This window comes from Nelumbo nucifera, chromosome 1 (genome assembly GCF_055504915.1).
Source record: "Nelumbo nucifera cultivar China Antique chromosome 1, China Antique-T2T, whole genome shotgun sequence".
NCBI lineage: Eukaryota > Viridiplantae > Streptophyta > Magnoliopsida > Proteales > Nelumbonaceae > Nelumbo > Nelumbo nucifera.
Window position 1 is genome coordinate 86,100,370 of NC_142649.1, and position 72,089 is coordinate 86,172,458.

General features: G+C 40.5%; 1 protein-coding gene and 1 long non-coding RNA gene across 2 annotated transcripts in view; both read right to left on the bottom strand.

The window, feature by feature from the left end:
* Positions 1–19,511: 19,511 nt before the first annotated feature.
* LOC104599530 (uncharacterized) lies at positions 19,512–21,069 on the bottom strand. The gene is made up of 2 exons (XR_735532.3): positions 20,420–21,069; positions 19,512–20,290 (listed from the first exon to the last, which is right to left on the bottom strand). It is a non-coding gene; the product is annotated as an uncharacterized LOC104599530 (long non-coding RNA).
* Positions 21,070–63,096: 42,027 nt separating this feature from the next.
* The window catches only part of LOC104599531 (UPF0481 protein At3g47200-like), an 11,687-nt gene continuing 2,694 nt past the window's right edge, over positions 63,097–72,089 (bottom strand). Inside the window, exons 3-4 of the mRNA XM_088887362.1 lie at positions 71,261–71,331; positions 63,097–64,982 (exon numbers count right to left, since the gene is read on the bottom strand). Coding sequence (XP_088743488.1) covers positions 63,329–64,399 — 1,071 coding nt within the window. The 5' untranslated portion in view covers positions 64,400–64,982; positions 71,261–71,331 and the 3' untranslated portion in view covers positions 63,097–63,328. The remainder of the gene's footprint in view (positions 64,983–71,260; positions 71,332–72,089) is intronic.

Consider the following 72,089-nt stretch of genomic DNA (forward strand, 5'->3'; position numbering starts at 1 on the left):
CTCTGACTTCTCCTTTCTTGATCACAGGTCTTGAAGCGCGACCTCATCCTTGTAGCTCGGCCTTGCCCTGCCAGCAATGACTATTTGGTTGCTCTCCTCAGTTCATGCACCACATCGAATTGAGCAGCATTAGATTGGCGCCGTCTGTGGGAAACACACAAAAAGTCTTTCCCAAAAATCCTTTCTTCCTCACCGCGCAATCAAAAAAGCGATCAAGATGCCTAAGAACCATCCCGAACGGTCAACAGGCCGATCCCCATCTTGGGAGTCTTGGCATCGCAGCCCTCTACATCAAGAAATTCCACAGTCTCCAGCTGTAGTTGATCTTGTGCAGTTTCGAGCAATGCAAGAGAATTTCGACAAGATCTTTGAAATGATGCAGAACATAGGATCTGCGGCACCGCCCAACAAGGGTGTAGTGCGGTCCAACCAAGAAAAGCAAGATACAACAAGAAGGTCGGCCCCCTCCGTCCGCTCTCACAGTAGGACGAACCAAACCACACAGATCCCCGCCAAAGAAAGGCTCAGTAGACGAACGCCGCCTCATGTGGTCTCCGTTTCCGAGTCTAGCTCCATGAAGGACCGCACCGTGTGCCCTAAGAAGGAAAGAGCAACGCACACCACGGCCCCGGACCATAGGGATAACAAGATTTAGGGACTCCGACAGCGCTTGGAAGAGCTAGAGCGCAACCAAGGCCAAAGAAGCACGATGCTGGTTGTAGATCAGCCCACACAACCAATTGCACCAACTGCCAAGGAACCACCTTTCACGTAGGAGATTGTGGATGAGGTACCTCCCACAAGATGGCGTGCACCTTAGCTTGCAAGTACGACAGAAACAACGATCTCGCCGACCACCTCGAGGCACTGAAGGCTTAGTTAATGTTGCACAGATCTTCCGAGGGCCTGATGTGCAAAGCCCTAGTGGCCACCCTCACAGGTCCAGCCCTAACCTAGTATTCCTCTCTACCTCCACGCTCAATAGTGTCATAGGAGCAGCTGGAAACTCAGCTCCATGCACAGTTCACAACAAGTCAAAAGCATTGGAAAACCTCGGCCAGCCTCATGCAGGTACGATAGAGGAAAATCGAATCTCTCAGGGACTACCTGGCGAGATTCAACAAAGAGGCACTATAGGTTAGAAACCTGAACCAATTCGTGATTGTCACCGCTATTCAACACGGCCTCCGCCTGTTGCCATTCAATTCCTCATCTCCAAGAACCTTCTGTAAACACAGTTGCAGGACGAGGAAGAGAGGCTCGACAAGAAGAGGAGAGATACAGAGGAGCGAAAGTCAGAAAGATTAGACTGGGACCATAAGAGGCAAGACCGCCAACCCGATCATAGACCACAGACACCCCCACCAACCTATCAGAACTTCACGCTGCTCAAGATGCTGCGGTCTGAAGTCCTAATGCAAATCTGTAACCGCAATTACGTTCGTTGGCCTGATGCAAATCCGACCTAAAGATCGATCATTGGACCACCGCCGTACATCAACCCTAGAGCAATGGGCAGAACGAGGTAACCAACCAAACCTTATTTCACGGCCTAAAGACTCAGTTAGACCAGGCCAAGGGGAGGTGGGTCGAGGAATTGCCGAGAATACTCTGGGCATACAGGACTACTCCACGGACAACCACTGGGGAGACACCCTTCAACCTAACCTATGGAGCTAATGCTATGATACCTGTAGAGATTAGCTTTCCTACCCTCCGGACTGAGCTCTTCGATGAGGACCAGAACAACGAGGACCTACGCGTAGAGTTAGACCTGATCGAGGAAGCCTAGGACAGAGCACATGTCAAGATGGTAGCATAGCAGCAGAAGATGGCAAAATACTACGACACCAAAGTCAGAAGATGCATGTTCAAGACAGGTGACCTTGTCCTCCACAAAGTCATTGTGCCCACGCTCGAGGAAGGCAAGCTAGGACCAAACTAGGAAGGGCCCTATAGAGTCACCAAGGTTCTTGGTTCGGGCACCTACAGGCTCAAAGACTTTGATGGCCGACCAATATTGAGGAGTTGGAACACAAAACCTTCGAATGTACTATCAATGATTCAATGATAATGAAGAGCACCTTGTTCAAGCAAAGTGTTGATTTCCCGACACATCACATGCACGCACACCACACATAGCACACACACACACCACTGCACGGGTATCGTGCTACATGACCAAGCTACATAGCTGAGCTACATGACCGAGCTACACGACCGCGCTACATGATTGCGCTACACAACTGAGTTACATGACTGCGCTACAAAACCGAGCTACACGAGGGGACCAAGGTTTGAACTTTGAACATTTAGAAAACTTTAAACTGTCAATTGAAAATCTTTTCGGAAATTAATGGAGGGGGTATTTGTCTAATGGCCAAAGTTTAGGGGAGTCTTTATCGCAAAAACAAAAAATAGTGCAAGGGGTCTTTATCATTGACCCCATAGTACGAGAGGGATCGTGTAATTTATTGGGTTTCTAGTGGATAAGGGCAACTTTTTGCCCTGAATATTAATAAAAGATAATAATTTTATAAAATAACAAAAATGAGGTAATTTTTTTTGAAAATATCAAGGAAGGGCAATGATACTATTCATCTTCCTCTTCCTCTGTATTCGGATGTGAAACCTTGGTGAAGGATGCATTAACGGTGGTTCTCGTGTGAAATGGTGTCGTCCCACTTCTAGTATACCTATTGGAGAACGGCGGTTCTCGCGGGAAAAAGGACGCACTAACGACTCTTTATTCGTTGTGTTCGGTCGATAGATTACCGTCGCTGAGAGAGTGACGCCTCTTTATTCGTTGTACATCATCTCTTACCGTTGTACAGAGGAAGAGCAGCTCTCATAGTTCTTACCACCTCTTTATTCTCTATATGCCATTTCCCGATATTGTACATCGTCTTTCAATCGCTGAGAGCGAGACTGAGAGAGTGACGCCTCTTTATCGCTACAATGGCATCGACACTGTACATCATCTCTAAGAAAGCGAGACAGAAAGAAATGGCGCCATCACTGTGTTTCGTTCTCTTCTTTGTTTGGGTTTTTGAGTGCGAGAGACTGAGAGAGAAAAGAACAAAGGGTAGAGAAAGACAATGAAGAGAGGAAGAGGAAGGCGATGAACAGTGTCATTGCCATTTTTTGATATTTTCAAAAAAACGTTACCTCATTGATGAACAGTGCCACTACCCTTTTTTGATATTTTAAAAAAAACGTTACCTCATTTTTGTTATTTTATAAAACTATTATCTTTTATTGATATTCAAGCCAAAAAGTTGTTCTGTTAGAAGCCCTACTTTATTTATCCCTTTTATTTTGGTGTTTAATTATGTCAAAGGAATCTATCTCGCTTTTGACTTGTTTTGATAAATGACACTTACCACTGGGGTTGATGAGTAACTACTAACTCGTCATAATATCCATAACGCTTAAATATTATAAAAATTAAAGGATGGGGCTCAAAAGTAACTATATAATATAATAATATGACGTGGATAATAGTACTTAGAAAATATGACGCTGGCATGTTGCCGAAATACAAAATACACAGACATGTTGCCTATAGTTAAATGAGACCGTTACCCCCTCAGGTTCATGAGAAAATGGTCACAATATGGACTCAAATGTAATTTCAAGGATGAGCAAAGGTGTAATTTAAAAAAGATCGACCACCAAAAGCGTCTTTCGCTGGTGTTTTTATCGTCACTGATCTCTTCCCTCTCCTCCATTCCTTGGGTTTAAGCATGAAGACGGCAGAGGCTAAAGGATTTGGACCGGGAATGAGCAGCAATGGACGCATGGTTTCTCTTCCTCCTGTGAGAGAAGTTGTTAAGAACCTCTTCTCATTGCCAGGGAGAGAGCTTCGAATTTCCCCGAGCTTTGGTGAGAATCACGACTGGAAGGGGATGGTTAGCCTATAGGCTCCCCGATCGAGAGTTTCAGCCATGACATGTGAACCACCGGGTGTATCCGACTTTTTGTGGGAAGGGCCAGCCTATAGGCTACCATCCCGATACGCTTAGTGATGGTGTAAGGGCCGTAATGTTTGGCCGATAGCTTTTGCGAGCGGTGGGCAGCGATGGAAGCCTGTTGATACGGCTGTAGCCTCAAGAAGACTTCATCTCCTACTTCGAACTCTCGCTCAGTCCTCCGTCAATCTGCCTGCTTCTTCATCCTTTCCTGTGCCTGAGCTAAGTTTTCTTTTAACTTCAACAACGTCGTCTCCCGATCCTTCAACTCTTCTTCTACTGCTTGAACCTTGGTGTTACCGGGAATGTAGGTGAGAAGGTTGGGAGGAGGGCATCCGTAGACTGCCTGAAATGGGGTGATGCGGATGGAGTGGTAAGAGGTGTTATACCACCACTCTGCTAAGGCTAGCCATTTGGTCCAAGTTTGCGGGGGCTCTATCCTGCAAAGCAGCATAGATATGCCTCCAAGGTCCGGTTTACCACCTCAGTTTGCCCGTTAGACTAGGGATGATAGGCCAAACTCATCTTTAGTTGTGTACCTTGGAGATGGAACGGTTCCTTCCAGAAGTTTCCGGTGAAGACTGGATCCCAATCACTCAAGATACTGCTAGGCATCCCATGAAGCTTGAAGATGTGCTTCATGAACGCATGAGCGACCACCTGAGTCGTGTAGGGGTGTGATAGGGCCACAAAATGGCTATACTTGGTCAATCGGTCGACCATCACCATGATAGTTGACTTCTTATTAGAAGGCGGCAGTCCGTCAATGAAATCCATTGATAGGTCTCTCCAAACGCACTCCGGTATTGGCAGGGGCTGCAATAGTCCTGGAGTGGGAATTTTTTCGTTCTTGTTCCGCTGGCAAGTGTCACACTCACGGATCCACTGACACACCTGCCTTCTGTACCCTTTCTAGAAGCAGATCCTTCCCAGTTGCTGCCTTGTCTTGTGGTAACCAGCATGCCCTCCCAAGGGACTGGAGTGAGCATTGGTAAACAGCTTCCGATAGTAGGCAGAGGTCGGCACAAGAACCACACGTCCCCTTCGCCATACTAATATGTTCTTTCAAATGTACTTTATGTTGGGGGCCTGTCCCTGTTTAATCTTCTCTATCAACCCTTTCACCCATTCATCCCGCTCTTATTCCTGGCGTAGCTCTTCTACCCACTGTGGCGACGGGCTCGAGATGGCCTGCACCTTCCCTTCAACGCAGCGGGATAGCGCATCCGTTGCGGCATTCTCCCGACCCTTCTTATATTTCAATGTGAAGTCATACCCCATGATCTTGCTGAGAAGTCGTTGCTGGTAAGGAGTGGTGATCCTCTGCTTGAGCAGGTATCCCAAGCTCTAATGGTCGCTCCTAACTACAAAATACTGCCCCAAGAGATACTGCCGCCACCATTGGATAGCTATTACAACTGCTAAGAGTTCCTTGTCATATGTAAATTTGGCTGCGTTGGCGGGGTTTAGTGCCTGGCTGAAAAAGGCTATCGGTCTCCCTTGTTGTGATAGAATGGCACCAATGTCAACACCTAACGCATCACACTCCAACTCGAAGGGAGAATTGAAATCTGGTAATGCCAGTACTAGAGTGGATGTCAAGGCCTTTTTCAACCTTTGGAAAGCATCCTCGGCTTCCGGGTTCCAGCCCCAAGCACCCTTCTTGAGCAGTCCAGTCAATGGTCGAGCCAGTTTTCCATAATCCTGGACGAACTTCCGGTAGTACCATGTGAGTCCCAGGAATCCTTTACCTCGTGAATGAGTGCTTGGAAGGTGGCCAGTGCATTGGACAACCCAAAGGGCATCACAAAAAATTCATAATGACTGTCATGCGTTCAAAATGCTATCTTAGGAACATCTGAGGCCTGTACTCGGATCTGATAATAACCGGCTCGAAGTTCCAATTTGGAGAAAATCTGGGATCCATGCAGCTCGTCCTAAAGTTCGTCGATGTTAGGCATTGGATATCTGTCCTTTGACTATTACTGCATTCAGTTGCCTGTAGTCTACGTAGAATCTCCAGCCTCCATCTTTCTTCTTCACTAGTAGCACCAGTGAGGAGAACGGGCTTACATTGGGCCGGATGATCCCATGGTTGAGCATCTCCTGGACCAATTTCTCTATCTCCCCTTTGTGATAATGGGGATACCAATAAGGACTCACACAAATTGGTGCCACCCCCTGATGCAGCGGATTGGCATGGTCCAAGGCCCGTGGAGGAGGTAGACCCACCAGCTCTTCAAAGATCTCCTTGAATTCTTTTAGTATCGATTGGACCCCGGGATCAACGGTGGGCTCCGTCATGCTATGGTTGTCTAATATCTGTAACAGGAAACAACTCCCAGAATTTAGGGGGTCGGTAGCCATGCAGAAGGTGAATGCTGGCTTGGTCTTGGTATTCTAGGGAGAGGCTATTGAAGTCCCATGTGACTCGGCCTAAGGTCCGAAGCCATTGGACTCCGAGAATGGCATCCAATCCAGGCAACGATAACAAGAAGAAATCTATAGTGATCTCGGCCCCTTGTGTTCGGATGTAGACTCCATTGCAGCGGCCCTGTCTGGATACCTGATCCCCGTTTGCTACCGTCACTCGAAACCTGACATCGGAAGTCATCTTCACCCTTGCCTTCATCGCCACCCTCGGGTCCATGAAGTTGTGTGAAGATCCTGAGTCCACCAGAATGGTCACCGGAAGTGCCCCTACCATCCCATTTAAGCGCATAGTTTGTGTGGTTTCAGCCCTGGAGATGGCATGTAGGGAGATGGTCAGTGTAGGCTCTAGTCCTTCTTCCTCCAAGGTCGGACTAGGGTTGTCACCTTCCTCCTCCTCCGCTTCCCAGTTGATCCACAACAACTTCTGTACCTTGCACCAGTGGCCAGGGACATAGCGTTCCTCGCAACTATAGCATAATCCTTTCTCCCGCCTCTCTTTCATTTCCGTTGGCGTGAGCTGGCGAATTTCTGGAAACCTCCCTGGAGACAACCTGCTTGCCTGAGGGTCGCTTGCCGCTGCAGGACATGGTCGCAAGTGCTCCAGTTTAACGGTCCGTCTTCGAGTTGTCCACTCTTCTTCCTCCAACAGCGCTAGGTGGAAGGCTCTAGCTAAAGTCATTGGTTAGAACTTTTCCACCCCTGCTCATACCTCTATTTTAAGACCTGCAATGAAACACCCGACTAGAGATTCTTTGTTCAGCCCTTTCACTCGACTAGAAATCCTCTGGAACTCCTCCATATACTCATGGATGGTGGAGGTTTGAGAGAGTTTCGCTAGCCGCCCCACATGGTTGCTTCCCAGGGGCTCGTTGAATCGAGCATCCAAGGCAACTATAAATTGACGTCAAGTGGGCTCAGCTTGATGATCCTTGTACCAGCTATACCACTCCATTGCCCGTCCTTCAAACCCAAGGCTTGCCACTGCAACCCAGCTTTCCTTAGGTACCTCCTGTAGGCGGAAGTACTGTTGGATGAGGAGAAGCCACCCATCCAGCCCAGTGCCTCCGAACTTCGGTAGTTCCACCTTCCAGAACTTCTGCGGGGAGAAGAAGCCACTCCCTATTGCCCCCAAGCTCTCCGTCCCCTTCCCAAAGCCACCACCAGCGGATGATCGGTGTTGGAACTCCTCCTATTGGTCCATTCGTGAAGCGATGTAGTTTAGACGCTCCAGCATTTCAGCGAACTTCATATTCATTTCTTCACAAGATTTTTCCAGGCTTCCTACGGGATCCTCCATTACCAGTATTTGAGCTGCCCAGGGATTCGCTTGCTCTGATACCACGATGTTAAGAACTTCTTCCCGTTGCCGAGGAGAGAGCTTCGAGTTTCCCCGAGCTATGGTGAGAATCACCGCTCGAAGGGGATGGCCAAAAGCAAGACACAAGAGAATACTAATGATAAAGGCAAGTTCAATCATCCGCTTCCATTATTCAATCATTTATAATCATGGGCGGTTGGAGACTGTTACATTAATGATGAAACACTCGGCGCAATACTAACAACGTGTACGGAGAATCGGGAGCGAAATATTCGGAGTGGCTGACGTGGCTATGGTGAGGCGGTAACGCCCCGTATCAATCTTTGCTGGTCTCTTCCACAAGCTGGAGAATATGGTTCGGAACGCCGTTAATTTTCTTCTCTTTAGCTCTCTACTACGTACGCTGTTTCTTGTATGTTTTATAATCCGTTATTCTGCTTAACCTCATGTTTGTGATGTTATTAATCCGGTAAACTCCTATGTAGTGATATGTTTTATATGCGGTGATACGCTTGATATTAATCTATATATTAGATTCTTCATGAAATGAGAAGTTAATTTAAAGTATCGTTTATGGATCATTAACACCTGAACTCCTTTATTTTCATTTTCTCGTTTCTTTTCGTTATCTTGCTTTTTTTTTTCTGTTTTCCTCTCCATGCTCGGTGAACGTTCTCTCCTGGCCAAATCCCCTGCATCAGAGAGAGAGAGGGAGAGAGAGAGAGGTTTGCAAAGGACCGTAGCTATTGTTTTAGGTTGTCGACGTAGTGGTGCTTGCTGCCAATTGCCAAACTTAGTTTCAGAGTGGTTGACGGTGAAGGGGTTTTCTTCGTTTCTTTGAGACAACGCGGCATAGAGAAGGAACGAGTTCCAAGAATCGGTGAGAAGGAACGAGTTTGCAGAAATAATTTAAGACTACGAGAAGAGTTCGGGGTGGACCTTGGACGGAATGGGTCGGGATTAAGGATAAACCATGCCCAAGCCCAACTCTGAAAACCTAGATCCAAGGGACCTGGTCCAATCTCTGGTCAAAGACTCAAAGCCCAAATTATCAGTCGAAGCCAGAAGGCTCAGAACCTTACTAAACCCAAAACAACTCGGGTAGGGCTGAGGCAGGGTTGGCCGGGCTTCAAGATATTGGTTGGGTTTGGAAAGGTTACAACTCATGTTTACAGGCCCAGCTCCAGACCGGAGCCCAAGAAGCCCAACCCTGGCAGATGGCTTCAGTGAATGGGAACTACAAGTCTACATCCCTTTACCAACTGAGGAAGCGAAAAACTTCAAGTGGGAGAAGGTTGTGTTATGTAAATGATGAGACAAAGGGAATAGGTTTCTTAATTGCCACCTATCCTAATCTTGCCACGTGGACGTATGAGATTTTGTTACATATTTACTTCCCTAATCCATGTCAGCCGTTACCCACGATGCATTGGAGTTCTCAGATTGTTTAGTTTCGAGTTTCGAGTTTCGACTCTGTACTTTCGACCTCAATGGGCCCAAATCAGGCCCTTAGCCCACTCCCCTTTGATCCTTTTGGAGTAGTCTCTGAAACTAGGTGTCGGCTGAGCTGTCTAGCGTTTGTCAACTGAGATTTCAGCCCATTACTTTGCTATGCCACACATCACCGAATTTAAGTCTATGAAAAAAGGATGGAGAAAGGGAAGGTTAAAGACTCGTGAATTTCAAGTTTCACTCTGGCTACCTCGACGGGGCAGCCTATGCTGCATCAATCAACCAAAATCAGCCACAATTCACAGTTTTCTCCGTTGGTAAACACCCACATCGGTGGGAAGAGAGATGGCTGTGCATGGATCACACCCTTAGGCTGTTAAAAGGGCCACGTCAGTTCACACATACTTCTTGAAACAGTATCAAATGCATTGGAGGAATGGAGGGTGAATTAACGTTACTTCATACAGACTTCTTGAATTTGTCATTTTTTCTTTCACTTTTTCATTACTTCTTTGTAATTTTTTGACTGCCCAGTCCGACCCAAGGCCTGCGGATACGAGCTTAGGCTTGTACTGGGCCCACCCCCAATCTGCATGGGCTGTACCGGCACGACTCCAATACAGTAGTCATTCCGGAATGGCACGACCCGGTACAGTATGGGCGGCACAAAAATGTGGGCCGTGAGGGCCCAAATTACACTTCTAATCATTTTGCCTTCCTGTACCCTGCATTTTCTTCTCAACGGAGTCACAGACAACAACTCCCTTCCCGCCAAGCTCTTCAAGGTTTCCACTTTCCACAGTTATTTAAGGACAAAGTGTTTAAATGCCAGAATTTGCATGAAATTCTAGGGATCTCTGCAAGACTGCAATAGAGTAGAATGAAATTCCAGATGAAAAAAGGAGTAGAATTTGCATATGTAATTGTCTTCTGCGGATCTCTGCAAGACTGAAATGGCAGATCCATTATTTTCTCCTTGCAATGCTGTCATAGTTCAACACCGAGAGAGAAGCAGAGGGTTTATGATGGGCAGTAGATCTTGTCTAGGTTGTTGACGGTAGATGGGAACAGACCGAGTTAGAGAAAGAATCGGAGGGCTTTGACAAGAGTTTCGGACTGCATCTTGGCCGGGTTGGGTCGGGGCCGTCAGGCCTAAGGAAAAACAGTGACCAACCCAGAAACATAGACGTCGTCAGGGGCCAGGCCGAATCTCAGGTGAAAGCCCAAATTTATCAATCGAAGCAGAAACCTTGCTAGTTGCTACGCCCAAGACAACTCGGGCTGGGCTGAGGCATCGCTTGCTTGGGTTTATTGGGTATTATTCTACCCTTCTTAATAGGGGCCATAGAACTGGCTGAAACTATCAACTCCACCTGGCAACTTCTGCGTCCACGAAAACCCTACTCCTGTCATCCTATCAAGCTGCTTGGGTTTTGAATAAACCTAAGATGGGTGATATACTGATATTATGTGAACAAACGTGAGAACGTGCAAAACCTGTTGGCCCTATGGGCTCCCCAAACCCATCCTTGGGTCCCTTAGCCCATAACAAAGATCCTCCTTCAAATTAGTCGTGGCAATTTCAGCCATGGTTTTCAAAACCGGACCGGACCGGATGGTCGGACAGGAAAAACCGGGAATCAATTAGGTGACCGGTTTTATTTTTCCCAAAACTGGATTTTTGTCAAAAAATGTTGATTTGATCAGTAAACCGTTGACCCAGGATTGAACCGTTCAAACTGTTCAACGATTTTGACTATTTTTTATTTTTTTTTTGTCAAAACAGACTAAATGGTTGGATCATTCAACTTGAGAACCGGACCCTGACCAATTCGTTGTCGAGATCGAACCCTGACCCTGACCAAATCATGCAACATCTTTTTTAGCAAAAAAGAAGAGGAAGCAGCTTCATTGATAATCGAAGTTTAAACTGTACATGATCGTTACTAGCCCTATTATAGGTTATAGATAGCTTGTCTATTTAGATAAACAAAGTAAAACTAAATTTCTGTAGTAATTTAGTAATCTGGGTGTTCATAGGATCGTTTTACCCATTCCATGGGTCTTCTTCTAGTCAAAAAGTCCACCAACTTGGAGGGCGAAATATGAGAAGCACCTTCGAGACCTGCCATGAGTAAGGGTGTCAATGGATCAGTTTCGGGTTGGATCTCATCCAATTCGAAGGTATTATGGACGCATCAGACAGTCTAAATAATTGTATGGACTTGGACCAGTCCAAATTTAAGTGGTTCATATATAATGCGGATCGAATTCGGATAAAGTCGCTGCATCAAAAGGTCCATTCATTCGTTTGAAGTTTTCTCCAAAATTTTCTTCGAAGACCTAGCTAACGCTCTACGCCTCCATCATTCCTTCCAGCAATTGAACTAAGAAGAAGGTTTCTCTCTGGCGGTGGTATTTCTCAAACTCCGACAGTACTTCCGGCGGTAGTATCTCTCCAGTTGTTTTCTCTCGACTCTCTCTCTAGCCAATAGCGATGGTGACTAATTGACTATCATTCCATCATTCTAGTGTTATCCGATGACCGACGGCACTCCCCAGTCTCTAGTATAATCTATCTCGTCTCTCTCTCTCTCTATATCCAACGGTAGATCCTTCGCTCGTTCAGGTATTTCCTCTCTCCTCTGTCATTCCAAACAATTTAATTTTGTATTGTTTTTGGTTTTGGGTTCAGGAACTTCAAGAGTAACTTCAAGAACTCGCCACTTGAGTCCCCCCAAATCTCCCTTTTTTGAACTGTGATATTTTCTGATGGACCGCTCTGGACTTGGTTACTAGCTTTGTTCAATTTTTTCTTTTTCATTTGTTAAAATTAGACTGCATTTTCTTCATCTTTGCTACCTGAAAACTAATTCCAGGTCTGTTATATGTACTATATTGTCTGGAATCAGATTATGTTTTGTCTTATGGTTTTTCAGGTTCTGCCATTATTTCTAATCAATTTGTTCTGATTTAAATCCTTGCTTCTGAACTCATCTTCTTAGTCATATTTATTTTCCTTGTACTCAGACTTTGTGCTATCCAATAAAACCCATCAGAATAGATCCTTGATCAATATTTACTTAGGACTTAGTACCTCTTGGAGAACTATTGATGGTTTGATTTGTTTTGAAGTTCTCCTTTTCCTCCACCAAATTCTTTGTTGAGTAGATTGTTTGCTGAAATCCAATCATGTCTTTGCTTGCTCTAGAGTCTGATTTAATTTGATCTATTTTTGGGTTGTATGAGAAGAAACACAGTTATTTAGAGTAACTTCATGTTAAAGTTATTAAAAGTTGATTTTGTCTTTTCGGATTTTCACCAAAACTAACTTACTGATTTTCCATGGGAGCCCACCTAGGAATGCCAGAAACCTTTGTGCCTGGGCTGACCTAAAAATGATCACCCCTAGGCACAACCTATGGCCACCAATTTGAATAACTCATTCAACTGGGTACCTAGGTGTACCAATGAATTAGCAAACTCACTTGCAGGGCAGAGGTGGGAAGAAATCAATTAGAATGGGGTTTGTCCAGACATCAGAATTCTTAGAGTTTGCTTATTTCTCTGAGCAAGTCTTGTACAGTTTGACGAAAAACAACACAAAAAAAAGAAAAGAAAAACAAATAAGCATGTTTGTTTTAGAGTTTGCTTAAAACAACAAAAAACAAATAAGCAAACTCTAAGAGATTTCAAATGACAGAAAATAAAGCATGCAGACTTCATACAAAAATAAAAAAAATCACAAGTCCAAAGAAAAAAGAATGTAATAGAATCATTTAGTATTAGTCTCTAAGATGATTAAAAAATGTTCAGTTGATCTAGTTACTAATCTCATTCCTATTGACAAAATAGAATCAGCTCTAGTTTAGTAGGCTTAAGTGCATAACTACAGCTCTAGTTTTATGACAATAAAGAGATGTTGAGGCTAATGTGTTTTTATGGTTTTGGTTGGACCCTATCCGAATCAAAACTAATTTGGATGGGTTGGACGGTCCAATAAGATATTGTTGAATTGGACCAATCCAGACTCAATGGATTTGGTCTATCTGTATTGGACTCGTATTGGACCAGATCAGATTGGACCAATATCCAATCCATTGATATCTCTTTTTGTAAACAATCTCATTGTCTTGTGGAATCACTGTTTCACAATTACTGTATTTATTTGTTTTGTTTAATCTCTTTCAAACTCATTGGGAACAATTGAGCTTATTTACCATTTATTACATATTAGTGATAAAGTCGTAAGTGTTATCATTTGAATCTCATTATACTTTCTTGTTGTTTATGTTAGTGAAAATTAATTTATTTTTTTTCTTAATGCATTAAAGATGGATGAACCAAGTGCTGAAAATGCAAATGTGCTTGAAAACCCGAGTGAATCATCTATGGCATATAGCTCTACTAGAAAGAGGGTTAGGTCCAAAGCATGGAAGCCTTTTAAGAAAATAAAATTGGATTCTGGGGAGCAAAGAGCTATTTGTAAACATTGTAGAAAATAATGTATAGGTGGAAGTTCTAAAGGAACGAGCCACCTTTTAGGGCATGTACCAAAATGTCATAAATTAAAACAAAAGGGCACAAGTGAACAAGTTGTAGAAAACTTCAAATTTGACCAAGATAAGAGCTGAATAGACTTAGCAAAGATGTTAATAAAGCATGGGCATCCTTTTAGTATAGTTGAAGAAGAGTTTTTTCAAATATTTTTCAATAATCTTCAACCATCATTTAGGCTTGTTTCTCGAAATACAATAAAGAATTATGTCATGAAGATTTACTTGGATGAAAAGGAGTTGTACAAATACTTTGATGGTTTGGATTGTAGGATTAGCTTAACCACCGATATGTGGACTTCGGAACAAAATTTGGGGTGTGAGCTCCGAAAAGCTCATGGTCAGCTCAAAGAGATGGAGTCGCCACTCATTTTTTTAAAGGAAATGGGCCCTCATTTTCAAATTTGAAAAATTCGAATTAAGTCTTTGATAGTGATTCCGTCCTCCATGGGAAAGGCACTGAACCGAAAGATATTAGGTTCCAAAGATTAGGAGAGGGAAGGTGTTAGGCACCCCTCTCTCCAAGCTGCTATAACAGCCCACTACGGGAGTAATTCAAGCTCAAATTCCAGCAAAGCACCAATTAACAGGATTGCTCAAAGCTCTTGAAATCTGGCAAAAATGTTCCCAACTTCACCCAGAATTGATTTGAGGTGATGTTATCGGGTCTTAGGCACTGGTTTCCCTAAGACCTCGCCCCTCTACTTTTTTTTCTCAATCTGGAGGAAATTGAAATGCAAGTTTTCCAAGATTTTAGTACTATAAGCAATCTAAAACTAAACTAAAAGCAAAGATACGGTGAAATGAGAGACATACCTCTCGTGTACAACCTTGAAATAAGCTTTCCTACAACTGAAAGGACTTCAAATGAAACTTGAGCAAGGCACGGAACTGGATAAGTGTTTTTGGTGTTAAGTCTGGAAAACAGGGGATGAGGCTTGAGCTTGGCTTCAAGGATTTCAGGATTTCAAGCAGAATGTATGTGTTACAGAAGTTGGAAAACTGCCCTCATCTAGGCCTCTATTTATAGAGAACATGGAAGGAGATGACTCTAAAACTCGTCCATATATAATGTCTGTGATTCAATAGAATTTTTCACTAAAATTGGAAAGGATTTTAAGAGAGAAGGGCCTGCAGTTGACATTAACTTCTTTGTGCTACAAATCTTCTCAATTTTGGAAGGCATCTTATGGACTTTGTACGTCCAACGAAGGATTGGGGCGTGCCAAACGTTGCAGCTCCGTATTTGGGGTTGATAGTGGCAAAAAACATAAATTTGATGAAATTTTAAATAACGTTTTGTCCTTTCTTGGTTTTAAGTGAGGGCCTGTTTGGTATATATTTTGAGCTCTTTAAGCCTATTAGGCTAAAATTCATTGGTTTAGGTGTTCTAATGGGGTTAAATAAGGAACTAACGTCAATCCCCACCCACTTAAGATCCTAGGTTGGACAGCTGATGTGGCATTTCAATCTGGTGCATCGAAATTGTATCTCTTTAGTTTAACGGTTAAGTAGATGAATCTGGTCATGAAATTTGGCATGCTAGGGTTTTTTGAGTCTCTAAACACAGTGGTGAGATATGATTGGACAAATGGGATAGGGATGACTAAAATATATGGTTGACAAGTTCAAATCAATAAGATTTACCGAAATAGAATCTTTGTTTGATGAAAGATCAAAAGAAGGAATTTTGGGATGAAATTTGGTGAATAGGCATCTTTGAACATCCTGAATCTAATGAAAGTAATGAATCTTTGATCATAGGTTTAGATTGACTGATTTAATTCAGATCTTGGTATTATGGTTTTTCAATCAACGAGAGGGCCCGAAATAAAACCTTGCTTTTTCAACGGTCAAATGAAGGTGTTTGGTCGTGAAATTTGATGTGTTAGGGGTTTTTTGGGTCTTTGAACATAATGGTGACATCTGATTGGACAAATGGGGTCGAAATGATGGAGATTCGTGACACATTAGCTTTTAATCAATAAGATTTGTCAAAACAAAATACAAGGTTGATGTCAGGTCAAAAAAGGGAATTTTGAGATAAAATTTGGTGAGTAGATATGGATTAGGCTTATAAGGCTGTTAGAAGGATCTAATTGTGTTAAGTATGTGCAAATCACGGATTTTAGGCTTGAGAAGTTTCATAGTGTTATGCATTGAAACAGTCTCTGCTAGATGGTTGGCTAAACCCAAGAATTTAGGGTTGAAATTTTGTGATTAATTGTTTGAGGATTTTGTTTCACGTAATGGAGTTTGGTTGGGAATTAAGTGGCATAATCAAAACCATCGAAAGGGAATCATGTAGATTTAATGGACTTTTGGGCATTTGGGAAAAAATTTAGTTTCTTAAGGTTTTGGCATGTTTTAATGTGATTGGTGTGGCGCGGTCAGGCACCCCGAATGTTGGAGATTGATCAAAGTAGGGGCCGAGCAAAAATTGGATGGTAATATGGGGTATTATAGTTTAACAACACACTTTATAGATGATGGGTGGGGGTTGAAAAAGAAAATTATTGCATTTGTGGTGGTTGAGTGTCCCCATAATGAAAACACTTAGTATGAAATCATTATGGAGATGTTAACTTGGAACATTGATAAAAAAATATGTTCTATAACATTTGACAATGCCTCTCACAATGATGTTATGGTTAAGGAGCTCAGGAGTTGGCTTTGTGTTAAGGGTTTGCTCCTATTGCATGGTGACCTATTTCATGTGAAATGTGTTGCTCACATCTTAAACCTTATTGTGCAAGATGGATTGAGAGAAGTATCACCATTGTTACATAAGATTCGAGAAATTGTTAAATATATAAGGCTAACACCCTATAAGAAGCAAAAATTTGACAATGCAAGAAACCAAGCAAAAATACAACATAAGATAGGGGTGGTTGTTGATTGTCTAACATGATTGAACTCCACAAATGACATGTTGAACACGGCTTTAGAGTTAAAGGAAGCATTTCGTCGACTAACTGAGCTTGACCGTGACTATAAGAATCTATCATTTGATGAGAACAATAGTATGAGATTGTTTACAAGTTTTTTACATATGCATAAAAAATTTCTCAAGTACTATTTCTCCAACATCAAATATATTTTTTCCCTATATTTGTACAATCAAGCTTTTGTTGCTTCAATGGCTAGATAGTGAATATGAATATGTTCGTTTAATGGCAAATAAAATGAAGCAAAAATTTGATAAATATTGGGATGAATGTTCTTTGGTGTTTGCAATTGTCATCCTTGATCCACTACAAGAAAAAAGGGTTATAGTGACAGATCAAATCCGTCACTATAGATCTATAATGACGAACAAATGACAAAATATCATCTGTCATTACAAGTGGCATCACTATAGTTTATAGCGACAGATTTCAATTTCAATCACTAACATTAGGACTATAGTGACGGTTCCATTCGTTACTATAAAGTCTAACTATAGTAACAAACAACATATAACCATCACTATAAATCTTAACATATAATGACGGATTTCAAAATTCGTTACTAATTTTAGGCCTATAGTGACGATTACATTTGTCACTATAAAATCATGTTATAGTAACAAACAATACATGACCGTCACTATAAATAACTATAGTGCCAGAGAGATCCGTCACTATATTGCTTTTTTTCTTTTCACATCACATCAAATTTACAAATAAATTTCTATAAAAATTTAATATATTAATTAAAAACTAAAAATACATAAAAAAAATATAATCTTCATACATAAAAGTGTAAAAAATGTATCACAAATGACAATCTATCTTGTTACATATAATAAACCAAAATAAAAATGAAAAATATTGCTCTCAAATCTCTTCATCATTTTATGTTGTTATTCTTTACATATGCATTTAACATGGAAAAAAAAATAAAACAAAAATTAGATTTTGGAATCAATACATAAAAAAAAAAGAGAAGGCACTCACAAAAGAAGAAAGGGAAAAGTATATTTAAATAAAATAGACAAGAAACATTGCACACATAAACAACATGGCATTACCTTCTAGGAGACCTAAGATAAATGAAAATAAAAAATAACTGAATTGTGGCAATGGAATAGATATCACCATACATGGAGAACTAGAGAAGCTTGAGTGTTGTTTATATTTATAGCTAAAGATAATTGTGTATATTTGGGCAAAACCAACATATAAGATTAGGTAGCTACTATAAGCCACTAAGGCTTTATGATGTTTTTAAACAGCCAATCAATGTCCAGAATTTTCTCCCCCTCTCTCTCTAAGCCCTTAATTTCTATAGTAAATTCCATTAGTACTCTTTGAATTGGAGGAGAGTTTCAAGAAGGGAGCTCTTGCCATCAGAACTAACCATAGAGGAAAATAGTCCCTATTTGAGAGCTTGTAGCTTAAATGCCACAGCAAAACCATTGCATTCAATTACAATATAAAAACGAACGTAAAGTTTCATGACAAAATTAAATTGATAGATACACACACAAAGAGAGAGAGAGATTAAACCATATGTTTTGATTGTTTACCAAAAAATAAACAAATATATTCAAATTAGAGAAGAGAGAAATGTTTGGTTTTTTAGATTTTGACTGTCAAAGTATCGAACACAAATCCTTATTGTCATCTCTATCACCAACTTAGAACATTGATCATGAGAAGAAATAATACTCCAACTTACATATTAACATAGAAGAGAATCTGTCCACCTACTTCAGGCTAGTGTTTTAAAATTCAAGCCAAATACAAATGGTTTCAGAAAGTACACAAATTGAAACAAAAAATAATAATAAGATAAACCACCATGTGAAGATAAACATTGTATAAGAACCCAAGCCATATAAATCACTATGCAAAGACAAATAGGTAGGGTGCAACTACAACCTGGAAACAAAAGAAGTTCAAAAAATACACAGACTTAAAAGTTAAGAAACACGTATGTGCATGCATCCGAAGCAAAAATGCATCTATCATTCAATAAAATATTCTAAAAATTACACACAACTACAGCCATAAATGCAGCTCATAGCTGCTCTTCCTAAACATGTATTTTCAAATTCCCCATTTACAACCACAAAGGAATTGGAAAGGGTCCACAGTAAGTAGGGTCTCAATGTTAGGGTTTGGGAAATCATGGATGAATATTTCAAATTACCATTTACTAGTCAAAGAAAAAACCATAAGAAAAAAATATATTACCAACAAGAAGAAGAGATGATCACAAAATAGAGTTGAACAAATTCAACCAAATAAGCTAGTCATAAACAATCCATTAAGCAAACTTGCACACCCCTGCCTAGACAAGAAGAATTATAGAATACCACGAAGAAGACAAAAAATATAATATAGAGGAGAATCACCTATAAGCAACATCAATAATTTTACCTAATCCTTGCGTCCCAATAGAATTTGTTCTTGCGAAATGCCAACCATGCATGCACCTTAGAAACTACAAGAGAGGCAAGGAAAAATGTGGCGTCCTGTACATAGGTTCACCAAAACCAAAAATGCATGAAGTGTCATGTCAAAGGTCAGAAAAAAGAAAAAGTAAGAGACTAGTTGATAATGGCATCTTCTTAATTAATTTCTGTTAGATTAGATAGGAAAAGGAAATTTCCATGAAGTTCCTGCTAGTAAGATAAATTCCAACCAAACTATTTAGAAGAAAAACTATTAGATAAAATCCAAAATGGAGAGGACATGATTGTCTTAGCATTAAAATGGCATGGATGAGGTGGAGAATGAGATGTTCACATATGAGGTGATAAATTGAATCCAATAAGCTAATACGTAGGGGATATTGTCTTCTTTAGTAAGCCAAGCAATTCAAAGCATTTTCATGGAAAAAAAACTATGAATGTGTTACTGCCATTCATTTTCAAAATTGTCGAAGTTCAATTCATCTAGTATTAACTACTAAGGGCGAAAGACAAGAAACAAACACCAGTTATATCTAAACGACTAACAAAATTTGAACCACAACAAAACATAGATATTTGCCTCACTAATATCCCTACTTCAAGATAGCATAATAAATGACTCAAACCCTAAATCCGCTCTTGTTCCTTCTCCCTCTAGCCCTCTCAAACCCCCTTCCCTTGGACCACACATATGGTTTAGTGTGGTTGTGTGGCACACTAGGAGCCTTACCAAAGTGCTTAATTGTTCATGAGCATTCTTAGGACCCCTGAGGATAACCAGCTCTGCCCAAGAGGAGCACTTATAGCCAGCTGGTCAAACATCAAGCATTATCCTCCTGCCTTCAAAATCCTTGCTCTTGTTATCCCTGTAAACCTCAAAGTTGTCACCTTCAAAGCCGGTATGTAACCAAAGCATTTAAATATGCATAACTTCTAAAATATCCCCTTGTTAAGCTACACTACCATATGAAGACTATGTATCTAGATATAAGTGCAAAGCATGTAATTGAACACCATAAGAAAAACTTCACAATCAAGAGCCTGACACATTGAACAATCATTATCTGACACGTGAAATTTTCTGGAGAGAAACTTACGACATGCCCAGAATGCGAGAATAAAAATAGAGGCTACCTTTAGGATCTTTAATTCGAAACATCTGCAGACAAAAATTGGATTGTTAGTTCCTAATGTAGATATGGTTCTTATAATGTAATCAACAAAAAAAATTAGCCACCCAAAAACCACTTTTGGAAGGGAATAATGAAGTTCATAGCTTTAGACATACAATTTTTTTGCATGAAGTATACTCTAGTGGCTTCATCAGGGTTGTTTGAAGGAGACTCCTTCAGCTTTGATGCCATTGAAATGGTCGAAATGGATTCAAATCCTGCAAGATCCACTTTAAGAAAAATGGAGATAAGAGGAATGGTGATTTAAACTAAAAAATATTGGCTATTCTTGAGAAGAATCAACAACAATAAAGGAGGAAAACAACTCCTAGAAATTCGATGGGAAGAGTATGGCCACCAGAGCAACAATTTCAGAGCAAAAATCCATTTGACCACATCTCTTACAATAGCAAAAATGTCGACCAACAAAAAAGAAACCCTAAAAAAGCACAAAAACCTCCAACAAAATCTGGAGAAGAACCAAGAACCACTATCAAAATTTAAAGAAAAACCACCGCAAAAGAATTGAAGAACACAAAGTCAAAAAAAAAAATGAAAAACAAAATGAAAAACAAAATGAAGAAAAAATTCATATGAAACCACCAGAGAAAAAATTGGAGAAACACCACCAAACACCAGACAAGAAATGGAGAATGATAAATCTGATAGCAAAAGAACTGCCAAATGAACAAGAAATGGAGAATGAGCGACATATTTGGGACTTGCGAGAGGGAAAAAGGCGCGCGGGCAGCGCGGGGCTTGTGATATTTGGAAATAGAACTATTTACCGGTCGGGTCTGGCCTTGCCTCTTTATAAATTAGAAATACAAAATAAATCACCAAGCCCGAGTTTGAGTCCGGCCCGACCATCGGGCCTAGATCTTGAAACCGAGCTTGACCCTTTATAATAAAGCCTAAAGTGCATGTTCATGTCCGAAGCCCGATTTTGACAGGTATATTATAACATATTAATTATATATTACTGAAAATATATTATATAAATATATAATATACTATATACTATAATATATAATACATTTTTGTTATTAATTTTATTATTATATAATATATTATATATTATTAATATATAATATAACATATATATTATATCTATAATATTATCAAGCCGAGTTTATTTAAGAATGCTCAAGCCCAACCCAAAAAATAATCAGACCCGATGTGTAGAGTCCAAGCTCGAGCTTGTGGGCTTCAAGCTTTGTCCAAACCCAATTTAGAAAAGGTTAGGCAAGGCCAACCCATCAAACTACTTGGCCTATGAATAGGCTTATCTAGGAAGAGGGTAGGAAAAGGTGCATGGGTAAGGCTATCAGTGGGTCAAGTCTACTTGATGGACTCAAACCGATTATAGTGGTTCTGGTTTCATAATTTTGTCCTGATTAATAATTTGGTTAATTTCAATCCTTTTCTATCCCGAACTGATTTAGACCCATAATTTCAATCCTTTTCCAAGATTCAGGTCCTTGCGAGGAAACCATCTTTGTTAGGGATTAGGGATGGAGGACAACTTTTATCCCCAACGGGGATCAGAGTCAGGGGTAGGGGTTTATTTCAAAATTAGGGTCAAGGACAGGGAATATGATCCCTGCCCCAAACCTACCCCATTGCCATTCCTATGATAAGGGGTGCAAGCTAGGTTGGGGTAGTAGGGGTGGAAACAAATCGATCTTTTCATGAGCTATTGAAACTCAAATTGTGAAAAGTTTGATTGATAGTCTAAAATGAACTTCGAGTCAACTCAAGCCCAATATATAGGCATGTTTGCTAGTCGAGTGGAGCTTGAGCCTAATAAAACTCCCTCATGAGGTTCACGAGCCTAATCGAGCTTATATGTATATACATATACATACATACATACATACATACATACATACATACATACATATATTAATAAATAATTTTTATTATTTATAATAATATTTTTATTTGTGTGTATTATAATAAATATTATATATAATATTGTTATTATATATATAAATATGACAAAAAATGATTTTTATAATTCTTAAATATTTATATATAAAATAAAAATAACTTTTATATGTATGTTTTTTATTTTTTATAGGAAAGTTTGGCTCACATTTGAGCTCGAGCCAAGCTAAGCTTAAATATATGAGCTTGCAAGCTGAGCCAAATTTGAGCTCAAATCTCTACCTCGAAGCAAGCTCAAGCTTAATGGTTTTTCTAGCGAGCCATGATCGAATAGCTAGATATTCAACTTAGCTCAACTCAAATCCACCCTTATTGAGTAGCCTTAGATTAGGATGGGTTAAGGTCAACCTAACCCGAACGAAGTTATGGAACCCTCAACCATAAATCCAATGCAACCTAGCTAAAAGCTTGGAGTTAGGGTTGGGTTCAAACTTTTTAACAAATATATATATATATATATATATATATATATATATATATATACACTATAGTTATAAATAATTAACATTTTATATTTTGTTTTCATATAATTTTTTACTTCATTGGCTAGCTAGTTCGAATGTCAATACCTAGACATATTATTAAGCATAATGTATGGACCAATCAAGTCTCTACAACATTAAAAGTTATTAATGGTCTATAGAAACTTGACCTAAGAGTATCCCTACATAGAACTTAAATGGAATTTTACTAATTTTTTTTTTAAATATTTAAAATTTTAACCTATTGCCTATTGTATATATATATATATATACACTATAGTTATAAATAATTAACATTTTATATTTTGTTTTCATATAATTTTTTACTTCATTGGCTAGCTAGTTCGAATGTCAATACCTAGACATATTATTAAGCATAATGTATGGACCAATCAAGTCTCTACAACATTAAAAGTTATTAATGGTCTATAGAAACTTGACCTAAGAGTATCCCTACATAGAACTTAAATGGAATTTTACTAATTTTTTTTTTAAATATTTAAAATTTTAACCTATTGCCTATTGTTCAGATATATCAATTTAGCAATTCAAATGTCCTATTCATTAAATTATTTTAAACAAAATAACATTTAAACAATGATTATGAGAAAATGACACTACAAAAAATGTCCCAAAATGAAGATGTAATTTTAAATTGTGAAAACATTTAATTATCTGTTATTAAATATAAAGATTTTGTAACAAATACCTAATTACCCATCACTATAAATAAAGATTATGTGACCGACATTAAATTATTCATCACTATAAATCAACTTTTATAATTTTGTGACAACTATTTAACTGTTTGTCACTATAGTTCGCCATTTATTGACGACGATTCAATTGTTCGTCACTATAACTCAACATTTAGTGACAATGATTAAGTCATTCGTCACTATAAGTTAATCAATTGTGACGGATGACAATTATTCGTCACTATATATGAAAATCTTGTGCTTTAGTGACAAACATTCAATTGTTTGTCACTATAATTTTCCATTTAGTGACGATGATTTAATTGTCTATTACTATAATTCAATATTTAGTGATGGTGATTAAGTTGTCTATTGATGAAGGGAAATTTGGCCCGACCTCGCAATCACCCGACACGTGGCAAAAGCAAGCAACTCGGGGCAGCAGAGCGCCCAAAATGAGCACCGAAAGTAACGAAGTCCAAGCTCACTACTGAGCCCGAACTCCACCAGATCGGATTCTCTACTAGGAGCCCGAGCTCCCTACCAAGAACCCGAGCTCCCCACTGGGAGTCCGAGCTCCCTACTGGGAGTCTGAGCTCCCTATTAAGAACCCGAGCTCCCTACTGAGAACCCGAGCTCCCTACAAGGAGCCCGAACTATCTCGGGTCCTAAGCCTCACAAAGCCGTCACCCGAGCACCCTGCAAGCAGCTCGGAACACTCCCCAAACTGAACTCAAGACATCTCGCTCGCCACTCCAGCACTTCGCTTCCGAAACACCAGACTGACCAAACGTACCTGACACCAAGGACGTCCGTATCCAAGGGCAACGCACCTGACTGATTTGGGATCTGACGCCTGACAGCCGCACTTCAAACGGCCTCCTGCTACCGCCACCTGCCACCGTCGTTACCAGCCGCAGAGACGGTTCCAACAAAAGGAGCAGTGGCGGTTCTGTCCGGCTAGAGGAAATGACATCCGAACTGGCAGGAGCTCAGAGATAATCATGCCCGATCTGACAGAAGCCTGGAAGTGAGTGCGTGAGGTGGTTAAAAAAGGCTCCTACCCCCCAAGAACAAGGTATGCGAACTTTTGCGCTATCTGGCTTATCTTGCCTTTGAAAGACTCTAACTTGAGCTTCGGAGCCCTTACGTCGGGTTCTCCCCGGAGCTTCTTCACTCCCTCCGTTTCAGGTCCCCTGCCACTCAGTTCAGAGGCAAGATCGTTGACAGCTAAGATCGGCCGGATTGTGCATCATCAATTGGCGCTGTCTGTGGGAAGCGCTTCAAAAGGCCTCCCTCCAAACTCTCATACCTCTTTCTTCTTCTTTGAAAAACTCAACACTCATGGCCTCTTCCAGCAACGCTGGACGCGGCACAGAGACAAACACCACCGGGGAACAACCTCAAGTTCCCATGGTGTGTGTTGGGCAGTTCACCATCCCCCTCTCGGTGGACGGAATTCCCAATCTGAATACGCCACAAACAGTGGCGCCTGTAAACCTTCCTGCCACAAACATCCCCTTTCCTCTCCCCATCGAGACTACCTTCGCTGAACCAACCACCATTCCCCTGGCAGCTAGCCAAAACCGGTTGGACGACCTGATGCAGTGCATGCGGGCAATGCAAGCCCAGATGCAACAGTTCCAGCAGCACCAGCTTCACCAGCACCAAGTGTTGCACAACCTCTCCCAGTATCACTATCAACAGCAGTTCCCCCAACTGCCACCGAACCAACCACTACTTCCACCTCGCCACCCTGCTCCGAAGCCGGTCAAGGCCTCTCCGCAGGATGGGCGCCCCCACCAAGGAAAGGCCTCCAGGCCCCAGAACCCCCCAAACAGCCAGGCCTCGTCCCCAGGCCAGAGAGAGAAAAGTCATCCCCGCCTCGCAGCTCGTAGGCGGGTCGGGAACCTCGCCCGCAAGATCGGCACCTCAGGGCTCCAAACCGGAGTTCCCATTCACGGAAAACCGATTCGGCGCACTGGCAGCAGTGGACTGCCAGCATTCTGGGCCCATCGAACTCGGCAACACGGAGGCCAGCAGCGCCAGCACAAGGCTCACTCAACAGCGAAGGCGCCGGCGAAGTCGACGAACCACCACCCGTGTCCTGTCAGAGCTCAGAGGCAAAGGCGAGACGAGCTCGGACGAGGTAGGAGTTGCCCCGCTTCTCTCAGTTCCTTCCCCCCTCGCGTCAGAACTCCTGGTAGTCCCCTTGCCCAGAGATTTCAAGCTCCCACCTCTAGACAAGTATGACGGGTCCTTCGACCCCAACGACCACGTTGACGCTTTCCAGTCCCAAATGCACCTCGCCAGAGCTAGCGAATCATGCATGTGCGTGGCTTTCACCACCACCCTCAGGGGGGTAGCCCGCACTTGGTACAGGAACCTAGCCCCCGAGTCGATAAAGTGCTGGGCTCAGTTCGTGCAGGTCTTCACTGCACACTTTGTCACCAGCAAACGGTGCCCCAGAGCAGAAGAAAGCATCTTCGGGGTAGTCCAAAGGGAAGGAGAACCCATACGGGGCTACATCAAACGATTCAATGAAGCATGCTTACAGATACCGCGGTTAGACCCCGCGGTGCAGCTCACGGCAGCAAAAAGAGGGGTGACGCACAAAGAGTTCAAATGGCACAAGGTAGCTAACCAGCCCGCGACCGTGGTTGAATTTCTCAAGCTCGCGGACAAGTTCATGAGGACGGAGGAAGAGATCAACCAACGAACCGAGGGCGGAAACGAGAAAAGAAAGAGGGATGGCGAGCCCTCTAACTCAGTCGACCGAAAAAACCCGGTCCGGGACCCAAAACCGAACCAGTTGTTCCGAACTCCCCTACCAGTTCGGACGGATTACACACCACTGAACACAAGGCGGACCGAGATCTTAATGACGATCAAGGACACCCCGTACGTGAAATGGCCACCTCGCCTGAAGGGAAATCCGAACGAAAGAAACAAGAATTTGTATTATAGTTTTCATAGGGACCATGGTCACAGTACCGAGTAGTGCAATAATCTCCAAGACGAAATAGAGGGGCTCATCCATCGCGGATACTTGAGAAACTTTGTATAGCACAACAATAATAACAATAAAGCAGATTGGCCGGGCGAGCACAAAAAGGACGCCCCCGAATCTAGCAGCAGGCCTGCCGAACCGTTGCAGCGACAGCCTCCGGTAGAGAGGCCAATTCGGGGAACCATCTATGTAATTGTGGGAGGTTCGGTGGTAGCAGGGTGTACCTCGGCAGCAGCCCGGACTTCGGTTCGCGAAGCGGTCCTCAAGGAGCAGAACCCTCCGAAAAGGCCAAAGACCGAAGAGCCAATCCTCTTCACGGAAGACGACGCGCGAGGAGTTCGTTACCCCCATGATGACGCGCTTGTCATTAAACTAAGGATCAGCGACTTCGAGGTCAGACGCGTACTCGTAGATTCGGGCAGCTCGGCAGACATCCTCTTCAAATCAGCGTTTGATCGGCTACAGCTGCCGAGGAGCAAACTAAAGCCCGCAAACACTCCCCTGGTGGGCTTCAGCGCAGAGGAAGTCAGGCCCCTCGGAAAAATAACGGTACCTGTGGAAGTCGGCATGTGGCCTTGTGCGGTCAGACTCAACCACGACTTCCTGGTGGTCGCGACCCCCTCCCCATACAATGCCATAATAGGGCGGCCAATCACGCATATCCTACGAGCGGTGGTCTCCACCTACTATTTGGCCATGAAGTTCCCTACGGACTTCGGTGTGGGGGTAGCGCGGGGCGACTAGCTCGAGTCCCGCAAGTGCTACGTTGCCGCCCTAAAGGGAAAGACCAAAGCATCCGGCGACCTCGATCTGGAGCGGCCCGCGGAACAAGGCGAAGAACGAGCCTCACCCATAGAGGAAACAGTCGCGATTCCAACCTCGCCTACGGACCTAGCTCGCACACTCCAGATCGGTGCTTCCGTCAAAGTACCCCTTCGGGCCAAACTGGTAAGTTTTTTAGTTCGAAATTTAGATATTTTTGCATGGTCCGCGGCCGATATGCCCGGTGTTGACCCTGCCTTATAACTCACAAACTTAACACTGGCCTTTTAGTTAGACCCGTTAGATAGAAGAAACGGAACTTAGCCCCAGAGCGCTGGAAAGCGGTCGACGAGGAAGTCGAGAAGCTCCTCGCGACAGACTTCATAAGGGAAGTCCATTACCCGAGCTGGGTGGCCAACCCTGTGCTGGTGAAAAAGGCAAATGGCAAGTGGCTTATGTGCGTCGACTACACCGACCTGAACCGAGCTTGCCCGAAAGACTGCTTCCCCCTTCCCAGGATCGACCGCCTAGTGGACGCGACCTCGGGACATGAATTGCTAAGCTTCCTGGATGCCTACTCAGGCTACAACCAAATCCAGATGGACCAGTCCGACGAGGAAAAAACCAGCTTCATAACCGAGTTCGGTCTGTACTGTTACAAGGTCATGCCCTTCGGGTTAAAAAATGCCGGGGCGACCTTCCAAAGACTTGTAAATAGGCTGTTTCGGCCCCTGATTGGCACGAAGATAGAGTGTTATGTAGACGACATGGTCGTCAAGACACGGTTTTCACAAGAACTAATAAAAGACTTGGACTCTGTCTTCCAAATCATGCGTTAGTTTAGCATGAAATTGAACCCTAACAAATGTGTCTTTGGTGTCACCACGGGAAAATTCCTAGGCTACGTTGTCAATCGGCGCGGTATCGAGGCCAACCCAGACAAGATAAAAGCCATCCTAGATATGAGACCGCCTCGGAAAGTAAAAGAAGTTCAGAGGCTAAACAGCCGCATAGCCGCTCTAAGCCGCTTCATGTTCAAGTCGGCAGATCGCTGCCTACCCTTCTTCAAAGCGATCAAAGGCAAAGGGTTCGAGTGGACCCAAGACTGTCAGCTCGCGTTTGACGAGCTAAAAGGTTACCTCGCTAGTGTGCCAACTTTAGCTCGGCTCGAGGAAGGTGAAGTCTTAGAACTGTACCTCTCGGCTAGCGACGAGGTGGTTAGTTCGGTACTAGTAAAGGAAGCAGACCGGGTCCAACGACCCATATATTATGTTAGTAAAATCTTGCAGGGAGCAGAGACAAGGTACCCACAGATAGAAAAGCTAGCGTATGCACTGGTGGTAGCAGCACGGAAACTTCGCCCGTACTTCCAGGCTCACACTGTCATCGTCCTGACCGACAAACCTCTGAGACAAGTTTTACTCAAACCCGAGGTTTCCGGCCGATTGACGAAGTGGGCCATCGAACTCAGCGAGTACGATCTCCAGTACAAGCCAAGAACTGCCATTAAGGCTCAAGCCTTGGCAGATTTTATCGCAGAATGCATGTTTAGCCTCGAAGCCCCTGAGCCGGTCGAGCCCGAGATCCCCAGTTCGGGCGAGCTCGGAGCTCCCAAACCAAACGAGTCCGAACCCCATGAAGTAGCAGCCAGTGTAGCATCCCTCCTGGTTAGACCAAGCGCGAACTGGGATGAGGAGCCCTGGATCCTTCACGTAGATGTCTCCTCGAACCAGCAAGGCAGCGGGGCTGGAATAGTGCTACGCGGCCCGAGCGGAACAAAGCTGGAATACGCACTACGCTTTGAGTTCGCGGCATCCAACAACGAGGCGAAGTACGAGGCACTGATAGCCGGGCTAAACCTAGCGCACAAGGTTGGAGCAAAGCACATGGTTATCTGCAGTGATTCCCAGCTCGTGGTCAACCAAGTTACAGGCGAATACGAAGCGCGCGAGCTCACAATGATTGCATATTTGGCAAAAGTAAAGGAGGCTCTGCTCAACTTCCAGTCACACTTCATCAAGCAAATCCCGAGGTCAGAGAACGCTGAGGCCGACGCCCTGTCCCGACTAGCTAGCACGAGCCACAACGCCAGGAAAACCGTGTATGTAGAGGACTTACCTCGGCCCAGCATTCTCGGTGGGGCAGAAGAGGTCGCTCCCGTCACTGAAGCAGAGCCGAGCTGGATCGACCAACTCGCGAGCTTCCTGCTAGACGGAACCCTCCCCGTGGATCGCAACGCAGCCAAGAGGGTGCAGCGCCAGGCAGCCAAATACGTCATTATAGACGAACAGTTGTACCGACGATCCTACATGCTCCCCTACCTGTGATGCTTGCGCCCAGCCAAAGTCGGGTTGGTACTCCGCGACACTCATGAAGGCTTGTGCGGCGGACACCTGGGGGGCAGAGCCCTCGCCCAAAAAGCACTTCGACAAGGATACTACTGGCCAACGATGAAGACAGAGGCAATCGAGCTCGTCAGAAAATGCGACAAGTGTCAAAAGCATGCCAACATCCACCATCAGCCCGCTGCCGACCTCAAATACCTCACCAGCCCATGGCCCTTCGCCCAATGGGGCATCGACCTCCTGGGGCCATTCCCACCAGCGACAGGCGGGATAAAATTCCTAGTGGTGGCAGTAGATTACTTCACAAAGTGGATAGAAGCTGAACCCCTGGCAATAGTTACAGCCCGAAACATACAGAACTTCTTTTGGAAGAACATTGTATGTCGCTTCGGGCTACCTCGGGTACTGATCTCCGACAACGGCAAACAGTTCGAAGATATCAAGTTCCAAGAATGGTGCCAAAGTATGGGAATTAGTCAGAACTTCACGTCGGTCGCACACCCGCAGGCAAATGGCCAAACAGAAGTAATGAACAGAACCATCCTCCGTGGACTGAAAGCACAATTAGACCGAGCCAAAGGTTTGTGGGCAGACGAACTACCAAGTGTTCTATGGGCTCACCGAACCACGAAAAAAACCGCCACAGGAGAGACCCCCTTTAACCTCACCTACGGAACCGAGGCGGTGATCCCGGCGGAAATCGAAGTACCTACGCTGCGACTAGAAGCATACGACGAACAGACAAACGAGGGCGAGTTACGCAGCAACCTCGACCTACTGGATGAAGTGAGAGACCTCACGCACATCCGAACTGCGGCCTACCAGCGAAAGGTAGCTCGGTATTATAACGCGCGAGTAAAGAAGAGGAACTTCCGCGTCGGCGACCTGGTTCTCCGTAAGGTTATGGTGCCCAAACCTGGCGTAGGGAAACTTGGACCAAACTGGGAAGGACCTTACAGAGTAAAGAAAGCACTCGGTGGGGGGGCATACGAGCTCGAAACCCTAGAAGGAAAACAAGTACCCCGAGCATGGAACGTCGTCAACTTAAGAAGATACTACCTATAAACCACCAAGGCAAGTACCCCGAAGCCGAGGTAAAAAACGAACTAAAAGACCGAAATGGTCAGTTCGGCAAAAAACGCAGCTCGAAGACAGGACAACCAGCACTTAAACAAAAAAGCCATTTCATTTCAGATAAAGGTGTATATTCAAAAAAAAAAAGAGAAGCAAAAGCCACTTCATCTTTAACAAGTCAGGGGCTACTTCATCATTATCAGAAGCCACTTCGACAACACCCGAAGGACCTGCCTCCCCCTCGGAGTCCGGTTCGGCATCCGCAGCATTAGCCATCTCTTGAGTAATGCGCGAAGTGGATATGGCGGTGGTATCGAGCTCGGGGTACGTATTCCGGATCATCCACCGGCTTAGCTTGAAACCCCTCCTATAGGAATCCACCATCAGATCATCGAAATCCGGCGAAGCAATATAATCATTGACAACTTTTTTCTTCGCGTCTTCAATGCCTTGAGAGAAGATCTGAGTCCTCTCCCTGATATCCTCCTGAAGATACTCGACCTGATGCTGCAGGTCCAGCTTCAGTTCCGCCATATGCTTCACCACCACTCCCATGGCCTCAGCATCTCTCTGAGACCTCGCCTTCCTAGACCACGCGAGGCGAGCAGCCTCCTCGACAGCATGAGCGGCCTCCTCGGCAGCACGAGCAGCCTCCTCGGTAGCTCGCGCTGCCTCGAGCACCTCTCCACCTGGCTCGCCAAGGCGTGAATAGAAAAGTTCACCTACCAAAGGGAAACAAGGGATCAAAGGAACAAATAGAAGAATAAAGGCCGAAGAACTCTAAAGAAGGGAGCACTTACCACCATGGCATGGGTAACGGCACGGCAGGCCACTTGGTGCAGAGGGAGCTCGGTCCACGCCACGACTTCCTCGGGAAACATGGCCTCCTTACTCCGTTGAAGAGCGTGAATAGGCGACAGCACACTCCTAAAGTCCCCCGGGGCCTCCGAGCCCGACGGCCCAACTCGCGTATGGGCAGACTCGGAGTAAGCGGGAGCCCCTGTGTGAGTAGTTTCGGCATAAGGAGCCCCCGCCGGCTCCTGCATAGGAGGAACCATCTCGGGCTCCATAGGCTGATCCTCCGCCGGGTAGTCCGGCACCTCGGGCTCCGCACCCTGCGGTGGTTCGGCACGAGCTCGCTTAGCCACCCGTTTTCTCATCTTCATGCCCTGAAACAAGTGCCCACCTCGGGTCCCTCGAGAGTCCATCGTACCTGCGAAAAGGAGATTCGGCATCAGTAAAACAAGTAAAAGAGGAGCAAGACAGGATCGCTAGGGGAAGAACCTACCCGAACTCAGGCCAGCAGTAATAAGCTTGGCCTCCGTCAGATACCGTTGACACTCCAGCCCAAGCCGCGCCCATTGCTGGAGGCCCTTCGCCGTCTCCTTATCGAGTGTGACGCCGGAGTCGAGAGCAGCCATCCCCCAGCTGGTCTGAAACGGCCACCCCAACGCACTTCGCACCCCGAAATAGTCCCGCTTCCACGCCGGGACCTTATTAGGGAGTCCGTGTAAGAGCTTGAAGCCTGGGCGAGGAGACAGGTAGTATGCCCGCCTACGCCCAGGAAGGGGACCCGCTTGCTTTTTCAGCATTAAAATAGAGGAGAAAATCTCCAGATCCAAAGGAAAGTTCTCATCACAGAATAAGGAGATCGTCCCCACTAAATTCCTAATGGAGTTCGGGTGAAGCTGGCCGACCGTCACACCGAAGTGGTTTAGAACCTTGACGAGAAGAGGATGAAAAGGCAGTCGCAGCCCCGCAGCAAGCTGCTCCCGGAAAATCACGATCTCATCAGGACCGTGTTCCCAAGGGAAGCTACCTGTAGGGATGAAGTAGGCGTGCTCCCCGGGCAAGTTGTAGTAGTCTATGAGGGATTGAAGTCCCTCAGGCGTCATAGTCGAAGGTCCGAACTGATCTAAAGCCCAGCCACGACGGGAGGTGGACGCCGACCTACCCGAGGCACCTCGGCCTGTAGGTTCAACCCCTTCCTCAGGACCTACATCGGGCTCACTTGAACTACCGGGGGACGGAAATTGGTTCGTAGAACCTGCATCAGACCCGCTTGAACTGCCTGAACCCTCCGAACTAGACATCAGGGAATGGAACGGGATTCCAAGAGCACTCACCCGGGAAGAAGACCGATGTAGACCACGAAAGATCGAACAAGCAAGGAACCTGGGACGCGAGCTGAAGATCCTGGACGTGAACTGAAACTTAGGCGCGAGCTCAAGAGGTACAATAGCAAGGACTGGGCCCCCCCCGCCATTTATATCCACAGCGGCCGGAAAGCGACGGCCCAGATCGAAGCCAATCCAACGGCCCACAGCCGCGCTAAACTGCACGTCTTCCGAAGCCGACCAGCGCACGTCTTTCTGAAACTGACGAGGCGTCGCGCACGTCTTGTCAAAGGACGGGGCGTCAGCACGCATCTTCTTGAAACTGACAGGGTGTCAGCGCACGTCTCCTCGCAATAAAAGCATCTGCAGCACGACTCCCGAACGGCTACCATCACGTCTCCCAAACGCACGCCCTTTTTTGAAAATCTAATTAAAGCGAGCGCCCTCAGTACGGACCAAAACCCTCCTGCTACTTTACGAACTCCCCACGCCAAGACAGGACCCTTGTCGCAGGGAGTGGGGGGCAATTGATGAAGGGAAATTTGGCCCGACCTCGCAATCACCCGACACGTGGCAAAAGCAAGCAACTTGGGGCAGCAGAGCGCCCAAAACGAGTACCGAAAGTAACGAAGTCCAAGCTCACTACTGAGCCCGAACTCCACTAGACCGGATTCTCTACTAGGAGCCCGAGCTCCCTACCAAGAACCCGAGCTCCCTACTGGGAGTCCGAGCTCCCTATTAAGAACCCGAGCTCCCTACTGAGAACCCGAGCTCCCTGCAAGGAGCCCGAATTATCTTGGGTCCTAAGCCTCACAAAGCCGTGACCCGAGCTCCCTGCAAGCAGCTCGGAACACTCCCCAAACCGAACTCAAGACATCTCGCTCGCCACTCCAGCACTTCGCTTCCGAAACACCAGACTGACCAAACGTACCTGACACCAAGGACGTCCGTATCCAAGGGCGGCGCACCTGACTGATTTGGGATCTGACGCCTGACAGCCGCACTTCAAACGGCCTCCTGCTACCGCCACCTGCCATCGTCGTTACCAGCCGCAGAGACGGTTCCAACAAAAGGAGCAGTGGCGGTTCTGTCCGGCCAGAGGAAATGACATCCGAACTGGCAGGAGCTCAGAGATAATCATGCCCGATTTGACAGAAGCCTGGAAGTGAGTGCGCGAGGTGGTTATAAAAGGCTCCTACCCCCCAAGAACAAGGTATGCGAACTTTTAAGCTATCTGGCTTATCTTGCCTTTGAAAGACTCTAAGTTGAGCTTCGGAGCCCTTACGCCGGGTTCTCCCCGGAGCTTCTTCACTCCCTCCGTTTCAGGTCCCCTGCCACTCAGTTCAGAGGCAAGATCGTTGACAACTAAGATCGGCCAGATTGTGCATCATCATCTATCACTATAAGTCAATTAATTATGACGGATGACAATTGTCCGTCACTATATATCAAGATTTTATGTTTTTTTGTGACAAACATTCAATTGCCCATCACTATAAATCACAATTTGGTGACGGAACTTCAACCATCCGTTGTTATAATATCTTTATAGTGACGGAAAATCTCTTCGTCACTACATAGTGTATTTTTAGCAATGAAACTTTAAATTCGCCACTATAGAGTTATTTATAGTGACTGACACCACTGTCTGTCCGTCACTAAAACCCATTTTTCTTGTAGTGATCCTAGGTTTAAGATGGAGATTGTTACATATTACTACAATCTCATTTATGGAGAGATTGCTGAGAGGCACGTTACAAGAGTTAGAGTGGCACTAAATAACCTATATTCTGAGTATGTAGGTTTGATATAGAGGATAGGTCATTTGCAGGCTCTAGTATTACATCCCAGCCATTGAGGATTCATGGTGTTGTAGACTTTTTGACCGGTTTTGATCAATGGTTGACTAAAGAGCATCTAAAATGTTGTCTAGGGACTCAAAAGTTAGAGTTGGATCTTTATCTTGAAGAAAAATGATTTCCTAGAGGCGAAGAGTTTGATATTGAGATTCTAGCGAGTTGATGGTCTCAAGTTTCCAAAACTCTCTAGATTGGCACGAGATATTTTGGCAATTCCAGTATCCAATGTAGCATCCGAGGGAGCATTCAGTACTAGGGGCAAAATAGTGGATCAGTATCGTACTTCATTACTTTCAGAGACTGTGGAGGCTTTGGTTTGTGGGCAAGATTGGTTAGAAGCTCCTACTGCAAAAAGTAAGTTAAAATTTGGATCTTGAAGAAGTTGTTATCTTTCCTATATGTTTTTGTTTCTAATATGTGTTTTTGGTTGTGTATTATTATTTTTAGAATTGGATCTTGAAGAAACTGCTACCTCTCTTATATGTGTGGCTTCTACAACTGACACTAACTAAACATGTAAGTTATGGCAAATGGTCTATAAATAAATTATTGATTTGCAAAATGCTTGTCTTTATGTAATTTAACTAAGCAAATGTTTTTGTTTTAGGATATTGAAGCATATGCCATGCATCTAGTTTGGACATTTTTCGCTTCACATGTATTTATTTTCTTATAAAATATTTGCTTATAAAATTTGGATTGGATTGGACCTAGTCCATTTGTAATGGTTTATAGTGGTCTAGGTAGGGTTGAAGTTTTGAACCAATATCTAGTCTATTGATAGAAGATAAGAGTGGGGCTGTGAGGCTGTCAATGGACCAGGTTTGGGGTGGACACAATCTAAATTAAAACCAAATTGAACAAGTTGGAAAGTCCAATAGGACAATGCCAATCCAGTCTAGGTTGAACATATTGAACAGTCCAATAAGTCAATGGATTGGATTGGACTAGTCCAATTTGGTCCAGGTTGAACAGTCCAATAAGACAGTAGATTGGATTGGACCGGTCCAATCCGGTCCAGGTTGAACATATTGAAGAGTCTAATAAGTCAATGAATTGGATTGGACTAGTAGCAACTTTTAGTTTTCTTGTTGTCTTGTTGATGCATAAGTTATGCCAAATGGCTTCTGCATGCCTTGTCTTAAATGTTTAAAGTATTAGTTTTCTTTGAAAATTGATTATACAACTAATTAGTCAAGGAATTGAGAATGTGAAAGTAAGACATCTGGACTTGATCCATCTTGGAATTTAAGCTATGATGGCCCTTAGCTTTATCTGAGTGATACCAGAAGTTATTCTCTAGTGGAAAGTGTAAGAAAACTTCAATGATAAAAAAATTTTAAAAAACTTCAGACTGAATTTTAAAACATAATATAGTGCTATGCATGGTTTCTGAATTTCTTTTAGACAACTGCTCTCCCAAGTTAATAATCCACTTCATCTATCATTTAAAACCACAATTTGGTTTTGCTTTTGTTCTAAATACAAGAAGTTAAAAATTTACTTATCAAAAATAAATAAATAAGCAAAGAGCCTACAGAAAATGCCACATGGATAATGAATCCATCCAATAGAAGAAAAAGGAGATTCACATTGTTCTTCTGGTTTGCCTGAGATGAATAGCTAAGCCTCATAGCCAGCAGTTAGATTAATTTATGGACTAGAGCATTAAAATTTCTAGGAACATGTAAGAAGTCTACAGGCCCAATATCTACACAACGTTTCTTAATTTCATCTAGCTAGACTGCCATGAAATACTTTAACCAGCAGATTTTAGAGACAAAATAACAGCTAGCGTATCATAGAACAGTGATTTTTTTTCCATTTCTTAGCTGCTTGCAGTGCTTCTGAAATTGCTAAGCTCTGATGTTTACTTGCAGAGGTTGTAATATATGCTGCTTCACAGGCAAAAGGCTCTGATGATCTCTGCTCATTTTCTTCTTTTAGTCTCTGGTAGCAACCATGTAACAAGTTCTTGAGCACATTATTCTGGCTGAATGACAAGGAACTCTTGATTTCTAACTGGAAAATGAATACAAAATATTGTTTTGTACTTCTTTTTGCAGATTTCTATATGCATAGAAAGCTTGTGTAGTGACCAATCGTATATGAGAAAATCATAACTTCTTAGAAAACCCCATTTTTCTTTGATGTATCTTCAAGGCTGGTAGTGTCAATTTTATATATTTGTGAAAAATTTAATATATATCTGAATTTTTTTATATTTTCTGGACTTTTATGTAAATTTTAAAGTTTCATTTAGTTTGGACCAGATTGGGTTCAATCCGGTCCATTTGTATTTCAGTTGGACCGGATTGGATCCGGTTTGTATAGGGTTTGGACCGGATTTGGTCCAATCCATTTTTAAATGGACCAATGATGGACTGTATCGGATTGGACCAAAATCCAGTCCAATTGACACACCTAGCCATGAGAGCTTTCATTTCAGCGTCATAACTGGATGTTGCCCATCAAGATGAACCTTCTGCAATGGTTTTTCCCGTGGTGAGTTTGATGATGAATGCCCTTCCTGCATTGCCTGTAAATGGGTCAAAACTCAAAAGATCCCAATTTGTAACGTGTGTGTGTTTGTGGATGGAGAGATAGACCCTATAAGGGAGTGAGCGAAGATAGCAGAAAGCAATAGACTCAAAAGTGAAAGGGGTTCCAGATGTATGTGGAGACCCGTAATTGGTATGTATTTATATAATCTGACATTGAGTTACAATAAAATACGTAAGGGGATAAGTATGATAACAGATAATAGAAGCTGAATAGGTAACAGTGTAAGTTGATATACAATAACAAACTGATAAGGATAACTACGTTACACGCCCCCTCAAGCTGAACAGAGGGACGAAAATTCAGCTTGTCACGAAGAACAGTGAATTGGGGAGAGGCGAAGCTCTTGGTCAAATTGTCAGGAAGCTGAAAGTGAGTTAGAGATATCGGACCACCGGTGATTTGCGAGAAACCATGTCTCGAACAAAGTGGAAGTCCACTTCCACATGTTTCGTGCATGCCTTGAACACAGGATTCACAAGATAGAGTGCACCCACATTATCACACTAAACAATGGGAGTAGCAGAAGATTGAAACTGAAGCTCTTTGAGAAGATGTTGAGTCCAAGCTATCTCTGTAGCAGTTGTGGCAAGTGCACGGAGTTCAACTTCAGTGCTGGACCAGGCAACAGTTTGTTGTTTCTTCGCACTCCAAAATATGAGATTGGGACCCAAAAATAAAGCAAAACCACTGGTAGAACGCCGGCCCAGTCGACATTTGAAAATATTTGTAACTGAAACGTAGAAAAGGGATGAACATAGAGATCATGGGTGACCGTCCCTTTCAAGTATCTTAAGATACGCTTGACAACACTCCAGTGGGTGGTCGTAGGTGCAGCCAAGAATTGACCGCGAATGCGACATCCGGCCTTGTGATGGTAAGATATTTTAACAACCCAACGATGCTTCTGTAAGTGGAGGGGTTTGGGACAGGGGCACCATCAGACCTGGAGAGAGTACAGTTAGCTGCTAGAAGAGTAGACATAGGCTTGGCATCAGTAAGTTCAGCCCATTGTAGGAGGTCTACTATGTATTGCCGCTGACAGAACCATGCTGGAGGGTGTACGGGTGACTTGAATGCCAAGAAAATAGTGCAGATCCCCCAAATCTCGAAGAGAGAAACACTTGGAGAGGTCTAAAATGTTTACGTTCAGTAGCCCCATTTTGCCCCATTTTGCTGATGAGTATGTGAGCAAGAGATAGTGTGAGAAAACCCACAATCAGCCAAGTATTTAGTGAGATGTCTGAACTCACCACCCCAATCACTAGGAAAGTATTTAATGGAAGTAGAAAGTAGATTTTCAACATTGTGTTTGAATTGAATAAAAACAGAGTAAACATCACTTTTGTTTGCAATAGGATAAAGCCATGTAAAATGTGTTAAATGACCCATAAAGAGAGAACATAATACTGGTACCCATTATTAGAAACATGAGGGGAGGGTCCCCATACATCAGACATAACAAATTCTAGTGGTGCAAAGATTTAAAATGAGAATAAAAAGGTAGCTGATGGGCTTTAGCCCGTTGACAAGAATCACAAAGAGAACTAAGTAAAAAGCTGAATCAAATTGTAGACCTAGAGAAGAGATGACATTGTGGACGACTTGAAGAGGTGAGCTTGCCATTGGGATGAACTAACTTGAGCACTGAGAGCTTGAGGAAAGCTACTATGAGTACCGGTGGGAGAGAGCTGATAAAGCCCATTAACATTGGGTCCGTACGTGTGAAGAACTTGTTTCCACGTGACAGGTTTCTTAACCATAAAATGAGAGGGATGAAATTTAAAAATTAGATTATTATCACGAGTGAATTGTGAAACCGAAAGCAAATTCTTTGAAATAGAAGTAAGTTTCTTAGATGAAAAGAATGATTATTTGATAGTAATAGCCAAACCTGATGGGCTAGAGTTGACCATCCAACATGACTAATAGCCAAAACTGACTTGATCAGCCCCATTATATTCTAAAGATGATTGAAGATTGTCATAGTCCAGCGTCATGTGATCGGTAACTCGGGAGTCAGGGTGCCAGTTGGGGTTGAATGTTGAAGTGAGAGGAGTTGTAGAAGCCTAATACGCTTGCATGGGAGTAGTAGGTTCTCCATGGTATGACACATCGAAGCGGCGATGGAAAGTAAGCACTGAGTGTCCTGATCGGTTGCACAGCTGACATATAACACCAGTATTGTTGTTATTATTGGAGTTTTGACCACGTCCATGACCGCGGCCTCCACCTCTATTGTTGTTGGTGAAGGGACCATGACCATCTGTATTGGTACCACGGACCACGCCCAACAACTTGAGTGTTCTTATTGCCCATGCGCGCGAGCCATGTTTGTAGGTGGAGTAACGGGACCAATGATAGATCGATGTGTGGTGTTGTTGGAGCCAAATCTCATGGCTGAGAAGAAGGCCATGTATGTCTTCAAGAGTGAGAAAATCATTATCCATCCGAGTGGTGAGTGAGGTAACAAAGGACTCATATTCTGGTCCAAGACCAGTAAGAAGATACTGTTGCAAGGCTATCTGCAAATTGCTTTGCCCTCTGAAGATATTCTTCATAGTTTGAAGTTGTAGACGTAGCTACAACACCCGGGCTTGAGAGGGTGAGCCAATGCTCTCCATAATGCAGCTAAGGTCGGAAGGCCAACTACTTGAGAAATGACGCCTTCAGCGAGAGAGATGATCAAGCAGATCTGCTATCTTTGCAGGAGGGCAAGGTACTGAGCCATCTACGAGTCCCATTAATTCATGGGCATTAAAGATAGGAAATAATTGTGCTTTCCAGATGTTGTAGTTTCCATTGGTAGATAGTGGGTTACATTTTACATTGGGCATGTTTGCAATTGAGGTGGTAAGGAAGGCTGGAAGATCAGTGGTTGCATATTCTATACTGGTAATACCAGTTACAGTGTGAGTGCTGGAATTCTCATGATCGGTGGGTGCCATTTTGGCTCTGATACCAAGTGAAGATAGCAGAAAGCAATAGACTCAAAAGTGAAAGGGGTTCCAAATGTATGTGGAGACCCGTAATTGATATGTATTTATATATATATATATATATATATATTGACATTGAGTTACAATGAAATACCTAAGGGGATATGTATGATAATAGATAACAGAAAAAGCTGAACAGATAATAGAGTAAGTTGATATACAATAACAAACTGGTGGGGATAACTCGATAATTTTATAGGGTGTATGCTCTGACTGCTTTGTACAGGTTCAAAGTATTGATCAACCTTTCTCAATTACTTCTTGCGGGTGCCATAGTGTATTTTCAAATAAATTTTATTCTGGCTTTCCATATGAAGTAAGAAACATACATAATTTTCCAAGTAGGATGAGACATCAGACATGTTGGTTTATCCGTCATAGCACTTGATGATTTTAGCAAACATGTAATGACTTCATGAACTGGTTTGGATTTTGATTTTCTGGATTAAGCCCAATTTGTGTGTGGCACCGTCAAATTGTTTGGACATAAGTGCATGTGAAGAAAAGATGATTTGTTGTCTCTTTCTCTTGGCGACAGAAAGCACACTTTAGTTCTTCTTTCAGAAGTCATGATCCGCATTTCTCTTTCATGAGAACCCCATCCTATAGAAGCTTCCTTGTAAAGTTTTGATACTGAGGGAGTAGTTTTGTTTTCCATAATAACTTCCGGTTGAAATGAAGAGATGAAGCAGTGGGGAGGGAGGATATTTGAATTTGAATAGGGAGGTTATTTGAATTTGAATAGTGGGGAGGGAGGTTATCAATAGAGGTGTAGACGGATCAAATTCCAATTGGATCAAGCAATATTTGAATTTGAATCAGATTAGAAAATTCGATATCCGAATGATATTAAAAATTAATATTTGAATTCGAATTCGATTAAATATTCAAATATTCGATTCAAATTCGAATTTGATTAATTAATTAATTATTTAATAAATATATAAAATAAATATTTTATTTATATAAAGTATATAAATATACAAATTATTTATATAATTTAGTTATTATATATATAATTTATATGACATTTAAATATTTTATATATTATAAGAATTAAATAATCGATTGAATTTGAATATTTATTGAATCGAATCAGGTCATATCCAAATTCAAATCCGATTAACTATTCGGTATGAATAGAATATCCGAATTTGACTGATTAGATATTCGAATTATCCGAATTCAATTCAATTATTTCGAATCTGAATTCAAAATCAGATTTTCAAATACCGTTGACACCCCTAGTTGTCAATATTCTATAGCATGAGCTTACTTTTAACTCTCCCGAAGGTGATTTATTCCAGATGATCTTATTTAAGTCTACATTTGAATTGGGTTGTGTCTCAAGAATTTTTTGAACACAGATGGGTTCAAAAAAATGGTTTAGTTTGTCTTGATTCCATGAGCCTCCTTCATTCAAAAAATCTGCAACCCTTATATGTTGAGTGCTTACGTTAAGTCATTAAGAGATGTAGGGGCGCCATCATGAATAGTTGAGATCCATGGGTCTTCTAGTGCATGAATATTGTTCAAGCCATCCTTGATTATCCATAACATGTTGGGCTTTAAATCTTTTAATAGACTATGTGCCTGCTTTACCAAGGTGAACTGTTGCTCCCTTTTCTTGCACCAAATAGACTTGATTAGGAAAAGTATTTTTCCTTTTATAGTTAACGCCCATATATTATTAGAGTATGTCAATAGTCTTCATAATTGTTTGCTAAATTAACAAGGCTTTATTCATTTACAAGTTGTGCCTAAAGCCCAATCCACCCTCTTGTTTCGGCAAGTATATTTATTCCAGGCTATTGTGTGTGGGGTTTTCTTCTTGTTCTAAACCACCAAAAGTTTCAAGTTTCTCTAATTCTGTATGAATCTTCTTTGGGAGGATGATAGTTAACATAGTATAGACTGTTTGAAAGAAGTCATTGATGTTGCCTTGGACATTCTTACTGAAAAGTCAGATTGATTTTCCATAATTTATTCCCTTGACCAGAGATAACCTCAAAGTTCTTCAAAATTTGTGTCATTGCTTGAACTTGGGAAGGTTCAGCCTTACAGAACAGAATCACATCATCTGCAAAAAGTAAATGAGTGGTTGCCCGTCCATTTCGGCTTAGTGACCCTCCTTGGATGATACTTCCATACCCACGATGAAGAGGTAAGATGACAGTAGGTCTCCTTGTCTCAACCCTTGGCTAAGATGGAAGTGTTCGTATGATTCTCCTCCTATTTTAATTGAGTAGGTAGATGTAGAAATGCACTGGAATAACAAGTTGTACCATACAGGATGAAAGTTCATCTTAATTTCTTAGTGTTTCTTTCAAGAAGTTCCACCCCATTTTATCAAAGGCTTTGGACATATCTGGTTTGATGGCTATGTAACTTCTCCCCTTTTCTTGTGTCTACATCTTGTGCAAAATTTCCTTGACTAGAAGGATATTGTCTGAAATTTTCCTATTTTTGAGAAAACCATCTGAAAGGGTGAGATTATTTCTTGTAGAATGGGCTGCATTCTCAACAGTACTAGCCATTTAGAGATGACTTTGTAGATCACATTATAGAGGCTTATTGGCTTATATCTTGAAACTAAGAGGGCTAGTGTTGTTTATTTCCTTAGGTAAGTGTTCTGTTTGGAAGAATTCCGTCACCATCTAAAAAATGTTGTGGCCAATTATGTTCCAGAAGTGTTGGTAGAAATATATCGTGAAGCCATCAGGGACAAGTGCTTTGTGTGGATTCATCGCTGCATGTAACTTCCTCTAAATTGGGTGGAGCCATTAGTAAATCCTAGTTCTAGTCATTAATTTGTGGTAGGGTGACAGAAGAAAGGGTTTGTGAATCAAAATTTTCTATCCCTCCCCCACTTGTTGGGTAGTTCTTAGGGAAACTTTAGAGACTTCAAATTTAGCACTTGTCCACTCCCCATTTGGATTCTTCACCCAAAAAGTGCACTTTCTTGAATTTTTCTGTTGAGTGACATGATGGAAAAATTATATATTGCAGTCCCCTTCTTTTAACCACAACTCTCTTGATTTAAGTCTCCACAATTGCTCTTTTTTCTCCTGCCAATAATGATATTGCTATTACAGATCACTAATTTCCTTGTTTACTGATTCTCCAAATGAGGTCATATGTAGATGAGATATTCTTTTATGAGATCTTGGGTAGATGATCCATTATATGACCAAAACTGTTTTTGCTCCAATTCTTGAGAGATTCTTTGCATATTATGAGCTTGGTTGTAACTTTGTACCATAAATGGCCTTGTGTTAATAGACCAAGCTTCTTTCACTAGTTGTCTACAATCAAGGTGATATGTCCAGAAGGGTTAGAAATGGAATTGTGATTTAATGTGTTTGTTAGACTGCTCCATGTGCAGTTTTGTTGGACTATGGCCATCTTTCAAGAGCATTAAGGGCATGTTCATTTTCTCTTAACTCTTATCTCTTAAGAGAAATCTTACAACTTTAAGAGGAAAATGACTGCTTGTTTCTTCTTATCTCTTATCTCTTAAAGTGGAATCTTACAACTTTTTGTTTTCCAATGGTACCCTCAAAACACAACAAAAATTCTCACATATGTTCTTAAAATGGATATTTGACAATTTTCAAAATTCAGAATTTAGAATTCAGAACAAAATTTTTTGCATTCAGAGTTCAGAGGAAAGAAAATTCACCAATACCAATGCACTTAATGTAATCAATGCACTTTAAGACATCAAAGGTTAGAGCAAACAAACAGGAGTCATCCATGTGTTGTTGTAAAAGCATTCAGGGTCTATGCGTAGATGATTCGTGACTGCAAGTGTCGTTGCATGCGCTATTGGAGTTGGTTGCTGTGTTGGTGTGCCAAGTTGGAGCTGAGTCTGCTCATTCATTGATCCCGTCGTCGTCATCCTTGCATTGCTTGAGCTTTTGGTACACTGGTATTTATGAGTATTCGACCCATTATGCTCTAAGTCTTCATCAGAGCCATGCGCGTTGTGCCTGATCTTGCATGGTTGAGCTGCAACTAAGAGGGAGCTGTAGACTAAGAGATTATATGACATGATCTTGTTTGTGTCCTGCCTTGATCCAGTCACCAGGAAAGTGATCGTTCGACTCTTTAGATATTGCTTGTAGTTGATGATGGTTGCATTTTGCCTTCTACAATTGGCCCATACATGCCCTATCAATCCACAGTTCACACCATGGTTTTTAAAACCGAACCGGTGATCGAATCGGTCAGGGGTTCGGTTACCAGTTCGAATGGTCCAGTTTGTTCTAACAAAAAATAAAATAATAAAAAAAATAAAGAAACGGTCAAAACGGTTCGAACGGTTAATTGGCCAGTTCAGCGGTTTGCTGACCAAAATCAATGGTTTTGGGGAAAAACGGACTGGTTCCCAGTTTTTCCAGTCCGACCATCCGGTCCGATCCGGTTTTGAAAACCATGGTTCACACAAACTCTGGGTAATTGTTCATAACAGTAATGAAGCCTTATTGGCTTCCCCGGGTATAAAATAAAACATCCTATATATAAGGGATGTTTGGTTCTATTGGCATTTATTGAAAAAACATCACCACATCAGCATGATATGGGCATTTGTGTTTATTGAGCATGAAGCCACTTTTTGGTTTCATTGTCTATCAAATAAATACTAAAAAGCAACACTTGGATTTATGTGTATGAGACATTTGGGGAAACATCTTTTGACACAAAATAGACCTCGTTCTAAATGCCCGGATGGAATTTTTTCTTGGTTGGGAGCAGCTGACCTGCAAAACTCGCTAGTCTTCCACCATTGCATGAGCGAGGTATCATGTAAATTTGTAACCAGAGCTTTTGAGTTCACAGTTTCTCTACGTTGCCAGTGCTTGAGTCGGTCCACTCTTCAAGTAAAATCCAGCTCTAGCGATAGAACCATCGAGTGCTGTTTTTTTTTTTTTTCTTTTTTTTGTGTCTTCTTGCTTTTGGAAAACAAACTCCATGTTAATTGCGGATATGGAGGAGTTACTGCTTCTTCTTCATTGACCTGCTGTTTGTGTTTCTCATGCAAACACTGCTTAACATTCGGCCTTCTTCACAACCATTCACTGTTTAACGTATACTTGCAAACTTCTTCATTGACCTTCTGCCAAAGGGAACATTCGGTAAGTAATCCGTACCGTTTCTTCGATTGGCTCGAAGGATAAAATTTGTAATTGTTACTGCTCGTGTGAATGGTTGCTCCAAATTTGTGTGTGTTTGCATGTGAAACATCTTCATCAGAAATAATTTCTTTACCCTTCGGGTCCATTGCTTTAATGGCCTCTTCCATTCAGGTGGATGAGCACAGTAAGTGACAAGTGAGAGGGTAAGAAATGGCAACAGCTGGAAGTTGAGTTTAATATGGCAATGGTACGTAGGGACAGGAGTGTTAGCAGACGCTGAGGTGAGGGTTTAGGGTTTACATGCAGACGCTGTCCCTTAAACCCTAATTGAAGTTTGTCCGTAGGCCTGTCCATTAGAAGCGGGTTTACATGCAGACGCTGTCCATTAAAAGCCGTCTGGACCATGAATAAATTACATATTTATACACCAAACATACCCCTGTAAAATTTGAATCTATGTTTCTTGTGACAGATACCTTCTAATACAAACACCTATTAATATATAAAAATACACAATAAATATATAATTAATCTATTAGAAGACCAGATTAACGTTAACCCACCTGAACCAGGCATTCAAGTAAGGGTGTCAATTGGACTGAGTAAGAATTTTGCCAAAATATTATAATGAGGAGGCCTTTCGTACTCTAAAATTAAATAAGAGATCTGAAAGTTGATGTTGGTTAGTTGTTCGAATCCTCAAAAGGCCTTGCTCTTTACCTTCTAATTTGCCTACCGCGTCACTGAGCAACTTGGCTAAAGGAGGAAGGTTTAGGATTAGTCCCATTAAAATCAAATTATTGAATGCCCAGAGCATGTTAAAGGTGCTCGATCTGAATTAAATTTTAGCCACAGAGCTGCCCACTAATTAAGAAGAAGGGCGAGTGATGGTTTCAGCTGGATCGATCCTTGTTACAAATTAATAGGGCTTATTAATTATATTGATCAACTGATCTCTTGGAATTCGTTGATTATATAAAGATTGTTGTGAAGTGGACACGTGGCGAGTTTCCTTATGCAGTAGTGTGGTGGGACCGGACCTCCATCAACGGCTCCATCTACTAAGCTTCGATTGGCAGCAGGCAGCAGCTATAAGAAGTGGGGAAGTGTCTTCTTCTCTTCTTCGACGTCTGTCTCACTGTGACCAACGCCTCTTCTCTCGCTTACAACCTTTGGTTCAAGCATCAAGTTAGACGAGGTGATGCCAACGGAGGCTCAAGTGTGTGCACGGGGGATGAGCGGCGATGGACGCATGGTTCCTCCTGCCAGAGGAAGAATCAAGCGCAAGATCTTTGCTTGTCTTTTCCAAAAGGTGAAGGTTTTGGCTCAGAAGGCCATCACTTTTCTTCTCTGCAACCACGAAGAAGATACTTAGCCGAATAGACGCTTATATGTTATGCATGTACCTGCGCTTTATATGTGTGACCGTCTGTGACAACATACTAGCTAGTAAAGCTATTGAAATCCATTACATCTTCTTCTCCTCCTCCTCCTCCTTCTCAATTATCATTTATTTGGGTCGTTCACATTTATATTCTACTATCGTAGTCAGTTTTTTAATCTTACTATGTTGCTTTGGCTCAGTTTGGAAGGAATACAAATGCAAATATGTAGAGCTTTGGAGCCTTTGGAGCTTCCAAGCTGTACATATTTGGGTCGTTCACATTTGCACTGTACATATTTACATTTGTACTCCTTCCAAACTGAGCCTTTGGAGCTTCCAAGCTGTACATATGTACGTTTGCAAGTTCATGAATTGTCTGTCCAACAACTGGAGAGAGAAGGAAGAATGGAACATGTCCCTAGATGTTTTCAATAAGTCAGATGGGTTTGCAAAATGGGTTTGAGTTAGATTGGTAAGGCCTTAGAGATAGCGGTCTCTGTTTGGAATCTGGTGGCTTTTGTTCTTACCATACCGTTTCCACAACGGACCTGTACTGCTTTTGGAACTTGGAAGGATGGAGCATGCAACGGAAACGTTGTTCATATCTTCTCTCTCTCTACCCTCTAACTTTCCTGAGAAAATTAACTTTTATGGGATTTAAGGATCATCGGTTACAATGGTTTTTTCCTGTTCGTGTTTGATAGGGCTGTTAATAAGAAGGCCCAACCCGACCAAATTGACCAACCTGGATCGACACAACCCGAGTTGGCCGGGTTTTCATCAGCACCGGTCGGTTTCGGGTTGGGCAAATTTATAAACAAAATATCGGGTCGGTTTCGGTTTCCTTTTGTAAAAACCGAAACCGAACCGAACTAGTCTTCTACTAGTTCGGTAGTTCATAATTTCTTACTTAACTAGTCTTCTACTAGAACTAGAACAACCCTATCTTCTAGTTCCTACTTAACTAAATTGTGTCTATCCTAGTTTCTATAGTCTTTTTATGGTGAATAAGATGATGACATGGACAAAAGTAGCTTCTTTTTCAGCCAAAGAAAGGAGCCATAGAAGGGGATTAGAAGTTTCAGAAATAAGGAAACTCTGGAGCTCAGTGTGGGAAAGGAAGTCTTACAGCTTCCTTCCTCTAATAGCTGCTTTGAAGACTATTTGTTGTATATATGACCAAAATTTTCTCTCAAGAGTCCAGACTTTTTATTAATCACTACTGCTTATAAGCTTTTTGAGTGGGCTCCACCGCAAAGATAAAACTTAAAAACCGCATGAGAGTTGAGAGCCCTTCCAATATGAAATCTAGATTTGAGTTCACATCTGCCCCACATAGAACGCGCCTCAACTCAAAGACGATTGAGATGTGCTGTGGGACATTTTTGGGACGCATTCTGTGGAGGGCAGATGTGACTTCTCTAGATCAATGATCATCACGTCAGTCTTGTAACCACTGATAACACTTTGAACCTAATACTTTTTCACAAAAGTAGCTTCTTTTTTAGCCAAAGAAAGGAATCACAGAAGGGGATTAGAAGTTTCAGAAATAAGGAAACTCTGGAGCTCAGTGTGGGAAAGGAAGTCTTATAGCTTCCTTCCTCTAATAGCAGATCATGAAAAATTCTCTACTCAATGACAGGTGGTGGTCAACAAAGATCTAAACAGATTAAGGTTGCTTGCTTATCAGGGAAATACAAAAGCTTTTTGAGTGGAACAAGGGTTAGTAAGGTTAACACTAGAGCAAAGGTGAAACAAGTTTCAGAAATAAGGTTTGACTACAGGAGCAAAACTGAAACCGACCCAACCCGACTCAAACCGACCAGGTCGGTTTTGCCTATCAGTGGGCAGGTTTCGGTTTCTACCTCAGGTAACCTAATCAGGTCGGGTCGGTTGGGAAAACTCCAGTAAACCGATCCAACCCGACCCGTGTACAGCCCTAGTGCTTGATAGAAGGTGGGGATCTCCTCTTTCGTTTTTTAGGTTTTTTTTTCATATTTTTCTAAAAAATTTGAAAAACAAAGCAATGGGCTCTCAGTTGGCTGTGTTGCCTACTATAGCCAGAGTTGTAACTCGTAATCTGGAGCGCTCCCCATACACCAACCTCACAGCAAGTTGCACCGGTGCATGCATTTGGGGCCAGAAAAACAAGAATGTTGCACCTATGCATCGGAAAAGTTCAGATCCCACATCCTCACAGTGTATCAGAGCTATATATATGCGTTGGGAACATCTTCCATCAATAATAATATATCATGTATGAGAGGCTCTATGAATGATAATATCATGTTTGTAGCGCATCTAGACCCACTTGAGATCTACCTTGCATGACATGTTAATTGTTACCCACTTGAGACGTACACTTGTATGACTTCTTCTACCCACAAACTATTAGGCAATGGGAATATATATCTCCCTTTTAGAATTCACATCCTTTGTACCATGGTTCATTTAGGCCCTATTTGGTGCATTTTTTCGCATAAGCTGTCATTTATTAACAACCTGTGTTTTTGTCTTTTCTTATTTGATTGGAAAAAGATTTAACTGTCAAAAGTGAAAGGATGAGAGATCCATCGTATGGACGCCCAAAACTTGTGGAATATAGGGGCGAATTTCAAAAATTTTTCTCTCCCTTCAACTGGAAATCGCATTCTCTATTTAGAAAATCATATTTTCAAGGATCAATCTTGAACCATAAGCTGAACCAGATCTGAACCAAAAGGAGTAGGAGAGGATTATACCTGATACGGAGAAATAATATCTCCCAACGAAGGTGTTCACGCCCAAGGAAGGATCCAAAGACTGTTCCCACTGAAGATGGCGCAGTGTAAGATGGAGCAGAATCAGTAGTGTTCTTCTCCAAGAACTTTGTCCTTCGCAAGAAACAACAGGATGGCACGTGAGCACAGCTTCCAATCAATTATTTCACAAAGAACTGATGTCAAGATCGAATCTTGACTTCTCCCACAGAATTAGAGATCGAACTGGATGTTTGGCGGCTGTAGGAAGGAGGCGGTAAGAAAGAATTTTGCAGGGATTGTAGAAATCTTTCTTCTGTGATTTTCAGCTCTGAAGAGAATGTGAGTATCTCTTCTCTAAAGGCTGTCGCCCCCTGCTTCTTTGTGACCCCAAAGGATCAGCTCCTAATCCAATTAGGAGTTGTTGATCCAAATAAGATTTGGATCAAAACATCTCTTTAGGTGATAAGGATAAACCCTTATCTTATCTGCAGATTGGATAAACCTTCTCCTAATCTTATTAGGAGGTTTTCATATCCAAATCACATTTAGATCTGGACTCTCTGAGTGGATAGGGTTAAGGCCCTATCCTATCTGCTGATCCATCTCAGAATTCGCCCATATTTAACTTATTAAATAAGTCCAGTTTGAAATGGACTTTAGGCCCATTAAGCTTATGTGCTCACTTAACCTTCCTAATTGCTGCCCAATTGGGCTTCCTTGTATGGCGTGGGACCCAAGCATTGATCTACACATCAGTCACATGGGTTTGGCCCAGCCTTTGTTACAAGGCCTGGCCGAATACACTGCTATGGACAGTGCACCCCCTAAAACCCATCAAATGGGCTCTATGGGCCCAACACTTACCCTAAGTGGTCCCTGGGCCAAGCCACCTTGTAACACCTAGGGACTGTGGGCAGATGCAAGATTAACCCATCAGGTATTACCCTCAATGGTCTTACACTTAACCTCTCAGCCCATAATGATCAAACACTGCCCGACAAGAGAGGACCTCTCCCTTGGTTGCAAGGAACAATGTTGCACTCTCTACTTATATGGATCCCGGGAATTAAAACCTTTTTGCAAACATTTTAGAAACCATAATATATATACTTTTATATCTCATATAAAATATATTTTGCAAAACAAATCTCAACAATTGAAATCGGCTGCCGGCAGTCTTGGTTTCCATCAGTGAGAGTGCATCCCCAATCATTACCTTTGTCCGACAAAGAAACTGATCCTGTCACTATGATCACCCACTCAGATGAATTTTCAGACTGTCCCAACATACCCAGGTTTTGACCCCCGCTAAGGATATCACTGATTGGTACATCAAAGACAGCCTAATCCGACACCTAGTGCAGTATCATAATCAAGTCTAGGGGTCGGGTGTAACTTTCCAGTTTTGCCCATTAATCTCCAAGGTCCAGAGCAATACTAGAAATCTAGTCCAGTTCAAAGATTCAATTGATCCTACACTGCATGTGCCTAGGGTCTCACCCTGGTAGCTGAGACAGGCCACCCCAACCGACTTGGTGGCACATCAATGTCAGCCTTATCAGGATGGGTCTCCCCAGACCGACCCACCGGTTGTGAACATTCTAAACTAACACGAGTCTCGTTAAGTGTCCAGTTTAAGGGTATTACATGGAAACATACCAAGGGAACATGAATCAAATATGCACTTTTATTCATTTACAATAAACTCATAAAGTACATCATTCTGATTGAAGCTAAGGGCATACAAAACTGTCCAACAACTCCCACTTGCACTTAGGTCCAATCAGGTACAAGCCGGAGTCCCATGCTTTCCACGTGCTTCTCAAACACTTTCTGTGATAGTGGCTTCGTCAATGGGTCTGCTACATTTTCCGCTGATGCTACCTTCTAAATCAGGATGTCCCCTCTACCAACAATATCCTGTAGTACGTGGTACTTCCTCTCGATGTGCTTCAACTTCGAGTGGGCTCGTGACTCCTTAGCCTGAGCAATGGCTCCATTGTTGTCACACAACAATGAGATGGGTGATGTGCTGGACGGAACTACTCCCAACTCGTGAACGAACTTCTTCATCCACACGACTTCTTTGACTGTTTCACTTGTGGCAATGTACTCGGCCTCGGTCGTGGAGTCTGCAATGGACCCCTATTTGCTGCTTTTCCAGCAAACAGCACACAATCCTATCGTGAAAACATATCCAGATGTAGGCTTTCTATCATCTGGATTCGACTGGAAATCGGCATCTGTATACCATTGGATCTGTAATGAGCTACCGTCGAATACAAGACAAAACTCTTTTGTCCTTCGAAGGTACTTAAGTATGTTTTTCACAGCTGTCCTGTGCTCCTGCCCTGAGTTGGCCTGAAATCTGCTTACTACACTCACTGCCTGAGCAATGTTAGGACGAGTGCACAACATGGCATACATGAAGCTCCCTACGGCAGAGTCATAGGGAACATCTTTCATGCCATCAATCTCCTCAGAAGTCTTGGGAGACATCTTCTTGGAGAGAGTGACTCCGTGCCTGAAAGGAACATTTCCTTTCTTGGAGTTCTCCATGCTGTATCTTTTGACTATTTTGTCAATGTAAGCAGATTGGGATAATCCTATTATCCGCTTCGATCTATCTCTATAGAGTCGAAGACCCAGTATATAGGAGGCTTCTCCAAGATCTTTCATGAAGAATTGCTGTGAAAGCCATACTTTCACCGTAGTTAACAGTCCTACATCATTTCCAATGAGTAAAATGTCATCTACATACAGAACCAAGAAGGTAACCTTATCTCCATTGTACTTCCTGTAAACACAGGGTTCATCCGGATTCTGCTTGAAGTCAAACGATTTGACAGCAAAGTCAAAACGGATGTTCCAACTTTTAGAAGCTTGCTTAAGTCCATAAATGGATCTATTAAGTTTACATACCATGTTTTCCTGACCTGCAGCAATGAAGCCTTGCGGCTGTTACATATAGATATCTTCAGTAAGATCTCCATTCAGGAATGCAGTTTTGACATTCATCTACCAAATCTCATAATCATGGTATGCTGCTACAGCTAGCAGGATCCTAATGGATTTAAGCATGACCACAGGCGAAAAGGTTTCCTCATAGTCGATGCCACCCTTTTGCCACCAGACGAGCTTTGAAAGTCTCAACCCTACCATCGGGGCCCTTATTCCTCTTGTAAATCCATTTGCAACCGATTGCTTTTACCCCAGAGGACGGATCTACCAGAGTCCAGACTCCATTGATCTCCATTGAGTTCATCTCTGCTCTCATGGCCTCCACCCACTTCTGGGAATCTATGTCCAACATAGCTTCCGCATAAGTCACGGGGTCCTCCTCACTAGTCAAGGTTTCCACTAGGTAACTATCTTGGTCATAACCATAACGGACTGGTGGCCTGGATACCCAAGTGGATCTACTAGGTTGGTCACTACCTGGAACTTGTGGGACATCTCCCACTGTTCCTGAGCTCTCATCATCAAGAACTATTTTCTAACGATGGGTGTCTAGGATATAATCCGTTTCCAAGAATTGTGCATTTCGGCTGCAGAACACTTTCTACTCACTTGGGTAATAGAATAGGTAACCTACAGAGCCTTTTGGGTAGTCTACAAATAGGCAACGGCTGGTCTTGGATTCCAACTTGTCTGCACTCGTTCTTTTAACGTGTGTTGGACAACCCAAAATTTTCAAGTGTCTGACACTTGGTTTCTTTCCGGTCCAAAGTTCATATACAGTGTTCGGAACCGATTTGGTTGGAACCCGATTCAGCATGTAAATCGCAGTCTCTAATGCATAACCCCAAAAGGATGTGGGTAACTCTGAGTGTATGAGAAGTGACCAGACCATATCCAATAAGGTCCTATTCCTCCTCTCTGAAACATCGTTAAGTTGTGATGTAGCAGAAGGAGCTAGCTGTGATACTATCCCATTGTCCCTTAAGTTGTCCCTGAATTCGTTAGAGAGATACTCGCCACCTCGATCTGATCGAAGGGCTTTAATTTCTCTCCCTAACTGTTTCTCGACCTCTTGTCTGAACTCTTTGAACTTTTCAAAGGATTTATACTTGTGTCTCATTAGGTATATGTAACCATATTGTGAAAAATCATCAGTGAAGGTGATGAAATACACGTGTTGATTCTGTGTCCTAACATTCAGGGGACCACATATATCGATATGTATAAGGTCAAGTGTGCCTGTACATCTTTCAGGCTTACCATTAAATGGTCGTTTCGTCATCTTGCCTTGTAGGCAAGGCTCACGAGTGGGAAGATCTACATTTAGAAAATCCAAAGGACCATCCTTTACCAACCTTGTGATTCGGTCAACACCGATGTAGCCAAGTCGGTAATGCCACAGGCACGTGGGATTAACTGTATCATGGGCTCTCTTCTTGGGGATTTCCGCCGACACAGTTTCGGTTATGTTAGTTTCTAGAGAATGATGTAGAACATAGAGACCGTTCTCCAGTTCCCCGTATGCGATGGATCTGTTATTTCTTTTAATAGTAATTGTATTACTAAAGAAGACAGAATAACCATCTGCACACAGTTTTGAGATAGAAATCAAATTTCTCCTTTAATTTTGTACATAAAGACAATCTTTCAATACAATAACTCCTCTAAAAATTAACTTCACTGTTCCTATGGCCGCAGTTGCAACAGTTGTAGTAGTCCCCAAGTATAGCGTGACTTCTCATTCACTCAGCCTTCTGCTTACCTTGAACCCCTGCAGTGAGTTACACGCATGAGTTGAAGCCCCAGAGTCAATACACCAGGATGCAGAAGCTACCAATAGATTGGTTTTTATAACACAAGATTTGAAATTACCTTTCTTGGATTCCAGGTAGGCATGACAGTTTTTTTCCAGTGGCCGGTCTTCTTGCAAAAGTGATAGGCATCCGATGCCTTGTCCTTCCTCTGCTTCTTGGGTTTGGCAGCTTTCTTCTGGGGCTTTCTCTTTGCCTTTTTTTTCTTGCCCGATTTACCATTTTCAACAAGTATGGCAATGGGCTCATCCTTTTTAATCAATTCTTCGGCCCTCTACAACATATTGCTGAGTTCCTGCAAGCTGACGTTCAACTTGTTCATGTTGTAATTCATGATGAATGGATTACAGGATGGAGGTAGTTAGTTGAGAATAGCGTCGATCTGTGTTACCAGATCCAGCCCGGATCCAAGAGCCTCTAGTTCGTTGATATAACCCATCATCCGGAGACAATGGTCGTGAACTTGTTGGCCCCTGGACATCTGCGCGGTCATGAACTGTTTGAAGACCTTCTGCCAAGTAGAATGATTATGCTCTTCGTACATTGTCTTGAGACTGTCCAATACATCCTTAGCAAGTTCGATCTGACCGAACTGCCTCTGAATTGGGTTGTCCACGGAGGCAATGATATAGCAGCGGGCAAGGGAGTTTTTCTCCTCCCATTCTTGGTATTCTCTTCTCCGGGCCTTAGAAGCCCTATCTCCCAGACAATCTGGGGCAGGATTCTTGGCTACCTTGTCTAATTTCTCAGAGGTTAAAACTAACATAAGGTTCATGTACCAGTCGGCATTGTTTGGGCCCTTCAGCTTGTTGTCATCAAGCAGCTTTGCAAATTGTCCGTTTGCCATTTTCTGATAAAAAAACAAACATCAGTCCACAACCTAATTTGATTCATATTCATTACATAAATATGGATTTTAATCTACGTTCCATTTCCATTTATTCATCTCTGAGATTTTCCTCATTTCTCAGTGACGGAGACTGCGAGTTGTCTTTGGAAATGTGGGAGATCACATAGGGTGCACGGAGCCAACTGTTTCTGCTGCAAAACCCCACCACCTTTCTGTGAAGGATCATATCCACTCATCATATGAGCTTTCCCTTTGGCCTCTGTCAGACAAGGTTCAGAGCCGTTTTCAGGTAAACCTTTCTGTCCAGTGAGTGCTTACCCATCATGTTCATGAACGCCAAGGTACCGTGAGAGAGTTCCCATTTTCTGGTGAAGCCCCTCCCACATCGGTCTATGATGCCCCTATCATCTTATGAAACATTTAGACAAGCCCAACAACAAATGGATAGCCCATTTTCTGGTGCGTTTCCTCATTACTGAAGGACCCATCCTCATGTTAATGATGGAAGGCCTTTAGAGTGTTCATCATATAAATCTCCCTATCACATGCACTCATATTAGCTGGAGGGAACAATCAATTACGCCCTAGTTTGATCTAGGTCAAACCCAAATGACTCCCACTGACTTTCATAAAGTCAGATTTCGGTGGGTTCAAATCGGCTAGGGTCTCGCACGTAATCTCTCCATGAGGTGTGGAGCCCACCACTGAGGGAGGTCATCCAATGACCAAAAGGGACACCATGACAATGATGTGCATTCAGCCATGGTGTGCGCAAGAGCCACTATCGATTGAGCATGGGCCAAGTACTTATGACCCATGTACGTAGCACATCATACATCCATACATCACATGCAAGGATACATTGATCCAATCAATTAATTATCTGTAAAGTCCATTTGAAGCCCATTTTTAATCCATAATATTAACCATTAATATTATCTAGGTATATGGGCCGAATTAGGGATGATGGGTTCGGCCCATATAGCTTTATCCGCAGAGTGGGCTTTTAGCAGTTTTAACCATTTAAAACTGGGTCTTTACAGGTTGGGCCGAATTAACCATTTAATTAAATATCAATCCTCAGGTCCATTAGTGGGAAAAAATTAGGGCCGATTTTTAGCCTTAGATGAACAAGAAAATGTTCTGTACCAAGGGCCCAGATATGATGTGAGTTCTCGTTTTGGGTGACAAATTAAAAGCTCTAGGTTCGACTGAGCTATATATTTAACCATCAATATAAACATTTCTAACTTTTGCAAAATTTTTGTTGACCCAAAAAGAAAACAGAATCCATTACTCTGTAATTATTTATCTATTTAGGGATTTCGGATAGGACTTGGATTTAATCCTAAATGTGCTTTATATTTCTTTAAAATAAATTTAAGAAAACAAACCTTATTACTTTTTATACTCCTATACAATAAATTTATATAAATATAAAATATTGAATTTATTATATATAAATTTGTACATTATAAAATATACAATAATATATTTATATACATAATTATATAAATTTTATATGTTAAATTAATATATCAGTAAAAAATAGATCGGGTTAATCTGCATTTTCTTGCCTGTTGTGGTTGTGGCATCTTAAGCTAGTTGCTTATATATTAACAAGATGGTGCTTTGTAGTTGCGTTATTTTCAACTACAAAGTTGTAGTGTTTTGGGAAGATCAAAACTAGAGTGTAAACATCAATTGGATTTCTATATTTGTGGACATGAAGATCAGTTACTACAGTCTTTCTTCAACAAAAAATCTGATCTTTCTCCAATTATCTCAAACGATCCAAGGAGAAAAACCAGTTTTCTCTACTTGTACAATTCCAACGTTAGGGATTTCAGAAACTTTGGTTTTCATCCTCTCTATTTACTAGAACTTTTATACATAATGGTCACTGATTGATCATCTTTCATTCTTAGCTAGCACTTGCAGAACCCCACTCAAGAGTATGGATTTTGCATTTCAAGTGCTACACTACCCATCTCAAAGGTGTACACCATCTCATTTTCTCTTCCTCTCTTTTACAATTGATTTGGTGATCAAAGCTTACTATGGTCTACATCAGCCTATGTCACAATGTTAGGAGACTCTCTACTCCCAAGTCTATGTCACTAAAGCAGAGTTCAAATCAGCCTCCCACAACGTCCCACAATATATGCCCACTGGTATTGAGTACATTTTCCAATAATGACATCATCATTTTTACTATTATCATCGAGAAATATTCCTAATACACGGCGAAAATATACCGAGGAACGTTGTGGGGGGGCTGATTTGATCTCACTAAAGCATTGGGTGTTGATTAATTCTCCTCTTTGACTCGCAAGTTGGGAAGTTGTCCTCCACGTGCTCCAACTCATCGAGGGCGTAATAAATGAAGAGCTTCGTTGGAGTTTGTTATGTTCAGTGGATCAGTTAGCCATATCAATACACCTTATACTTGTATTAGTTCTCTTGATTCAATCAAATATATTTTTTGATTCTTCTCCAAGAGTATGTTGGTTAGCTAGGTTTGGCACCTTCCCCTGCAAAGTACGTGGTTGTCTTGATTAAGCAGAGTTCGTTCTCTACTGCATTTATTAATGGTTGAGAATAGAGATCTCGTTTAGTAGAGACCAAAGAGCATGAGGATAGGGGAAGTTTATCAATGGATACCTGTGGAGTCCAACAATGCTTTCCTCGACTCCAACTTATAAAGTAGAGCTCATTCTCTATCGAATTATTGTCTATCAGACGTTGCATCCCCTATTTGAGTCCAGCTTAATAACGAATAACCACCACCCCTGTTCGAGTCTTCAAATCTGAAACCCAATAAGAATTTGAGTTGATAAAGTTGTAGCAAAGGAAGTGAACATGTGGATTTATGGAAAACACCTAGTCAATAACAAGTTTTCACCATGATGTAAAAATAGCCAAATAGGGTATTTCACACACCACTAGCTGTCCCCACACCTCTACGCAAATTAGTTTAACATCTTCTTAATTGCAGATTTTATAGCATCATCAAATAACCTTTCCAACCAATCATCATCAATCCAATGCCCACTAGAGATATCAATTAAGAGACCAAAGTTACAAAGTATGGTACAATATCCAAATTAACCTTCTCAAGTCCAATATTTTTTTTTCTTCTTCTTCTTTGCCTCTAGCCACCACTAAAACTAGTTCCACTTGTAAGATAATGGATTTATAGAGGGTTATAGACCCGGTTTAAACCAGCTTAGAATTATTCTAGAAGGTACACTAAGAACCAATAATGGGAAAACATTATAAATAGGGTCCACATGCCTACATGGAGATCAAATACACTTAATATAGACCCATTTATAGGAAAGATGGCCCATATATACTCTGTCTCTCCTCTAGGGGTGATCATTTCAGTCCAGCCCGGAAATTCCGGGCTTGGGCCTGGGCTTTGTATTCAGGCCCAACTCGGGTCTGGGCCCACATCAGGTTCAAAAATTTTAGGGATGGGTTTAGGTTTAATAATTCAAGCTCGGCCCGTATATATTTAAATTTACACATTTTGTATATAATGCATATAAAATAAGTTTATATGCATGTTATGTGATTTAATATATAGATATATAATGTTTTATATATGAGTGACATTGGCCCGGAATCAGGCCTAGTCCGACACGAAACCCCGGGCCCGGGCCTAAACTATAACCTTTATCATAAGTGCAAAGCCCGGCCTGGCCATGATCACCCCTACTCTCCTCCCCCTTCTTTCTTTCTCCCTCACACCATTTCTACCTTAAAATCTCTCTTCTCTCTCTCTCATGGAGCTCCATTAATACCCTTTCTTTCTTCTCTTGACCATTGATTATCACTTCGGAAATCTATGGTCAAGAACTACAATGATCTGATCCGTAGCTAAATGATCATCCCTTAGAGAGCACGTTGTATAGCTCCTCTGGGGATGTTTGGTCGACTTCTTTTCTCCCCCTTCAAAGACTCGACCATCACTGCCTTTTGGGATTGTATGTGCTTACACCACCAAGCACCTCTTTTGCTTTCTCAGCTTTCGTAACCACTACTTCTAATTATTAGTGGTCCTAACTCGTTGTTCCCCTTTTTAATGACATAACCACCCAACTTGTCCTCTCTCTATCTTTTTCACCTCCCTTTACCTTTCTCTCCATTTCCATCATCCTTGCCATGCTGCATGCTATTCTCTCTCTATTTTCTTCTCTTTCTTTCATTTACACTCTCTTCCTTGCTGATTTTCCACCCACAACATCCATCAATTTAGTTGTATTAGAGCAATTGATTATAATTATAGGTGATACAATGCATCCCGGAGATATGCTAATAATTAACTAATTAAGTTCATATTATCTCTACACTTAGTGCTCATTTGGTGGTCAAGTGGGCCGATGCTTAGTTGGAGGCTGAACTAGAGGAGTTAAGCAACAAGTGCACAAGAGACCAGGAGCAGACAATATGTCGAAAGCCAAGGAAAAATGGACTTTTTGTCTATTCCATCCATCCTAACTGCCTCACATTAGCAAAAAGCGAAATTTCGAAACTTGAAGGGTTCTTTGAGTAGGTTCTGAAAATTTGAGAGTACTTTTAAGTAATTGTCAGATACTGGTAGTAATTAGCCCTATAAGATACTAAAGCATCCCTGTATTTTCATAAGTTTACTAAAGCCTACCCAATTGTTTGCAACTAATTTATTTGATCAATTTTTGATGGTTTTGACCCTAATATTTGTTAGAATAATGGAAAAGACATTCTTAACTAAACCCTAATAAAATATGGACAACCATTTTGTTCGGTCAGTTTTGTTTTCTATTTGAAGTGCTTAGGGGTACTTTTGAACTAAACAACCATCAGTTTAAATTTTCACTATAATTTAACAAGGGAAATATGTGAAAGGGGGTGTTTTAGTAAAAGATCCTACTTTTAAGAGAGACTATGCGAGATAAGATAAGGAAAAATTTTAGGGGTAAATACAAAAATATCTTTCATTGCTTCACACAAAGTTTTTAAACAATAGGAACATTCTTTTCAAAAGTAAACCTTCGAATATTAAAATTTATAATTAAGCAAAACTTAATATTTTGTTTACAATGTGGCGTAGAAATCTTTTAATTATTCCATATAATGGAAATATATAAGTTAGTGAACTCCATAGGAATCAAGAATAAGATGGTCAGAAAAAATCCGAATTAAAGGTAGAGATGAAAGAAAAAGAAACACTTAACAACTTGGTACTTGTATTATTTTTTGTTGTGACGATGCCTTAAATGCAAAACAAACATTAAGAGGTATTTTCCAATGTGTTTTCCCTTTTTTCTTCCGTGAGTTTCAAAAATCAAAACAAAATGATTTGGCTTGATATCGAAAAGACATTATATCCAAAAACTTGTGACCAATCGAGTATCATAAAAGTAGAACCAATCCAGTGGTATGTATCAAAATTTACAATATTTTCTGTGTAAACATGGAAAGCATGTTATTTATTAGTTGCATTTGCATATGTTTTCTCTTTGTTTCCAAAACTGAAAACAAAAACATGGCTTCAATTTTTGGTTTGAAAAACCTGTTTCATTTAATATCTCTCATCGTCTTTCATAAATCTTAAAGAGCATGTTTGGTTCCATTTATGTTTATCAGCATTTGGCGCAATAAACGTTTATTGGCTTCAAAACCACTGTTTGGTATGAGCGTTTACTAAAATAACACATAAAAACATTTATGCACTTATTTTTATTGGTTTTCATGAAAATAGCCGTTGGGGGCTTCCTCCAACGCTTGTGTGTTTCATGAAACACTGTGTTGACATGGATCCTACGTGTCTGCTGACGTGTTGCCCAATGGTGGTGATCCGGTGCAACCCGGATCTACCATCCCAATATGTTTTTTTCCTTTCTTCGATGATCTAAGTCTTAAAGCACCAGTGAGAGGAGTCTTCGCCACCTCAGAGGAGAACACCCAAGCGACGATCGGAGAGAGGAGTCTTCGCCGAAGGGAGGAGTAGTTGCCGCCAGCAAGGTCTTTGTTTTTTCCTTGTTTTCTCTCTATTTTTCCTAACTTTCGGCAACATCTCTGATTTTTATCTCTGTTTTCTTTGATCCCAAAGAAAGAGTTTCTCGTATCTACAACAATCAAAGCCGAAACAGAGGGTATGTCCTTTGAGATCTAGGGTTACTTTCTGTTTTCGTCTATTATTATGCTTGTGCTATGCTTTGAGTTCATGGGAATTATATATTGCAAGTGATTCTATTTTCATCCGTTAGTAAAAATGACAAAATAAGAGGATGGGGGGCTTTATAAGTGATTCAATTATTTTTCTTAGAAGAAGAGCATAAAACTTGCTTTTTTTAAGATATTTATTGATCTATTTTGAGGTAGCATTTAGCTAAAGATATAACACGCCTTAGATCTATTTTATGGAAGTTAACTAATTAACTAAAGTTACAAACTCACTTGTGTAGTTCAGTACCATTATATTCAATGAGTAAAGGTGGGAAGTAAGCATAAGATGAATACAAAGGAGCGAGAGATGGATATATTAATTAGGATTAGGACAGAATTAGAGAATTAGTGTCGTGATTGTGATATTTGATTCCTGACTGATATTTTGTTCTCATTTATTCAATGTCTTGATGTACAATAGAAAAAGAAAGCAAAATAAATTAAAGTTGAGATTAGACTGATGGTGATTTGATTGAAATTTGGAGGTGGAACTCATGTCCTTCCAAGGCTTCTTCTTTGTTGGAATTGTTTGTTTAAGAATTACATCTAATCCTTGGTAGAATTACATTACTTCAACTGAAAGCATTGCTGGTGATGAAGAGTGAAGACCTACGCCTACTTAGTTGCTACGGTTGAGTTAATAAGAAATTATGCTCAAAATTAAAAGATTTATAAAGGTTCTATTTCAATGGCGGTGAGCTAATCAAAATAAAATCTCATCTTATCCTGATGATGACAGTATCAAAACAGACTCCATCAGGGCGGCTGAGGAGGGAGCATAACGTACACATTGGGGAGTAGGGTTATATATATGACAGAATAAGAGGAATGGGTTATATATGAAGGAAAATCATTTGTTACAAATATGGAATTGATGATCATGGCTAGTTAATTAGTTAACTTCCATAAAATTATTTCCATAAGCCCCTGATGGGTTATATATGAAGGAAAATCATTTGTTACAAATTAATTCCATAAGCCCCTGATGCATTACTTAATTTCTTTTTGAATTTTAAATTACTTATTGGGGAGTAGGGTTGTCCCTGATCTCAGCTCCTTTCTTTCATTCAGTCAAATTGGGGAGTAGAGTTGCTAGAACCAATTATGTCTATCTTCATGGGATGTGAAGTATATAGGTGTTTAGTATTACGAGCAAAACTGTAGATTATCTGAACTTGTTATTCGTTAGCAACTTAGCATTGATCATATCCTCTGAAAATGTAGTTCGGTGTAAAATTGTATTGAATGTTTGTCCTTTTTCCCTTTCAAAACCATCTCACTAATTGAGTCAATTAACCAACCAAATATCTATTATGTGGGGATGGATTGGACTCGGATCTCTTCGGTCTTCAAATTGAAGCACATGTAATTTGGACGATTGGATTGATTAATGTATCTTATACACCACAATGAAAGTGTCACACTGAAATATTCATATGGTTGTTTCTTGAAACGCCCCAACAAATTAAACAGCATGAAATGGAAAAACATTTACTGTTGCTAAAGTGTAAAGGGACATTTCTTGAAACGCCCAAAATAAACTTAATCAAACAACAAAAAGAAAAACGTTTAAAGTGGGCCCAATAAACATAAATGAAACCAAACACATACAAAATGATACAATATCTACACTTCAAAATTTGTTTTTGTTTTTGTTTCAAAAACCATTTGATGGCTTCACATACATGATTTTTGTTGGAAACAAAACCAACTTTCTTTTGCTTCTCAAAACAAAAACTCCATTCATAAAACACACTTTTGTTTTTCTGCTGATGTGGCAAGTTCAGAAACGAATGAAAACGAAAACATTGACGTTTATAGAACAACGCTCACCTCAATTGACCTACAACCAACAATGAATATATAATGCCCTCCACTATTATGGGTTATTTCTACATATTTGGAAAGACAACCAATAACAAATGCAAAAAAAAAAAAGTTTAACAAATCCAACAGCCACATAGTCTACCAATTTTATGGATCTACACCATAAATAATACATCATAATATTTAATTGTTGGTTCCAATATTTGTCTCCCCTCTATATTGGAATTGGAGTGCTCTCCTCATTTGCTATGGAAAACTGTAAAATATGTCTGAACAGCAGTGAGGAAGAGCGCCAAAGATGCAGCAACGAGAGCGATGATAGTCCAAGGGCTACGAAAATATTTGAGCTTGATTTCAGCAAACCATATCCTCCATTTTTGTCCACAGAATTTCTTAATCTCTGTCTTAGCCCCATTATAAATATTAGGATCCATCAAATTCCTACCCAGTTGATTGATAAGATCGGCTGCTTCTTCATCGCTACCAAGATTGTTAATGAGTACGCGGTCTGACCTTAATTCTTTGACATCATCAGCTCGATCAATTAATGAATCCAGTAAACAGATGTAGGAGGTTACGTTAAAATCATCCAGATCAAAACAACTTGTTTCATAAGCTATTAAGTTTAGAAACATAACCTCAGTTGACTTATCAATGGCTACCATAGGAAGTATCAGATCTCCCAAGATGAAGCCAGGCTTGAATTCAACCCTAGTGAAGCTTAACGATTCACTCATCTTGAAACTGATCCCTGCAGCTTTAAGCTCGCTGGCGGTACGAAACTGGTGTGTCGCTATCCTTTTTCTTCGAATGCTCCAATAAACTACACAGAGATAAGGAGAACATACGAGGATCGTAATGATTGTCAGAAGGCCCACAACCATGATCAATACAATCAAAAGCAAAAGAAAAGGCGAAAGAAGAAGAACAGCTAGCTTGCCCTTAGAGGTCAAGGAAGGAAGGTTTATCAGTTGATGAGTCACCACCTTTGATTCGTCGCCATTTTCTGGTTGAGATCCTTGGATTCGACCTTGATGTAAGGTTGATTTGTTGCTTCCTTGTTGATATTTTTTGACCAACATGCTTCGAAGGAGGTCAAGGAGATGACAAGGTGTAGAGTCATGGAGAATGTTGTCGTAATTTTCTGGCTTGCACCCAAAGACCAGCATGTAAACAAACTTTGAAGCCACTCTTTTGGATTTAGCTTTTCCAAATATGGAGTCCATCAACACCTCAAGGACTGGATATGGGAGTTGGTTCTCCAGCAATAGCAAGTCCCTTGCTACAAAAACTATCGTCTTACTATCCATGTTCAACTCCTTTAGATTTCTGCAAGTTATGCAGTAAATGAAATAGGCAACGAAACAACCGTCCTTAATCATCATATCAATGAATGCTTCAATATCTTTGATATCTTTTATTGAATCCTGCTCGTAGTAAGCCCGTGCATCTTCTGCTATCCCCTTAATCCTTTCCTTGTAGTCTCGTATTTTTATTTTCTTCCCATCTTTCAAAACAAAGTTCTTAACTTTCTTCTCATTGCGCTCCTGCACTCATTGATTTATAGGCTTCTTTGTTATTTAGGTGACGATGATAAGGACCGATAGTAACCACTTCTGGTTCATACGGCTTACTATTATTTACTATGTTGTTTTCTGACTCTTGCCTCATCTGATCTGAAACACGTGGTATCTTGCACTTTTTGTCTGTTCAAGTTGATCCTTGGTTTTCCTCCATTATGTAGATTAACCAATCCTCGTGATTCCCAACGTGCCTATGGCTTGAACCGGATCTCGAACTTTCTGCCATCTTGTTCTGTACAAGTTGCTACTTGTGGAGCTTGCCACCTCTGATTTCTGGGAATATTCCACTATAACGATTTCTCCAGCTAAACTGGAACAGAATGGCTGAATAAGCAACTAGAGCGGAAAATCGGGGCACGGCCCTGGCAGGATAATACGTCGGCCATGCCGAGCACGGCACCTCATGCTAGGTTTAGGGTTTGCACAGCCTGGCCCGGCCCGTGGTATGGCTGATATATTTTTATATATATTATATAATATATAATATATTAATATATATAATTATCGTATATATCAAAATTCATATAAAATAAAAATTTCAAGATTTTTTTTTTTAAAATAGGCCTTTCATATCTTGCCTGACATGGCCCAAGGCTCGGCCCATAAATCAGCCCGGGCCATGGCACGACATGGCATGACACGAGCCCATGCGGGATCAGGCCGTGAGTTGTACCGGGCCCAAGGTTCAAAGTATTGATACAATACGGCCGATATATAGTGCCAGTGGCTTCTCGATATGCCCCTATAGGGGTTGTATTGGGTCAGCCACTGGTTTAGAGGGTAGCTGGGCCTTAAACCAGCCCCTCCGAACTGATTTAAAAAAAAAATAAGTAAAACTACAAAAAAGCACCGACACAAGCCGATTGATGTATCGACCAGTATTGATATATTGAACCTTGACTAGGCTGACCCCCCAAATTATCTCAAAGGAGGGAGGCATGGCCCAGAATAGCCCATGGGCTGGCATAGAAAGTATGAACTACATGAAAGCCATGCTGTGCTGGCCCAACACTGCCCAATTTACACCTCTATAAGCAAGTATGAAGTAGCATCTCCAATATTTCTATAGCGTGTAGGAAGAAGGGGATGCAATGGGACAACGTGTACTAGCTACAACACTTGTGTAGATGAATAAACACCAAAAGGAAAGAAATGGAAGAATTAAGAGTTTAGGTTATCAAATTCTTTTGGTGGAAACTTTTAACAAACTAGGATTGATGCGCACGAGTAAGCCCATACTCGTTAATTTGGCAGTGTTATATTTATTTTTGGATAGGAAATGCATCAATAAGTACGTATTTGCCTTTGGAAAATAAGCCCCAATAAGTATTTATTTATTGAAGAAGTCTTAAAAATTTTTGAACTTTTTAAGTGTTTATATCTTTTCGGAGTAGTCTGTATCCCTATTTAAAATAAATGTCTTTTCACCGAACACTTAGTACTTATTTATCATTTATCAAATAAGCACTCCAAAACTCAGCCTAGGGGATTCAATAGGAAAAATTATGCTAAAGATAAAAAAGGGCATGTTCTTTATCTAGATTTTGAGAGGGGGAAACGTTGGTCGATTGTATTTTTGGTTCCCATTGACTAAGATACCTATGTTCTTTTTTCATATTTATATGGAGTCCATGGAGAATTTATTTTCCCTGGGTATCACTAACCCAAGTACCCATCTCATAGGTGGGTAAATAACTTTCACACTTAGGCCTCATTCGCTTTTTGTCAAGTAACTTACCCGGATAAATGCAATTACTTGGGCAAATTTTTCCTAGGAAATACTTACCCAAGTAAGTACATTTACCCATGTTCTTTTATTTCCCATGTAAATAAAGGCAATGGTCATTTTATCCATAAAAATCAATTATTAAAAGGTGCATATTTGTCCCATTCAAGTGTTGGCAACCTTCCCCCCAAGTGGGTGTTTCCCACATAAATCTAAACAAGGAACATGGGATTCTTGGTCAATGGGAACCAAAATCTCATTGACCAACTTTCCCCCTCTCAAAATCCAAAAAAGGAATGCCCCCTTAGGCGGAAAACTGCCGACACTTGGATGGGACAAAAATACCCCTTTTAATAATAATGGATTTTTATGACTAAAACAGTCATTCATATTTACTTGGAAAATAAAAGAACACAGGTAAATGCACTTACAGAGTAAACAATTACATGGGTAAGTGCATTTACCCAAGAAAGTAACAATCGAGCTAATCAAACTCTCTATTATTTCCTAATCTCACATTTCACCAAATGCATAGTCCCTCTTTTTACTCATTTTCCATTATAATTTGGTTGTCACCACTAAATCTAGTGCCTTGGAAAAACAAGGATAATTACCCTTGTCTCTTGCTTTTGCAATTGCCTTCTTTAATTATGTAATCCCCCTTTTTGTAAAAAAAATAAAATAAAATTTCTCTAAAACAAATAAAAGAGGGAGAAGGGGAAGAAGATACAATAAAGTCCTTCAAAAACAAGAACGAAGAAAAAGCTAAAGAAAAAGAAGCACTCAAGAAAGAATCCCTTCAATGATAATCCTGTGGCTTCAATAATTTTTATGTGTGTGTGTGTGCGTCAATATATATATTTACACACACACACACACACACACACTAAAACAAGGAATTCTATCTTTTTTGAATTCTTGATTTTATTTTATTCTATGTCATTTTAAAAATAACCAATTGATAAAGAAAGAGAGAGTTTTTTCTTTTTTCTTTTTATTTCTAGCCATGCGGCACAATTATCCCCTTTACTAGAGTCCCACTCTAAGGAAAACACACTCAATATTTTCTCCTAAATTATCTATAATTCGTATTTATCCTCTCCCCCGCTTTTTTATCTATATCTATTGAAACAAAGTTTGAATTAAAAATCTAAAATTTATTTAAATATTATAATAATAATATTATAAGAATTTTAAAAATATTATTAGAAATACAAAAAAATTATCATAAATTTAATAATATTATTAATAATTTTATATTTTTATGAATTTCATAACAAAATTATGTAATAACTATATAAATTACAACTCTATGGATTGTTCAATTTAATAACTAAATAATATTTTTAAATTTTAAATAACAAAATTATTTAAATTTTATTTAAGTAATAAAAATTTTAAAAATTAAAATATTATTTAAATTACTAAATATTATACCTCAAAAAATATTAAAAATAGCTAAATAATTATATAACAAAATATTTAATATTATGTAATAACTTTAAAATAGATAAAATTTAAATATTTATATAACTAAATATTTTATATAATGAAATATATAATATAACTAAAATTTAAATATTTAAAATAACAAAATTATGTAATAAATTTAAGAATTTCATAAAATAGAAAAATAATTATAATATATTTCATGATAATTGAATTAATAGTACTTTTATATTTTACAAAATTAATAACTAAATTATGTAATAACAATATACATTATAATTTTATGGATTATTCAATTTAATAAATAAATTTTATTTTAAAATTTTAAATATCTAAATTTTCAAGATTTTCAATATAAAAAAATTTTATTAACAAAATTTTATTTCAAATATTATTTAAATAAAAAAAATTATGTAATAACTTTATAAAAATTATTAAATGCACAAAAATAATTCTAATAGAATTAATACTATTCGATAATAACAATATAAAACATAAATAAATTATCAAAGATTTTAAGTATTATTGAATTAATAAAAAATAGATTAAATAATTTGGAGCTATTAAAGATTTCAAGTAATAAAAATATGTAATAACTATCAAAAAAATATTTTCATAAATATTAAAAAATATAACAATAGTTACAGTTATTATTGTACTAAGAATAAAAGCATTATTTAACTTATGTCAATTAATAAATCTAAAAAATAATTTTCAGAAAAATTCATATTTAATAATAACATTTTCAAAATATTTATCTATATCTATGATATGTTTATATTTACTAAAATTAATATTTATTGTATTTTTCATTAATTTATTTTTGTATTTTTTAATGAAATATATTTTCAATAATTATGTATAAATTGGTTTTCGTGTTGTTATTTAAATAACGGTAAGTTTTCTATCGCTATTGGAGATCATTAAACAATTGTTATTTAACGTTTTGTAATTTAATATACTGTACTTATTTGATTTATTGTATTTTTGTTATAAATTTATTTTGTTAATTATTTTTTTTAATTTATTGATTAATATTTATTACAGTTTAAACTGTTATTGAGATTATGCTATTTATTAATTAACTTAATATATTTTCAGTATTTATTATATTTTTGTAACTATTATTCTTTTATTAGTTATTCATTGTATTTTTGTTATAAATTTATTTTCAATAATTATGTATTTTTACTATAAATTTTCAATAATTTTTGGAGATTAAAGTATTGTTATTTGTTAGAGATTATACTATTAATTTAGCTAAAATTAATTTAATAATTCTATTTCATTGTTGTTCATTGTCTCCAACTCTGCATTTTTCTCTAACCTTAATTTTGTCTCTAACTTTCTTAGCATTTAGAAGTATTGATTCATGATCAATTCAAAATTCATCAGTTAAAAATATTCACTCACTCTCCATATGTGTCCACCTTTGGGAAGAACCTTAAATGGTTAAACCTCCCCCGAGATTTATTATAAATAGTAGAAAAATCCCACCTTTCTACAAGGACACTAACCATCCCCGAATGACTGGCTTGGATAGGCTACCCTCAATTTGTTCCCACATCTCTACCCATGGACATTATAGATGTGCATTAAGAATATATCCCTTTTCACTTATAGAGAGATGATTCCAATACAAAGCAATGGTGTTGCGTGGGTATAGATGTGAGAACATTTTGTGGGTAGCAGATTTGGAGGGCCAAATGACATAGCATTTAAACACTTTACCCTCACTTATTCGAGTTTGGATTGACTGCCCACACAATGTGACCCATTCGCACCACATAGGCACATCCCTAGAGATGTTCCCAATTCATGGAGGATGTGCGTGTGAGGCACGCTCCATGGAGAGTCTATTCAAATTCATAGAAAGTTGGGAAGCCACTAATATTATATATTCAACATATTAAATAAAAGGGTAAAGGACATAAAACATATCCCAAGTTTTAATAAATTGACTTAAACGTACCTTGGGTTTTTCATATAGACTTAAATATACCTTGTAGGCTGACCCCATTGGACTTAAGCATACCCTCCATCAATGAAATCTCAAATGTGGATTCATTTAAAATTTTTGAAATTCTATTTTGCCCTTTTGTGGAAGAAGAAGAAGAAGAAGAAGAAGAGGATCACTAGATTAGACTATTTTGGTACAATAAAGAAACTAAGGTGGCATTTGATAAATGTAAAAAGTTAAAAAATATTAAAAGTGTCTGAAATCTAAAAAGAGACATAGTTGCTTTTTGACTTTTTAGAGGCTCTGGATAAAGAAGGTTGTTTGTGTTGGTCAAACCTTCAACATCTAAAATTCATTGATTTTACTATTTTACCCCTAAAATAAACTATGTGGTAATTTTGAGTTCAATTTGAATTGTTTCATAAAAATAATTTATTAAATTCAAAACAATATTGAAAAATATGAGTAAATTATAAAAAATAAAAAAAATAATTTATTAAAATAAGAATAAAATTGAAAAATACATATCCATTTATAAATTAAAAATAAATTATTAAGAGTTAAAATAATAATGAAAATAGTAATGAACACCATGAAGAAAAAAAAATTAATAACTATCAAATTAATATCTTAAAACTATTAAAACATTTAATAATTAATAAAAATTAAAATAATTAATAATTAATACAAATATAATTTATAAAAAATAAAAAATAATTTATTAAAGTAAGACTTGTAGCGGCGATGGCAGGAAGATAGGGGAGGGAGGGAGAGAGAGAGAGAGAAATCAAAGAACCACCATTGTTGAGAGTTGCAGCGGCAATAGCAAGAAAGAAGAATAAGAAGAATTTTGTGTCGCACCATCGAGTGGAAAAGAAGAAGAAGAAGATGAAGAGAGGAGAACTTCCCAGTGGCAAATCTCCTTTCTCGAACCATGAGAGGAGTCGAATGACATAAATTTTTGGCTTATATAAAGGGCATTACAGGTCATTTCAAATTTCTATGGGGGCTCTTTTTTCTTTCGCGCACGTTTGAAATGCCTCTTAGCGCGTTAAGCACCTAGGGAGGCTCTTTTCTATTTAGATATAAAATTGGATTTCAGATCTGAAAATCAAACCCAACCCAAACGTAGGTGGCATCTGAAAAGTAACATTTTCAGACTTAAGATGTCTGAAAAATGCTATCAAATGCCACCTAAAACACAGATCTTATTTGATCTTATTTATTGTCAAGATCACAAAAATGAAAATTGAGAGAAAAATAAACAGTATCTTTAGTAACAGAAATCAGAACTAAGCTCTTTCTAGAGCAGGATAGATTATGAAATCATGTCTTATACATTGAGAAAGCTAGGTGGAACAACTAGAGCTTTAACAAAAATAACCTCATAAAAAATCAGCCCTATCAGCCATAGAAATATAAATAGGTCAAACTGAGCATTGGGGATAAGTACCTCCAATCACACAGATGTTGGGACACTACAATACGCTCTTGTGATGTAATGCTCCACTAGTTATTTGGTGTCTGCAAAGATCACAGGAAAAATGCAAACATCATAGGAAAAGCAAGAGAATTTATTATCTAAATATATAATTGATATCCTTTCATTAATTTGACAAAAAGAAAAGGAACTCTTCTTTCTTTTAATTAGAATTACAATGAGGGTATAGTCCAAAAGTCCATTAAAAGACACCTCAACTGCTGATATATATATAGAGAGAGAGAGAAAGTCACCACCCAGATGAATTTGAAAAACTCTGTGATTTTGAAAATTTGAAAGAAAATGAAGGGAAAAAGAGACACAAGGTATCTTTAAGTGTGAAAAAAAAACTCAGGTACATTTAAGTCAATTTAAGAAAAAAAACAAAAACTAAGTGTATGTTTAAGTAGAGAAATAAAAATTATTGTTATCAATGATCGAAATGGCCAAAACAAGAGAGAGAGAGAGAGAGAGTGTCCAAACTTCAAAGTTGTTGGCCAAATCGATAGTTTAACCACCCTGAATCCTAGTCATGTGATAGATTAACCGGTCTGGCCATCCGATTCAACCATGGGTTGAAAACTTTACATAAACTATAAGTAAGATGATTTGAAATTCAGTACTTAGATTAAATCATAGGATAAATCGCTGAAAACCTCCCCTGAAATTTAACAGTTGCGGAAACCTGCTGTGCTTTTTGCTATATGGCAATCAACTACCTTGAAGTTTATGACACTGTTACATCTACACACCTTATGTTAAAAAGGATAATAAAGAATGCTGATGTAATGTAGTTAAGAGA